Source organism: Dromaius novaehollandiae, chromosome 24 (assembly GCF_036370855.1).
Source record: "Dromaius novaehollandiae isolate bDroNov1 chromosome 24, bDroNov1.hap1, whole genome shotgun sequence".
NCBI lineage: Eukaryota > Metazoa > Chordata > Aves > Casuariiformes > Dromaiidae > Dromaius > Dromaius novaehollandiae.
In genome coordinates, this window is record NC_088121.1 from 9,518,004 (window position 1) to 9,583,569 (window position 65,566).

Sequence of the window (65,566 nt, forward strand, 5' to 3'; positions counted from 1 at the left end):
TTAGTCATTGGGTGTAATTTCTTTAAGCCTGGATTAACTGAGCACCCATGCTTAGCTCTTGGTGTGGATCGTTTCACAGGTCAGCAGTGCTACTGGTGAGCTTGGTGAAGTACTTGTAGATCAGGGTAGAAAATGTCTCTGTACCCACCACCGTGATGTGACAATACCAATTTGTGCTCAGGCATGCCAGATGCTATGCCAAACGCGACAAAAATAACAGAAGTCTGGTGCTTAATCCCTGAGGTTTAGTAATGTGCAACTGGAGACTCTTATTGATGCCCATAGACCTACTCAACGTAAATGCCTCTTCCCATGAGTGAACGCCTCGGCGGTGAGGGATCCTAAGGGTGTCTTGCTTCTCCTGCAGGGCTTGCACAGGCCAGCGGCAGGTTGGTGTTGATGAACTCGCTCCGTAGAGCTTCCCAACGCGCTTAGTGCTGCCGTGTGCCAGTGGCTGGCTCTAGACCGTGCGTGTCATGAGGGTGCCCCGTGTGACATTGGAAATGATGCATGGAGAGGCTGTCCCCCACGCTCCGGTCACCCAAAGCTATAAAAAGGTGCCCTGATCCAAGCTTTTCTTGTTCATAGCCCCTGGTCTGGCTTCTGGCTTGGATAAATGGAACTTGCATGTACATAAATATAAGGAAGAGAATAATTAGTGATCTGAAGAGATCTGTGACTTTGCTCTTCCTCGTCTCCTCTCCCTGCAGCCATGCATGTGACCCAGGCCCCACACTAGATAGACTTGTTATTGTAGTGTCTCGGTCACGGTGGAGTTACCCGACACTGCTGACACGTGATAGAGAGACGTCGTGATGGCCATCAAAGCCGGCTCTTCACAGGGAGCCCTTGTCTGCGTGGAGGCCTTTGGACTGGAACATGAAATGGATCTGGAGCGAGGGGGAAGCCTTAAACAGGCCAAATAAAACACAAAGCCTTCTGGCCATTAGATAACGCGGCGCAGCAAAAGAGCCCCGAACACAGGGGCCTTTGCTAGATGCGGAGGTGGGTTATTAGTGACTGACATGTGCACAGAGATGCACGTGATGAAGTGCAGCGGGGTAATAGAGGCCGTGTCTTAAGGGCACCGGGGGCATATGCTGATGGAGTGAAGTCCCTCTGACTTCTAGGCAAAGCCCTGCCTTCCACTGGGAGAAAACACTGGGCACAGGTCACTGGGTTAAACCCCCAAACTTGGGATATGGCCCTAAGTGCTCGTCTGGCTTCAGGAGACCTCATTTAGCTTCTTTCCTGGATAGGTCCTGGAATTTTCTCTGCTTTCCCCGCTTCGCATTGGGCAAATTGAGTGCTTGGAGCAGTCTGTCCAACTCAGCACCAGTCAGTAAAGTTGGTCTCAAGGTCCATGAAAATGAGCAGAAAGACTTTTATTCACCACTACGCTTCAGCAGAGCTTCAAAGTCAGCTTATGGCCGGTTTCTGCCTTATCTCTGACCCCTCCCCAGGGAAAGATCCGCTTCCTGCGCTCTGCTTGAGGTCCACACCCAGATAACTAAATCATTTGCCCCCCAAAAAGCAGGAATGGAGGGAAAGATGCCTTGCTGCCTCTCTTTTTTCCGACTGCCGGGAAGACTGGCCGCTCTCCGGGCACCTCCTGGGCACTGGTGCGTGACGCCGTTCATTGCAGTGCCCTGGTGTCGACCAGTGGTTCCAGTGAAGACAAGGACCGAGTCTCAGGGGATGTAAATGACATTTGATCTTTGCAACCCACTGGCGGATAAAGCAGTGCGCTCTGATACACAAACTCTGTGGCCTCGCAGATCTACACCGCGCGCCGAGGGCTCCAGATTTGCTCGGTTTGGCTCCGGTGCCACCGAGTGGCTGCAGGAAGGCATGCCTAGCCGCGGGAGAGTAAATATTAAACTCCAGAGCTGCTAAATCTTGAAGGTCAGCCGTATGCTGTCACCCTTGCTTGAATCTGGCATTCCTTTAGTTAATTTATAAACATCAAGGGAAGAAGCTGCCGGCTGTGTTTATGGGTGGGAAGGCTCTGCCCAACTTGGGCCATGCTTCTTGGTGGTGCTCAGTGTGTGGGGCATATTCATTCCTATCTGGGAGTCTTTCCTTGATTATGAGCAGAGTTGCATTGCTTTGGGGAGGAAAAAGAGGGGAAAAAATAGCAATCTGTGCAGATCTTAAAATTTGACTTAAATCAGTGCTCTGCCACTGTCTCCTGTGCGTGTCCTGGGTACCTGTGTGCTTAGAGGAAGACCTTGGTCAGACATCCTACGTTCACCAAGAGGCACTAAAAGGCCCCTCAGTTGCTTAAAATGTGGTCACCTTTAAGCTGAGTGGTGGTGGATACAGACTCGCCTCAGAGGTGAAGAGCTACCTGGATCAGATGTGTTGCAAGTGTGTTTTTCATTGCAAACAGGAATGGTGGGAGAAACGCAACTACTGGTTTTCATGTGCATAAAATTCTGTAACCTTCGGCTCTGTAACCTTAGTTAAATGTAATACTGCTGGAATCGCTTTCCCAGCTTGTAATGTGCTTTTTCATCTCTTCAAACAATCTTGCATTAAAGACACATCAGGAGGCACGCGTCCTCTCCGGGGGAGGGAGAGGAGGGGAAGTTCTTGGAGCTATCTTGCAGATGCCAGTTTTAGAGGGCTATAAATAGGTGTTAGAGAGAAAAACAGGGGCCTCCCTCTTCTCCTGCAATACATCATGGAGGAAAATGATTCTCAGTTGTCAGTTTGATTCCCCAAATGTGTCCCATCACTGATGGGGGGATTGCAGTTGATGCTGCAGTGAAGGAGTTTGCTGGCTCCGAGACCTTCTGGAGCCAAGTCAGGTCTCCCAAACCCTCATGAAAAGAAGTTTGTTGCCTTTTAAAAGCTTTGGGGTGGGTAGTGAAGACAAACGTTGGCTTATGATCTGCTGTGGAGGGGTTTGAGCAGTCTAGGTGTCCAGAGCTGGCACTGGAGTTTCCCATCTGAAAGCCTGGAGCTTGGTGTCCAAAGGGTAGGTGGGAGATGAGAGAAGACTTCTTAACAAGGTGAGGTGAGGGGCTAGATAAACCCTGTGCATAAAGCTCAGGAAAGGAACAGCACAGCAGCTGCCTGACCATGTACCTTTGAATAACCAAAGGGCTCCTTTGATGAAAGGGACGGGATGTGGATTTCTTTGCTTTTGAGCATGTTGACTTGGATTCCTAGGGAGCTTCCCATCCCTCGCTGGCTCAGTCAAGCTTCAGGCTGGTGTGTCTTACTGTTCAGAGCCAGGACTTGCTTCACGACTGGCACCAGAAAGCCCCCTGTTAGGTGTGGAGTTGCCAGTGGAAGAAGATACGGGTTTCCACCTCCGCCTACTCCCTCATCTGCTTCTGAGACCTACAAAGCACAGGCAGATGGAAACAGTCTGGCTTAGCAGAGCAAGAGTTTTCCTTCTGCAAGCCCAAAAGCAGAGCTGGTTATATAAATATATATATAATTTTTTTAATCTGTGTGCTTGAGACACTCAAAAATGCCTCTGGGCAGGTGGACTGAGGTGGGGGAAAGCTGTGCTGTGAGGTTGCTGTCTGGGAGATGCCCAGCTGAACACAGCTTGCCTCGGTTAGGTCCCAGGCCACGTGAGCTCATCAGTTCTCAGCAGGGCTTATCATCTGGGGCACGGTGCCAGGCAAATGCCCTGGTTCAGCTTGTGTCCGGCCAGCTCAGAGGGTTATCTCCAACCACCCAGGTAGACGTGCCCTCAGGAACGGGTGGTCCATGCTGTCCTGCTCAAGCTGTTGTGTTGCAGGTCAGCGCCAGAGGCAGGAGCTACGCTATTTGGCTGTTTCAAGTGATTTCTTCCCTCTGTGACAAATCCTTTATCTTTAATATTACTCAGAGGACTGTCAAAAGAAATTTGTCTTCATATTGGGGAAAACTGATAAGAGGGGAAGAGAAGTGGTACATTATATTACCCAGAGCTGGCTAGGAGGAACTGCTGTTTCCGAGAACTTCCAGCTGGGAGTTTTCTTCTAGCTCCAAACTAAGGAGAAGTCAAATGCAAATAGCTGCACACGAGGCATTTAAATGTTTGGTGTTGTCACAAGAAAAAGGCTTTTAATAGCCAAATCTGTTCCCGAGCCAGATCAAACTGTTCCATCACTGTGTTCAACAGAGCTGTTTCTTCCTTCAGGGCTTCTTTACTGCCCAACGTGGGAAATGAAGTCCCTTATACCGACCCTTACCTGAGTGTAAAAGCGGCTTATATAGGCGTCCTTAATTCTTCCTGGCTTTCCTTGGGCTGCAGCCCCTGTTTCTCCTTCCTCACAGGTGCAGAGGGAGATGCTCTCTTCTTCAGTGTAGCCCAGGTGGCATCAACGTGTCTACGTGGCCTCAGCAAAGGGCAGATCCTGTGCCAGCAGCCTCTCTGGGGCCTTACCTCCGTCCTGCCCTGGAGAGGGGGGTCTTCCCCTTCTCTTGCCCAGGGACATCCCCTGCGCTGGGGCCTATGAGCACAGAAATGTCATGAAACGCTACCCAAATCAGCCGCCCCCACCTCCTGCTCCACCAGAGGTTTTCCAGAGGTGCTTTCTGCTGGCGATTCCCATCAGAACAGGGCTGAAGAGCTGGTGTGACCCCTGCTTACAGGATGGCCAGTAACTTTATCCTTGTACAACTCCTAGCCCTGATGATGAGAAAAGGATGTGGGGAGAGGATGGCCTTTACAAATGTCTAGATAAGAGTGGCTGGAGGTCTTTTCCCCTCCTGTCCTCCCAAGTATGCAGTATGTCTTCCTCTTGTGCTGTCCCAGGTGATACCATCTCTCCTCTCTTGCACAGAACTACCCTTTGCTTCTCATCTATCTGGCTCTGCCTCATCAATCTGCTAAGCTGCCTTTTTCTGTAAGCTTCCCATTCCCTTTATTTAATTTTATTCTAGTGCCTGTTCTCCCCCTAGAGAAAGCACCTGCAGCAGTCGTGCCTGTTCTCCCTTACATGACAGCTTTGGAAGAAGAGTATGAGGGGCTGACTCTTCTCTGGGGCTTCTTAGAAATGAGTACGTGTAGAGCAGGTAGCAACGAGGTGCCGTACACCTAGAAGGAGGAGTCTTCCCGGGCGCTCACCTCCAAAGCCCCAGCCGTTATCTTGTTCCTAAACAAGGTTTGGGGCCAGTTGCTGGGAAGAATATGCCGCTGTAAAAGCGCTGAGCCTTGTCCAAGACTGATTTCCAATACGAGCTACGCGACGGCAGACTAGGGCAAGCGATGGGCTATAAAAAGGCTCATTAGTATGCCATTAAGTATATAGCTGCTCTTTTATTCCCCTTTCTTCTCTTCTCCGGGGGACTTGAAGCATCTGTTTTCTGATAATTTCTGGGCTGAACAGAGCTCTTGGCAAGGGAGAGGGATAAAATTACCGAACGTCTTATGCACGGGGTCTCGAGGTCCTGCAGAACAAGGGTGCAGCGCTCAGATCCGTCAGCTGTGTCCAAACTGGGAATCCAGCGCTGGTGTCCTGCACCTGTGCTACGAGTTTTTCCTCCATGTCCTTCATGTGATGGGTCTGATCTTGGCCCTCTGAGTCAGTCTGGCCCTGTTGGAGCTAATGCGCAGATGATCAATTGGCTAAAATCCACTGGATTGCTAATTTTTACAGCTGCACTCTGGCCCTTTCTTTGCGTCCCTATGAAAAAGGTTCCACACCAGGGAAAGCAGTGACCAGCACGAGACCGAGCGACCATCCTTTCCCCACCATAGGGTGTAAGACAGGGAACTAAGGTCTTGGTAGGACTGAACCCAAGGGTTTGGGGGCTAAGGTGAGACCCTGGCCTTCCGTTTCCTCAGAAATAGCTGAGCAGCTTAAAAATATAATCCCTCAAATCACTTCTCTGGCCGGCTCTGAGATGCAAGGGCTTACTTCTTGTACTTTCAGTTTTTTCTGGCAGAAACATGAGATATGTGATAAAATTATAATAAAAACCTTAGGGGAAAAACTGCAAGACTTGAAAGAAGATTGAGTTGTCAACTTTGGGGTCTGACTGGTGAAATTCTATAACCAGGGGAACCGTACAGGCCGAGATGCTCATCCCTTGGGCTGTTTTCTTCTGGTCATGGGGTCTGCTTGGGCTTTGATTACCTGGGGACCTCTTCTATGGTGCTCACCCATAACTGGCATCATGCTCCAACTTACCAAACGCTTTTCAGAGATGGGGGGTGTGTGTGGGAGGTAAATTGTCAGCCCCTGGATGGAGCAGGAACGTGCCAGATGGCTGAGGGGTGGCAATACCCTAAACAGTCGGGGTAGATGGTGGAGGTGGGCACTCAAGAGCTGAGCCCTTTGCTGGGACCACTGAAACTTTTGAAGGATTCAAGGCACAAATAAATGAGGCGGAAAAAGCAGGCAAAAGAGCAAGATGGGTGTCAGCTATGAAATGGCTCTTCACCTCTTAGACCCCAACTCCTCGAACAGCTACTGGTGTAGGGACAACCCCAACCACAGACGTGCAGGAGGGCCCGTGCGTGCCCAGAGCAGGAGATGGCCCTTGGCCCAGAGAGCTGAGGGAGCAGAAGGAAATAACGGCTTTCAAATCCCATTTCTACGCCTAGAGTTAAGGAGTTACCACATCTCAGCTGGCCTGATGCTGCTTAGAGAAGAAAGCCGTGGGGAAAATCCCTCCCGCCAGCGTTTGCACTCAACCGAAGAGCCGCTAGATGGCAAGAACATCCCGTAAGGAGCCGGTCTCCGAGCCGCGCTCCAGAGATGGGCAAAGCTCGGGGGAGGGATGTGGATTTGGGGGGGATCCTGGGCCACAGGGTGTTGCTTCACCTCCGCTTTCCCTTGAGCAGCAGGTCTGAGCGTATTCAGGGCGGTCCTGTGACACTTAGCTTAGGGCTACTGCGTTTTTAACACCTCCAGCGTGGGCAGGGCCAGGTCAGTTGAATGTCTTAACTTCTCTGCTTGGTCAAACATCCAAAAAGTGGGTGTGAAACGGCTTGGCCTTCACAGGCGAGGTGGACTTCCAGCTCATGCTGCGCTCCGTCGCAGCTGCTGACCCCAAAATAGAAAGATGTGGGGGCAGGTCCTTGGGGGCTGACGCTGGGACCCTCAGACTGCGGTGGTGGAAGGAGAGTTCATGACTGCCCAGGGCCGTTCGCTAGTCTCTGCAATCTTTAAAATCTCTTTGCGTGCTTTTTCTTGGGCTGCCTGCTTATTTTTCCGGTTGCTCCTGGCCTTACTGGAGATCCCACGCTTCAATCATACGTAGCAAACTGGTAATAAATGCGGCTCTGACAGAGGCTTTGGGAGCATCAGGTGGAAGATGCACTTCAAGGGCAACATCAGGGATCCCTGCTCTGTTTTTGGGGTCCTGGCCAGCTCCAGGGGAGACTCCTTTCTGGGACCAGCGAGAGCAGTTTTTAGACAGTTCCTCTTCCAGGCACATTCATTTTCCACTGACGGGAAGCACTGATGCACGGGAGGGAACGTTGTGAGTTTATGCGTTTATAAACTACTGACAGCATCTCTGATCTGTTCACTGCGTGTTTTATTGGCCGTAAATTCACGCTACGGCCACGCTTTATTGCAGCATAAGCAGGCAGGTGGCTACCCCTCTTACAACCCTTAAAATGCTGTATTTCTTCCCGGCTTTTGGCTTTGTCCTTTTACATGTCTCCCAAGGATGTAAATGGAGATGTCGACTTAAAGTGCCCGTACTCAAATGCCCTTAAATGACAGCCCATAGATGAGTCACCTCTACGGGCTGGGACTCGAATCTTGGCTCGCGTAGCGAAGGAAACGTGTTGGAGGTGACGAATGTCTATGTTGCTAAGCCGTCTCGCCGTCCTTAGCTGTCGGATGCGGGAATGGGAGGTGACGGCACCTACATGCTAGTCGGGAGATGAATTTGATCTGGACGTGCACAGATGGACAAGATGTGCCCTGAACTGGTGGTTATCTCTCGGGGGGCTCCGCGTGGCTGGTTAGCTGCTGGGCGTCCAGGTCTTGGCTGGTGCCGCCTGCAGAGATAGTGCTAAATTACCTTTAAAAGCGGTAGTTCCCTGGTGAGAGCGGAAAGGCCGCGGGTACGGATTGAGATGTCTTCTGCAAATGATCTCCGAGGTCCGTTGCTTATTTCTGATGATTGCTTCGGCACCCGCTGTTGGGTCTGTAGCTCGAGTGCCTCTTCTGCTCTTAACACCGTGCTCAGGGTTCGTTATCGCCCCGAGGGCCGCGGCGGAGCTGAGGGAGTGCGGTGGGGGGTCTCGGGAGCCAGAAACCTGTTGTTCATTCCTTCTCCATCCCTTGTCCTCGGGGCATCTGTCTGCTTTACGGCGCAGAGGCCATGTCACCCCCCCCAAGAAACACGGTCGGGGCTTGCAGCACCCCCTTATTTGCTGGAGCCCCCTCGGCTTTCGTTCTGCTCCAGGGTTTTCACCCCAACAACATCCCAAAATGGGGAGCTTTGCAGGGGCCCGAGCTCAGCTGCAGCCCCGGCTTTTGGCGAGGAGCCCGCGAGCCCCGTATTTAAGCTGAGCAGACCACGAGCTCCTGGTCCTAAGGTATTTGCAGCACCCGATGGTGATGGAGCAGCTCGAATGGGCCGGTCATTGCTGCTAAAAACATCGAGGCGGACAGGCTGGTGCTAATGTGCTCCTCTGCCGTAGCAAACTGTGATTTGCAGATCGGGCAAAATACCCAGAAAATTGGGAACGAAATCCGTGCATCATAAGGACAGGATTCGCTTTTATTAAATGCTTTTTTCTGCTACCGTTGCTTTTTGCAGCCGTCCCGACCCGCCGTTTCAGCCCTCGTATATCATCCCCAAACGAGCAGGGGAGGAAGGAAGCAGCGAGCGGAAAGCAAAACGCTTGCGACGGCCGCGGTTTAATCACAGCTAAAAAGCTCTCCGACCAGGCCTGTCATGCAGAAATAAAAAATTTCGGATGCTTGGCTTGGCGCAGATGCTTTTCTCCGTGCAAACGGCTGTTCCCGCTGCGGCTCCCTGTTTATCTGTTGAGGAAAAGGGGGAAAAGCAGCTGCGTTTTCCTCTTTCCGAGCTCCTGGGGGCAGACGGGGCCGCGGCGGCGAGACCGCGGCACCTTTGCGCGTGCGAATTCGCGGGAACGGTTCGGAGCCCTTCGCCTCGGCTTCGCCGCCTTCTGCTATTTTGCATTTATTTGCTAGTCAGAAACTGAAAATGAGGAAAAGGGGGGGGGGGTTTGTTTTTTTCCACTGTGTTTCCATGCCGAATTTGACCCGTGGTAAAAACGGGATTGGAAGTTTTACGTGTGCGGCGGGTGGTCTGCGATCGCGACGGGGCCCGTGGGGAGCCGAAACGGCTCTGCTTTGCGAGAAAAACACCGTTTTTGCAAAGATCTTTCCTTTCCTTTCCTTTTTCCATTTCTTTCCCTTTCTTTCTTTCCCTTTTCTTTCCCTTTTCTTTCCCTTTTCTTTCCCTTTTCTTTCCCTTTTCTTTCCCTTTTCTTTCCCTTTTCTTTCCCTTTTCTTTCCCTTTTCTTTCCCTTTCTTTCTTTCCCTCTTTCCCTTTCCCTTTCTTTCCCTTTCCTGTTCCCGTTCCCTTTCCCCCTTTCTCTTTCCCTTTCCTTCCCTTTCCCTTTCTTTCTTTCCCTTTCTCCCCCATTCCCTTTCTCCCCCATTCCCTTTCTCCCCGTTCCCTTTCTTTCTTTCCTTTTCTTTCCCGTTCCCTTTCCCCCTTTCTCTTTCCCTTTCCCTTTCTTTCTTTCCCTTTCTTTCTTTCCCTTTCTTTCTTTCCCTTTCTCCCCCGTTCCCTTTCTCCCCCGTTCCCTTTCTCCCATTCCCTTTCTTTCCCTTTCTTTCCCGTTCTCTTTCCCCCTTTCTCTTTCCCTTTCCCTTTCCTTCCCTTTTTCTTTCCCTTTCTCTTTCCCTTTCTTTCTTTCTTTCCCTTTCTTTCTTTCTTTCCCTTTCTCTCCCATTCCCTTTCTTTCTCTCCCGTTCCCTTTCTTTCTCTCCCGTTCCCTTTCCCTTCCCTCCCTCCCCTCCCTCCCCTCCCTCCATTTCTCTGCATTTCTTTGCAAAGAGGGGCTGCCGCCGCAGGGCATCAACCGACCCCAAACCCGTTCCCACCCTGCGATTTTAATTCTCCCCGCGACCGTTTCCCGCAGGGCGAACGCAACGCGTCCTCCCCACCGCCCGGCATCTTCCCGCTTTTGGCGAGGTGAAAAAACCCGGAGCCGAGTTTTGGATGCAAAGCCCGCCTGGATAGGCTCGCTCTTAGTTTTGGGGGTTTTATTTTCCCCACCCGGCGCGTTTAAGGTCAGCCGCCTTTCGCGAATAGAAAAGATCTTAAAAAGGCCGATTTTGCGCTGCTTTGATCGGCCTCCAGCCGCCCCTCGGACGCAGCCCGGCGCGCTCCAGGGCCTGGTTTGCTCCCGGTCTGCTCCTCGGAGACGTTCTCCGGGCCGTAATTAGCCACGTAAAGCGTTGGCCGGCCGCCCCGCTCGCTTTTGCGAAGGCTTTAAATGATGCGCGACGGCGGCCCGGGGTTCAATTTATTGAAGGCTCCCGTTGACTTTATTTAACGCCGCGGATGGAGGCGTCCTGCGGGACCTGCATGACTTGGTAGATGGTCTCCTGGAGATGGCCCAGCTCCTGCGCCTTGGCCGTGCAGAAGACCTCGTAGCAGCTCCCCAGGTCCAGGTGGACCTCTGGGGTGGCTCCGGAGCCGGTGGCATTTGGAAGAAGCTGGTGGTGGTCATGAGCTCCAGTTGGGACCTCCATCCGCGGGTGGAGGGTGGGCTTCTCCGCCGCGTGGAGGACGCTGTCCTTGTGGTTGTCCCGGTGGGAAACCGTCGCGTTTCCCGAATCCGGAGCCGGCGCTTGGGCTCGGCCGGGTCTCAGAGCTCCTGGTGGAGCCGCTCCGAGCCGCGGAGCGGGGCGATTCCCGGGCGGACGTAGGGCCGAGCCGTCTTCTCGGACACCGACCGCGAGGTCGACTGGATGTAGTAGTCGTAGACTTTGCCCTTGAGGGCGGCGGGGGCCCCCCGGCCGGATCCGGCCCTCCTCTCGGCGATGTACTTCTCCTCCACCTGGATCCTGGCGACGGAGGAGAAGGAGTAGCAGGCGGCCGAGCCCGCGCCGCTCGCCGTGAGCGTCAGCCCCAGGTCCGAGGTGACGCTGAGCGTCTGCAGCCTCTCCCTGCCCGCCCGGGCCGGCACCGCGCTCGGGGCTCTCCCGGCCAAATCCTGCCCGGTGCTTTGGGCACCTCCATCACCGGCCGGCTGGGATGCCGGCTCCCTGAGGCCGGGCGAATTCGGCTCGCCTCCTGCTTCCAGCTTGTCCGCTCCGGCGCCTGATGGCCCACCCCGCTCTCCAACCTCCTCTTCCTCGCCCGCCCGCAGGCTTCGCCTCGCCCCGCCGCCTCCCCGCCGCCGGCAGCCCCGCGGCACCTCTCCAGCGCCGGCTCCGCGCCGGGCCTCATCCTGCGCTCCGGGTCCCATCTCGCCGCGCGGCCGGGCTTCCCCGGCGGGCGCCCGCGACGCGTAGAAACGATACGCCCAGAGCAGCAGCAGCAGCAGCAGCAGCAGCAGCAGCAGCAGCCGTCCGGATGGCTGCCCGTCCTCCCGCCGCTCCGCGCTCGCCGGCCGGCTCATCCCGCTGCGCCGGGAAGCGCGGAGAAGCCGCGGGAGCCGGCGGCGAGGCGCCTCGGAGCCGGTGCCGGGCAGCTGGCGGGCGCAGCGGCCGCTTTGCGTGTTTGAGCAGGGCGGGCCGGGCTCGGGCGGCGAGGTGCAGCGCGGAGCTGGCTTAATCGGGTGGGTAAACAAGAGAGGCTTGGAGAAGAGCGTAACGAAGCAGGAAAAAAAGGGAGCCGAGCCGCCCGCCGGTGCCCGGCCAAATTGCAAAGGGAATCGGGGGCCGGTTCTCGCGGCGGCGACTCGGATCGGCCGCGGGAACGGCGTCACGGCTCCCACCAAGCACGACGAATTCAAAGGGAAAAGGATGCCTTCCCTTTCCTCCACGTGCCGGGAGAGCCGCGAAGCAGCGAGGCCCCGGCAAAGGTAGGATGCACCGGAGCAATCCGGCGGTGCCGGAGCTTCCCCCCGTGCAAGGCATAGGCGTGAGCCTGATCCAGCGCCGCGGCTCTGCAAAGCCCGGCTTGGAGCAGGGAGGCCCGACAACGGGCTTTGCGGTTCTGCGATGCTCCCGCCGGGTCTTTGTGCAAGACTTGGCTTTTTTGGGGATTTTTGTCCTTGCGTCGGCGCGCACCCGGCCCCTCTCCCCAGCGGCTCTGGCCTCCTTTTTTGCCTTCCAAATGCAGCAGCCGCCCGCCGCGCGCGTAGGAAAATGCTGGTTTTGCATGGGGGACGCTGCGGGAGGGCGCGGGGACGGCCGCGCCGCTGCGGACGGCTTTGCCGGGGATGCTTGTTATGGGGGAGAAGGGCTAAACTGCAATATTTATGGATTTATGTTGGAAACGAGCTTGGAGGGGGGGGGAATCGCGGCGTGAGAAAGAGCGAAAAGCAGCTGGGAGCTGAAAATCCGGGGGGGAAAAAAGAAAAAAGTAAGAATTGCATTTGCTGTTTGCAGGACCTGCAAGCCCGGCCGGAGGGAGAGCTGCCGCCGGCATCGAGACGGCGTTTCGGCAGAGCGCGAATCCCCGTTTGCTCAGCGAGCGGGCGTCCCGGCCGCGAACGCACACGATCCCCCGGGCCGTGGACCGCCGGCGTCCCCGCTTCGTTGGTGCCATTTCATCTCGCCGTCTGAGCATCGCGGCAGCGGGGCGAGGTAGGTACCGAAGCCGCTTAATAGCAATTAATCGTAACGGCGATAGCAGCAATAACGCTTAGTGCCGGTCCAGGGCTTTGCAAAGAGGGAGCGCTAGCTAATCCGCGAGGATTAATGCTCCCCCCGTGCAAAAAGCCGGCGTGGGGTGGGTGCACCGGGGAGCCCGTCCCGGGCGGCGTGCGGCCCTGCTGCCCGGCACCCGCTCCCTAAAATGCTGCAAAATCCTGGCTGCCAGCGTGCTCGGAGCCGGCGACCCAGCACGGGATGCCAGGCAGCCGGCAGCGGGAACGGCTCCAAGCAGGATCCGGCCTGATTGCTGCCCGTTTATTATCCGTTTCCGGGGAAACGAGCGTGCCAAGAGCCCCGTGGCACGGCCTCGTCGCCGCCGGGTTAAAGATCGCCGGCGCCAGCGGCTCCGCCGGCTGCCGCGTCCTCTGCACCTCGCCGGTCCCCGGGGTTTTGCCCCCAACGTCCCCCACGCCGACTCGTGTTGCAAGCTGCTTTGGGGGTGCAATGATCCCCCGGGGCAATATATTAAGCGCAGTCTGCTCCGGGAAGGGAGGGGGATTTCTTTTTCCTTTTAATTAAGTTGGCCGAGGAAGCCAAGACACAGACAGAAAGAGCCCGAGACTGTAAATATTATAGAAAAAAAAAAAAGAGAGAGAACCGACTGACGGAGGCGTGAATGCCGGGCGGAGCCGTACGAGGAAGAGGAGGAGGCCGAGGCGGGCGAAGCTTCACGTCAGCTCCAGGATCACTGTCAGGGTGAGCACCCAAGCGAGCCGGAGGCCGCGGCCGGGGACCGAACCTGGGCGGGAGGAGAGCAGGGTGTTGGCGGAGCGGTTCCCACCGTCGGGAACGCCGCTGCTCCGTCCGGAGACGCCGGGGTTTGCGCTCACCGTTGGAGTCCTCTGTTCCTCTGGGAATGTTGGGGTTTTCTAACGGGAGACAAAAAGCAAAATAGGGAGGTTTAGGGGGGGCCCAGCTGGGATGCTCCTAGGTGCATCGCGGTCTCCTGGCGCGGGTCGGGCTCTGCCCGGAGGAGGGGACGCCGGGGCCCTACCGAAGACGATGAGCCGCGTGTGGGTGTCCGTGGAGCCCAGCGGGTTCTGCGCCGTGCAGCGGTACATGGAGCCGTTGAGCTCGGCCGGCACCCGCTCCAGCACCAGCTCCTTGCCGTCGTGCTCGGCGCTGCCGTCCAGGAGCCTGCTGCCCACCCGGGTCCAGGTGAAGAGCGGCTCGGGGAAGACTTCGTTCTGCGGCCCGAGAGAGGCGGGCGGTGAGACGGGCGCCCGTGGCCCCAACCCCGCGCCGGCCCGCGGGGACGGCTCACCTGGAAGCCCTGCACCAGGATGCGCACGGTGTCTCCCACGCGGGCTCTCGTCGGGGTCATGGTGATCTTCGGGCCCTTGGGAGCGACTGCAAGGAAAGGGAAGGGTCGTTAGCGCGGCTCTCCACGGACATCCTTGACCCGGCGAGAGCCTCGGCGCGGCAGGCTGACGTCTAGGAGATCGACGGACAGACTGACGGCTGCGATGGACAAGTCCCTGCAGTGTGACGCACGCGAAGGTGGGTGCTCGTAGCCTTGATAGGCAACCGCGGGGTGATACCTAGGTGGGCAAGGCCGTGTTTCCTCGCTCAAAAACCCCGGTTGAGGGGGGCTCCTTGCCCATCGCAACACGGCAGCATTGCCGTGACCAACTATTTCATCCTTTGCAGCTTCAGGTGCCGCCTCTTCTGCCCGGTCCGCACCGGAGGTCGTCCCCAGCACGTCACGAACGGCTCAGCGCCAGGAAAAACACCCATCGGTGGACGCTGGTGGTCGGGAAAGGCGCCCGCTCGCCGGGATGCCGCGCAGGGGCTTCTGCGGTGACGGGCTGCAGAAGGTGGACCCATGCTCTGGTCTGTATCTAAATATACATCTCTTTTCTTATGGAAGCAACTGGTTTGTGTTGGTTTCAATGCGTGTGCGCCGGCCTTTCCGGGGAGGGGCAGAGCTGCGTGCGTCCCGAAGGGGACGGGGACCCGCCGCGGTGGTGCCCAAATTGTGCGTGTGGATGGTGCAGGGGTTGGGGAGGAGCTCCTGGAAAAATGCATAGGCTGGAGGCATCTTAGGAGATGAGGAGGGCTGTGTCCATGGACAGATTTAGGGGGGACAATATGGGGTAAGCTTTGCTGTTATAGGGTTTTGGAGCTGCTGGGGGCAAGGAGGGGTTGCCAGACATCTTGGCACTGGGCAAGATGTTGTGCTGAATGGCGGGCGCCCAACGCAGGACTTAGTTAATTTGGGGTAGTTGTGTGTTGGGAGAGGTCCTTAAGGCTGGTAGGTGGAGGTGAGGGCTCACTATCAACAGCCTTCCTCATCGAGGTCTTGGGCTGTGGGACCTCCTGGCCAAGGGAGGTGGTTACTCGAGCTCCCGGCTCAAGGGTTGTGTGAGGCTCTGCACTGCAGAAAGTGCCAAAACGCAGGACTTAGTTTACTTTTCAGAAAGTTTTGGGGGTGGGTAGATAGTGGTGTGAGGGCTCTCTGTTGGCAACCTTCCCACCAGCATGGTGGGCAGTTAAGGGGGTTGATGAGCTGCTGGCCCAGGGGTGTATGGGGCTGTGTGGAAAGGTGCTAAAACACAGGACTTAGTTTATTTTTAGGCTTGTTTTGTGGTGGGAGAGGGCTCCCTGTTAGCAAGCCACCCCTGAGACTCAGTGAAGCAGTTGCTTAAGGGGCTGATGAGCTGGGAAGGTGCTAAAATGCAGGACTTAACCAAAAAATAACCTAGGTGTGTGCTGGGGAACCTGGATTAGCAACCTGCCTCCCTCCCACCCAACCCAGTGAGGTGGTTCATGAGCTGGGGGTCAAAACGCAGGACTTAGTTTATTTTTCAGCTCGGTGTGTGTTGGGAGAGGTCCTTGAGGCTGGGGTGGAAGGGTCCTCCCTCCGGTTCCTCAGGACTCGAGGAGCCTCCAGCATGCAGGGCAGCCCAAGGAGAGGAGCTGGTGAGCACATTGAAGGCCAACAAGGTGGAGACCTCCTGGTGAAGATGATGCATGCCCTGGAGCAAAGCCCAGGCACCATCTTCTCCTCCACCGGGCTCCAGGGGAGGACGAAGGCTGGAGCAGCCTAGCCAAGGCACCATCTTCTCCTCCACCGGGCTCCAGGGGAGGACGAAGGCTGGAGCAGCCTAGCCAAGGCACCATCTTCTCCTCCACCGGGCTCCAGGGGAGGACGAAGGCTGGAGCAGCCTAGCCAAGACACCATCTTCTCCCCCGATGGGCTCCAGGGGAGGACGAAGGCTGGAGCAGCCTAGCCAAGGCACCATCTTCTCCTCCACCGGGCTCCAGGGGAGGACGAAGGCTGGAGCAGCCTAGCCAAGGCACCATCTTCTCCTCCACCGGGCTCCAGGGGAGGACGAAGGCTGGAGCAGCCTAGCCAAGGCACCATCTTCTCCCCCGATGGGCTCCAGGGGAGGACGAAGGCTGGAGCAGCCTAGCCAAGGCACCATCTTCTCCTCCACCGGGCTCCAGGGGAGGACGAAGGCTGGAGCAGCCTAGCCAAGGCACCATCTTCTCCTCCACCGGGCTCCAGGGGAGGACGAAGGCTGGAGCAGCCTTACCTGGAGGCTGTTGCAGCAGAGTTGCCCAGCCTGGGGTGGAGGTCGGTGGGCAGCGTGAGGGGCCCCTGGCCCCGCTCTCTGCCCATGCGAACTGCCTTGCTAACTGCCCTGTTCGCTGGCCCCCATGGTCGCTGCGCTCCTGGGGTCGCTTGGGGAGCTTCTGCTCTTCTAGGCCCTGGGCATGCTGGGAGCCAACGGGGCTGGCCCGGCCTCGCTCCCACACGCCCTATCACGGCCAAGGCCTCGTCAGCCCCACGGGCTGCCCCTGTGCGGGGGCCGGCCTGGCCCCCTGCCAGCACCCCAGGTGGGATGGGTTGGGTGGTGATGACCAGCAAGCCTATCATCATGGGCATCTCCGGCCTCCTGGCCTCCAAGGGAGGCTCCTGGCATGGCCTCATTCTCCTGGGACCAGGTGCAGATGCTTGGAGGTGACATCTCCATGGGGGTGAAGGTCCCCCCCCCAGGCTATGAGCCTGTCCAGGAGATGGAGACCAAGACCACCACCCAGACCCAGACCCAGACCCAGACCCAGACCCAGACCCAGACCCAGACCGCCACCACAGTTAGTTGTACCCCAAAGGAGATAACACTAACAAGGGGTCACCACCTCCCCTGCAGAAAACCAAGGCAAAGACCCACCAAACACCTACACCAGGACACCAAACACTTTGCCCTGACTTTGGGGTCCCAGCTCCCTGCTTGGCTGGAGCTGGAGCTGGAGCTGGAGCTGGACTTGGACTTGGACCTGGACCTGGACCTGGACCTGGACCTGGACCTAGACCTAGACCTAGATCTGGACCTGGACCTGGACCTGGACCTGGACCTAGGCCCAGGCCCAGGCCCAGGCCCAGGCCCAGGCCCAGGCCCAGTCACAATCACCCCCAGGCTCCCACCCATGGGTTCCCCCCCCCCCCAACACCCCTGCCTTGCTGACACCCTGCTTTCCCCCTCCAGCACCCCAAAACTGCCCACCTAACCCCCCGGGAGCCCTTGGAGCGCTGCCCCCCTTACTGCACCCAACCACAGCCCCTCCGTTGCCTGATGGATCCCCAAAACATGCACGACTCTCCCGAGGGCACCTCGACCTCCGGCGAGCCCCCGCGCTGGCCGCGTCCTGCCCCACGGTGCCCTCCAGGCTTACCGAGGGTCACCTCCGCCTGCATGGGCATGGAGAGCGCCGGGTGCTTCACCTCGCAGCTGAAGAGCGCCTCGTTGTCGATCTGGGGGTTCAGGGTCCACGTCAGCGTGGCCCGCGCCTCCACCGTGCCGTCGCTGACGGGCGCCTGCGCGTGCCGCACGTAGTAGATGGGCTCGGCCACGTGCACCCAGCGCGGGAACTCGCGGCTCACCACCGTCTCGGGGATGGTCTCGGTGGCGGGGCCCCGCTCGGCCGCCAGCCCCCGGGGTGGCTCCGGCGTGCCGGGCGGCCGCTCGCCCCGCGCCTCCGCCTCGGCCGCCCACAGCGGCTTCGGCACCTTGGTGTCGTCCAGGTCGCGGTGCAGCAGGTTGCGGGGCGCCCGGCCCTCCGGCGAGGCCTCGCCGCCGCTGCCGCCTCCGCCCGGCGGCTCCGGCAGCGGCGTCGCCTCGATGGGCTCCCCGTCGCGCTTGAAGTACACCTGCGCGGGGCGGGGGGAAGGGGCGATGAGCCCGGCGGGGACCCCGCGGCGCCCGGGCTCCCCACGGCCGCCACAGCCCCCCGGGAAGGGCTGCTGTGCCGCTTGCGCCGACCCAACGCTTGCACTGCCGCGGTGCACTGCTTGCGCCGACCCGACCCGACCCACCACGTCACACCACGCTGCACCGCTTGTACCTACGCAGCACACCGTTTTGCACCGACCGCCGCGCCGCTTGCACCGGTCTAACCCAACCCACCACTTGCACCGATCCGATCCAACCTGATCCGATCCGATCCGATCCAATCCAGTCCAACCCACCACTTGCACCGATCTGATCCGATCCGATTTGATTCGATTCGATCCGATCCAACCCAACGCTTGCACTGATCCGACCCGATCCAACCCAACCCAACCCAACCCAACCCGATCCGATCCAATCCAATCCAATCCAACCCAACCCAACCCACCACTTGCACCGACCTGATCCGATCCAACCCAACCCACCACTTACACCAATCTGATCCGACCCGATCCGATCCAACCCAAGCCAATCCGATCTGATCCAATCCAACCCACCACTTGCACCGATCTGATCCAACCCAACCCAATCCAACCCACCGCTTGCACCAATCTGATCCAATCCAACCCAATCCGATCTGATCCGATCCAATCCAACCCACCACTTGCACCGATCCGATCCAGCCCAACCCAACCCACCACTTGCATCGATCCGATCTGCTCCAATCCAACCCAACCCACCACTTGCACCAATCCGATCCGATCCGATTCAATCCAACCCAACCCACGACTTGCACCAATCTGATCCAATCCAACCCAATTCGATCTGATCCAATCCAATCCAACCCACCACTTGCACCGATCTGATCCAATCCAATCCAACCCAACCCACCGCTTGCACTGATCCGATCCGATCCGATCCAACCCAACCTGATCCGATCCGATCAACCCAGCCCAACCGACTGCTTGCACTGACCCGACCCACCGTACTTGCACCAATGCAGCACACCGTTTTGCATTGACCCTCCGTGCCGCTTGCACCGATACAGTGCACCAATCTGCCACACTGCTCGCACCGACACGCCGCACCGCTTGCACCGACCCAACCCGCTGTGCCGTTTGCACCGACCCACCGTGCCACTGGCACCGACCTGCTGCGCTGCACTGTTGGCACCGACGCAGCGCAGTTTCGCACCGACCTGCTGCAACGCTTGCACCTACCCAACCTACCGCAACGCTTGCACAGACCCAACCTGTGGCTTGCACCGACCCGAAACGCAACGCAACGCAACGCAACGCCACGCAACGCAACGCAACGCAACGCCGCTTGCATGCGGGCTGGGTGTTTTTCCCCTGCCTTGGGTGCTCACCAGCGGGGCGGGCTTGCCTCCGGCCACCACGCACACCAGGGTGAAGTTCTGCGCTTGGTAGCGGCTGAAGGGTGCTGGCGTGTCGGCGGCGACCACCGAGATGGATGTCGGCGGCGCTGCCGGGGAGGAGAACAAGGCCGTGAGCTTGCGACATTGCAAAAATCATTGACCACGGCGCGTTTCCCCATCACCCTGGGAAGATTCGCCGGTGGCTGAACGAGCCAAAGCCCCCCGCCGAACCCCCCGCGGCGAGCCGCGCTCACCCATCACGTTGAGGAGGATGTTACCGGAGGCCAGCACCACTTTGTCCCGCGTGGCTCGGTCGTAGATGCCCACGTGGCACTCGTAGGGGCCGTTGTCCGAGATGCGCACCTCCGGCAGCCTGGGGCAGAGGGCGAGCGCCCGTGATGCCAACGGCACCCCAAAACCACAGCGAAACACCCCCCCATCCCGCGTGGGAGCCTCCAAAAAAAGGGGGTGTCCACTTGGACCCACAGCCCAAATTACACATTACCAAGAGGCACCGGGGCAAAAACCAGAGCTGAAATACATTTAACTAATTATTTTTTTTAAACACTAAAACAACCACTTCTTCCCAGCCTTTTTTTTTTGCTTAAATTAAGCCTCCCCCTGACATTTTCTCAAGCTCCTGTTTTGCTTTTACGACGCTGGCAATAAAGCGAGGGCGCAATTAGGGCTAAAGCTGCCGCTCCCGCCGGTGATTTCTGCCTGGGAAGAAAAGCCAAGGGCAGCTTTCGGGCCTGCCTGTTATTTATTTATTTTCCGGATCCGGTTCTCCGCTGGCGGTGGGATTCGCCGCTGGATTGCTGCCGCGACGCCAACCCCGCGCCCTGCTTCGACCCGCATCTGAGTGGCTTGGAGAGAGCCGCTGCATCGGTGCGATCCCTCAGATCTCTGCTCCTCCCTGCCCATGTGGCTTTTCCCACCGGGAAAGGGAGGGACCAGCCCCGGGATATCTGGCGACGGAGCGATTCCCGTGCCCCGCCGGGCCCTGGGATATATTAATGACCCCCTGCCGCCTCTACGGCAAATATTCCCGCGATCGAAGCGGGCAGAGCCAAGGAAACACAATAACGCCTGATTAGGCTTTTTCCGCAAAAAACAGGGAAACAAGCGCCACGTAATTAATTATCAGCCTCTCTCGGAGTTTTTGTGCGTTTGCCACAAAGGAAATAACGATCGGCAGCGAGTGAGCGAAAGGCTTGGAGGAAAAGGGGGAACGGCCAAGAGGACGGCGGCGGAGGGGGGCAATAACCGCGGGGGGGAAAAGCGTTGAGCAACGTGCGTATATCGATGCCGGCGGACGAGCGCGGCCGCTGCGATTTCTTTCCGCTTACCGCACCGTCGACTGGTAGACCAGCTCCTCCCGCTTGCGGTAGCTCTCCATGTGCGAGGAGTTGGTGGAGAACATGGCATCGAAGGTGAAGATCTTCTGCTTGATGGTGCCGCCGTCCGTCACCTGCCGAGGAAAAACGCCCCGTGAAGCGTCCGAGCAAATATTCAGGCTAAATACGAACGAGCAAAATGCCGCGGAGGCGCCCGGCTTGGCCGCGGCGTCTCAGTGGGCTGCACTGATTTGTGCGGGAGGAATTCGAGTTACCCACGCCGGCACCTAAAAACACCCGTTTATACCAAAAGACAGCCAGGACTCAAGGAAAACCCCCCCGGCGATGGAATATATATAAAAACCACAACGTGATTTATCCGTTTGTAAATGGGCCTGGATGTGGAGAAGAGTGCTAAGGCACCGGGGAGCAGAAAGCCGCGGCGGGCCGGCGCTTACCCGGTACCAGACGATCTCGCGCATCCTGCCATCCGTCTTGAAGTTGCATTTCAGGGTCACGGCGTCGCCCACCACCACGGGCGGCAGCGGCTCGATGCTCACCGTCAGGTAGCCTGCGAGGAGCAGAAGGGCATTGGCTCGTTTTTTGGGGGAAAAACAATAAAAAAAGGCCCAAATGCAAGACGCGCCGGCTGGGAGAAGCCCTGCTGATGCCGTTTGCCATCACCAGCCATCAAAGCGCAAGGAACCACCGTTTTGCCGCAAAAAGCCCTTCCTGCCGCTTTACAGCTCCGCTTTGGCCGAAAATCTGCTATTTTGGACAACTCCCTGCAGTATCTGTGACCACGTTGATGCTGCTTCTCTTAAGACAGGACTAGCGAAATAGCCGGCGATATTTAAGGTTAGGGGCCGGCACGCCGTGGGAAATAAATCTCTGCGGGGCACTAAAAGTTCCCACGCTCTTGCCCCGAGCGGCAGCACCTCTCCTTTCCCGTCTCCCCTTCTTTTCCGTCGTGGCCGGCATCGCCTGGGAGCCGGGATTTGCCCTCGGCTTTATCCCTCGGCTTTATCCCAAGGGCAGCCCAGCCCCTATCGCAAACCCTCTGGGCCAGCGAGGCCAGAAACCGGGCAGCGGGTCCCCTCGTTAATACTTCGTTAGCCAAGCTAATGCCACAGAGAGAAATCGCCCCCCTCAAATTACACTGGCTGTTTTCCTCCTTTCCCTTTCCCCGGAAAACTCTTTCCGATCGATTTGCTGCGGACCCGTCGCGCAGCCGGGGTCAGGAGGCCCCGCGATTTCATTTCATTTTTGTTTTCCTGCCTCTCCTCGAGCTGCTGCCGGATTGACAGCCCCGGAGACCCGAGATGTTATTTAACGAACCAACCGCCCCGGCTGGGGCTTTTCGGGGCCGGTTTGCCGAGGCAGAGAGCCAAGCCGCGGCTCTCCTCCGGGGCTCACGTCGTCTTTTTTTTACGGCTTCTTGCATCCGCCGGTGCCGGCTGGAAAAGTGACATTGAAAAAGCACCGGGAACGTGCCGGGAGAGACGGGAGCTGGCTCAGAAACGGAGCTGTCAAGGGACGCCCAGCGATGGGACCATGAGACGGATGAAAAAGGATGATTTACCCTCCCGGGCCTCAGTTTCCCCATCAGAGAAATGGGCAGAAGCAGCAGCGCGGTGCTCGCGGGGTAAATCTGGGTAAAACAGCGAGCTAAAACTTGGTCAACGCACGTTGGGAGCCACCGGACGACATCTCATCTGCTCAGCATCCCTCAGACCCCCTCCCGGGTCTGCTGACCCCCATTCCCACACCCGACGCTGACTGCGACCCCCCAAATCTGCTTGTTTTGGGGATACGCGGATGCCGGGACGGAGGGATGCTCTCCGGGGAGGCCGGCAGAGCTCTGCCCGCGCACGTGCCGGTGCCGTTTAGCAAAGCTTCGCCGCGCCGCGAGGCGACATCTGCACTTTCTGCCGCCGCAAGAGCTGCTAAAGAGCCGCTTTAATTAAAAAAAACCCCCAACTTCATCTTCAAACGCGATTCAGGGCGTTAGGCACTTTCCGCGCTTGCTTTTCGCTCCCAAAGCCGGGCTCTGCCGAGCCCGCGGTCCCTCTCTTTGATTTATTGCAGCCTTTTTTTCCCTTTTCTTATTCTTTGATGGGAAAAGAAACCAGCGGTAGCAGGTATTATGGGATTTTCAGATCATTTTCGACCATTTTAGGCAGGGATAACCACGGGATTCAGGAGGCGCCCGGCCACCCGCCTTCATCTTCCGCGTGGCGGCATCTCCCGCGGCTCAAAGCCCGGAGCCGGCTCCTCGCCGCTGCTCTTTACAAATACGGCCCGTTCCGCCGCGAAAGATGTCGCGTGTGAAGTGCAACCCGCTGATGAGATTACGGCTACGGAAATACGGCCCGCTGATTAGATCGGAGGCCCTGGAAATACGGCCCGCTGATGAGATTGCGTCCCGGGGGGATACGGCTGCTTTTGATAGCGAGCGGTGGGAATTCTTGCTATGTCTATTAAAAAAAAAAAAGGGGGGGAGGGAGAGATAAATGAAATGTCCTTTTAGATCAGGAGTGACACGTTAATAAAAGCGGCACGTTGCAACACGCTCGGCGCTTTCAATTACCGAGTGGCTGCGAGGGAGGAGGCAGGTTGCGTGCAAAGCGGCCGGCTCCAACAGGGAAGCGGGGCGGCCGCGGGAAAAAGCCCCCTGCCATGGGAAAATACCCCCTGCCATGGGAAAATACCCCCTGCCGCGGGAAAATGCCCTCCTGCTGCGGGAAAAATGTCCTCCTGCTGCAGGAAAATGCTCCCTGCTATGGGAAAATACCCCCTGCCGCGGGAAAATGCCTTCCTGCCGCTGAAAAACGCCCCTTGCCGTAGAAAAATACCCCCTGCCATGGGAAAATACCGTCCTGCCATGGGAAAATGTCCTCCTGCCACAGGAAAATACTCCCTGCTGCGGGAAAATGCCCCCTGCCATGGGAAAATGCCCTCCTGCTGCGGGAAAATACCCCCTGCCATGGGAAAATACCCTTCTGCCGTGGGAAAATGACCTCCTGCTGCAGGAAAATGCCCCTTGCCATAGAAAAATACCCCCTGCCACGGGAAAATGCCCCCCTGCCACGGGAAAATACTCCCTGCCACGGGAAAATACCCTCCCACTGTGGGAAAATACCCCCTGCCACGGGAAAATACCCTCCTGCTGTGGGAAATGCCCTCCCACTGTGGGAAAATACCCTCCTGCCACGGGAAAATACCCCCTGCTGCGGGAAAATGCCCTCCTGCTGCAGGAAAATACCCTCCTGCTGCGGGAAAATGCCCCCTGCCATGGGAAAATACCCTTCTGCCATGGGAAAATACCCCCTGCCATGGGAAAATACCCTCCTGCTGCGGGAAAATACCCTTCTGCCACGGGAAAATACCCCCTGCTGCGGGAAAATGCCCTCCTGCAGCGGGAAAATGCCCCCTGCCATAGAAAAATACTCCCTGCCATGGGAAAATACCCTCCCGCTGTGGGAAAATACCCTTCTGCCACGGGAAAATGCCCTCCCACTGTGGGAAAATACCCTTCTGCCACGGGAAAATACCCCCTGACATGGGAAAATACCCTCCCACTGTGGGAAAATACCCTTCTGCCATGGGAAAATACCCCCTGCTGCGGGAAAATGCCCTCCTGCAGCGGGAAAATGCCCCCTGCCATAGAAAAATACTCCCTGCCATGGGAAAATACCCTCCCGCTGTGGGAAAATACCCTTCTGCCACGGGAAAATACCCTCCTGCTGTGGGAAAATACCCTTCTGCCACGGGAAAATACCCCCTGCCATGGGAAAATACCCTCCTGCTGTGGGAAAATACCCTTCTGCCACGGGAAAATACTCCCTGCCATGGGAAATGCCCTCCCACTGTGGGAAAATACCCTCCTGCCACGGGAAAATACCCCCTGCCACGGGAAAATACCCTCCCACTGTGGGAAAATACCCTTCTGCCATGGGAAAATACTCCCTGCAGCGGGAAAATACCCTCCCGCAGCGGGAAAATGCCCTCCCGCAGCGGGAAAATACCCCCTGCCATAGAAAAATACTCCCTGCCACGGGAAAATACCCTCCCACTGTGGGAAAATACCCTTCTGCCACGGGAAAATACCCCCTGCCACGGGAAAATACCCTCCTGCTGCAGGAAAACACCCTCCTGCCTCCTCCCGCGCTCGATCCGGGGCTCCGCACCCGACCGTGCCGAGGGAAACCGCCAGCTTGCCGAGCTTTACCCGAGCCTGACCTAACTCCTCAGCTGAAAAATAACCCCGCGAGGGGGTCGTTATTTATTTACTTATTGCTTTTTATTATTTGGCCCCAGCGTTCCCCGGCACCCACGGAGAGAAGGAGACGCCGGCAGCCGGGCCGACGGCCTCCGGCTCCTTTCGGGCTCCTCGGAGCGACCCCCCGGCTGCCACATTTCTTATTTGTTAAGCCGTACCTAAAGGAAATAGGAACATTTTAATCAGCGCCTGATTAGGGGGGCTCATGCATAATTCACACCGATTCCTCCGCCGCCTTTTTCCGAGGGTCTTGCGAGAGCAAGAAGCGGGGGGAAAGGCCCGAGGAGCACCCAGGGGTGGGGGAAAGGGGGGAAACTCATCCCCTAAAAGCGAGGAGCTGCCCGCCGCTTTCTAACATCTTGTTCATCAAAGATTAAGCGCCGGCGGGCGCTGCCTTTCCCGCGAGCGCAGCAAAACGCCGGCTCTCCCGCAGACACGCTCGCCTGCTCCGGCAATGCCTTATTTATGATCTTACAGGCGCTTTGCAATTATAATGTGCCGCTGTCGCTCCCTGCTAACCGGGGAGGGCTGCAAAGGGCAAGAAAAGCAGGGAAAAACTCCGCTCTGTCCCGCTCCAGAGAGGCCTGATCTGCTGATTCTGGGGTTTTTCTCCTTGCTACGTTGGCAAGCTTCTGCGCTAACCTCTATTTTTTTGCACGGGGGAATCAGTGTTTTAACCCAGGTTGAACCCCACCAAGCCAAATCGGATGCGACAGATGGAGTCAGCTTCGCGTTTCCGAATGAGCCAGGTCTTTTGCACGGAAAAAATTAAGGAGCCGGGGGGGGAAGCGCGTTCCCCTGCGAAACGAGGGCCGGCGAGGTTCGCACGGGCTCAATTCGCCGCCGATATCATCCCTCCGACACCGGCTGAAACTCCCGCTCCCTCTTTGCACGGCCCCCTCCAAGCAGGTAAACCCAATATATTTACGCTATATTAAAACTCTCGCTATATATAAACTCTCCGCGGGGATGAGGATGGTCCGCCCGGACGGGGAGGAAAGCCGCGCTCCCGCCGCGAGGAAGAGCCCGGCTGGCGAGGAGCAAATTGTATTAATCCTGTGTAAAGAGGACATTAAACAGGCCGACCGCACAATTAAGAGCCGGTAATTAAAATTCATCTTCCTTCACACCGCGCGGCGTAGGAAAGTACAAACATTTAATTACGTACCTCTTACCTCCCCCATTTGCATAAACGGGAAGAAACACTTATCGGTTGCACCTCTAATTACTCCTCGCGTGGGCTGGCTTGGCTCGCAGAGCCCGAGCCGGGCGGTTTGGAGCTGAAATCACCCCGTTCGCCGCAAGGTCCCTTAAATGCTTAGGTTTTCCCAAATTTGGCTGCTTTAGAGGCGATGGCGGAGAAGTTTGCTGCAGGCAGAGCTCTGCGCCAGGCTGACAAACACCTTGCACGGATGCACCTTGCATGGATGCACCTTGCACGGATGCACGTCGCATGGATGCACCTTGCATGGATGCACCTTGCACGGATGCACCTTGCACGGATGCTGCATCCCCACCGGACCCGGAAAGGAGGGACCACAAGCTGGCAAATTGGTTTCGGGGAGAAAAACCCTGTCTCTGAGCCCCCCCGGTTGCACTCGCAGATATGCACCCGCAGAGGAGGACGAGCACGGCGGGGTATTTTGGTACCCAGGTCGGGTCGGATGCTTTTGTGCTGCTTCGGCTTCATTTCAAGGGAAGCAGCAAATACAGCTGCAAATTTTCCATTTGCACATATAAAATACACTTCAATCCACTTTCTGTGACCAAAGAGGGCACAAAAGGTGCTTCACACCGTCCTCTCGTCCTACAACTTAGCGTCTTGCTCGCTCGCTGCGGTTTTAATCGATGCATCGATCGAGCCTTTGGCCTTTTGGCCTCTTTTAAAATTAAGATTTACCGCGGGAAGGAAACGCCAAGAGATTTGGGTTCACGCATCGCACCCCAGCCTGGATATCCCTCGCCTCTGGAGCCCGGCTGCGCCCGGCGCGGGAGGCAACAGCTGGATGCAACAGCTGGATGCGGCCGGCGCCGGGCGGGAGGAGGAAGCAGGCGGATCGCCCCGCCGGGGGTGATAATTCGGAGCGACCCTTTCCTCCCCGCTCCGCGTGCCGGCACTAACCCCCGCTTTGCTCGCTCTCGGCAATGCGGCGCCGCGAATGAGATTAAAACCTATCTCCCGCTTACAGCCCCGAATCGTAACGCTGATTTACCGGTGCTTCGCGGCGGACGCGCGCGGCCGTTGCCTTAATCCCCATCCGTCTCCGCGCCGTCGAGAAATCACCGCTAATTAATACCTTTCTGTCTCCCGGCCGCTTCCAGATACGACCGACTATCAATAGCTGCCTGGCTCCTCGCCACCGAGCCCAAAGACGGATACGGAAAACTCTCCGCTCGCCGCTGATGCTACTTTCTGCAAAATTCCCGTTTTGGGGTCCCAAAACGCCCGGCAAGAGCATCCGAGCCTCAGCGCCGGCGCACGCGGCAGGGGAGGCCGAGGCGCCGCTGTTAATAAAATGTAACGAAGCGTGGGATCGTTAAATATTTCCTTTAACTCAGGGCTCCCGCGAGGGCGGGTCAGCGCGGCTCGGGAAGGCGGGAGGTTTTCCTAGCGACTCGCCGGGGCGGGGGGACCGTTTGCAACCCGCCGCGGCTGTAAACACTCTCCTGCCAGTCCCGGAACTTATATACACCTATATATACACTTATATATATATATACATCTCCTGGGCAGCGTGGCATAAGGGATTAACGTTCCTGCTCTCTCTGTGCCAGACATCGCCCTGCATCTGCTTTCTCCCCACCATTAAACCTGCTCTCTCCTTTCCAGGCGAGATAACGCCGTTTAGATAAAGCCCTTCCGATTTCCAAGGGTTTTGGCTGTTTCCCCGCGGTGATACCTCGTCGTGCTCCATCGACACCTTTTGCAGAAGCTCAATCTGCCAAAGCGGTGGGGAAAGGGGCTTTTGGGGGAGTTGACGCCCCGGGAATGCGATGGACCTTAGCAAGCCGGGCTTGCCTGGTCTTTGCAAAGGGCGGCAGGCGACCGGGGGAACCACTCGCGTTGCAAATTTGCCTGGCTTCCACCTCCACAACCTCATCTTCACGGTACCACCAAAACCAGGAGACTCTTCCAAGCATCCTCCCCGGCTCCCTCCATCTCCCTGCTCGCAGGGCCTGGAGCCACCGTGGCTTCCTAAAGGGAATTATGCCGGATCGTATGATATCAAGAGCCCATCCCAGCCTGGATTTGGGCCGGGAAACTCCCTGCTAAGCGAGGCTTGGCACCAAGCTCTCCGGAGGCGGAAAGCCGGGCTGTAAATCGCAATCGCTTGGCCATCAACGTGCTCCTCCGGACCACATGGAGAAGCCCTTCCCCACCAGACCAGGGCTGTTTTGCGAAAGGGAAGAGGCAGCCAAGGTGCTCCGGATTCGGAAGGAAAAGGAATAGGGCAGCGCGGGTTTAGCAGCGCGATGCCCTCAGGGGTTAAGGGAAGATCGATCGGCGCTTGGTAGGCGGCCAGGCCGTGGCCGGAGCACCTGGCAGACGGGGAGGTTGCTCGCGATCTGTGTTCCTCCTGCCAATTACAAGCTGCTAACCTCTGAGTAAGCACTTGTTAATTATTTATATTAAGTGCCCGTCTCTCATAGAGGCGGCTCGACCGCGTTCGCTCGTGAGGAGGAGGAGGAGGAGGCGGTGGCTGCTTTCGGAGAAGGACCTGCCACACCGTGTGAGTGGCATGGGCCAGAGCAGCTGGTGGTGCCCCTGGAGACCTCAATATCAAGGTCACCCCGTGCCTGTAGCCCATGGACACCTGACAGCAGGTTCTCCCTGATGGCTTCCCACCGGGAAGCTGGTTTCCTCCCGCTCCGGCTGTTATCCCCCTCCTCAGGGCCATCAGCTCCCCTCCAAGATGGTCCTTGGCTCCCTCTGGCCCTCCTGCAACCGAGGCAATTACCAGCCTAAATTGCGCCTTTCATCCTCATCCTCCTCTTCTCAACCGATGCCAGCACGAAAGGCAAGCACACTATCTGCGGCCATCTCCAGGGACGGTCCTGCACCCGAACGGCTTCTGGAGACACCCAGAGTCTCTCCCAACAAGAGCTGGATCTCAGCCATCACATCCCCACGTTGGCTGGTGTCATCAAATCAACGGTGACCCCATGAAATGCCATCCTGGGGCGAGCTGGGCTGGAGAAAGCATGCCCAAGCACGGTGGTCCTCAAGAGGAGCAGACCCTACTGCAGGCCCCCCTCATCCCAGATGCCACCCATCACCGTGCTCTTATCAGGAAAGACCAGCGCCTCTCCCACCCATCCCCACGCTCTGGATCAAGGCCTAAAACTGCTCAAATCGCTTTCCAAGTAAATACCGATAAATGAACAGGCAGGGCAGGCGCGTTCCCCACAGCTTCTCCAGGCAACCAGTGGTGCCTCCAGGTCCCAGCTCCCCAGGCCTGGGCAGATAGGATTTATCTGCAAGCGAGGGGAGGCGGAGCGGGGATGAAATACCCGCCGCTAATCCCCTTCCCCCTCCCCGCCGAAGTATATTGTTGAACGCATTATATAAACTGTAGATTGTACAGAGGTTGGGTTAGAACAGAAACTAAATCCTTGTCTCCCCGGTGCGTTTTCAAACACTGGCGGTCCTCGGAGACGCCTTCTCTTTCAGCCGAGGAGGTTTTCTGTTGCAGATGGAGATTTGCTCGTCTGAATAGGCAAAATGTGTGGTCTGCAAGCCCGGGCTGGCTCGGCAATGCCACGCGCTGGTGGTCTCTGCCGGCACGGCCCCTTCCCTCGGGGCAGTGATGGGAGAGACCTTGCCCGTGCCCAGGGGCTCGGGAGGGTCCCACCAACCTGGACGCAACGTCTAGCTGTGCAAAACCCCTCCTGTGAGATGCTGGACAAGCTCTGTGGGTGCTGACCCCAAAACTGTCGTCTTTCCTTGCTTTTTTATGCCAGGGAGGGGTTCAAGTCTTGAGCCGGCCAGCAGCCAGCAGAGGGGCTGTCTCCTCCACCAGCACCAGCTGGAGGTAACTCAACATCGGCCACCGCCGTAGCCCCTTGCGCCCTCGCGCCCGGCTCCGGTCCTTGGTGCCGTTGTGTCCCAATGGGATGAGGAGATGACGTCTCCCAATGGGAGATGAACTTTTTTTACGGCAGGTTGCTCAGACCTCCTCGGGGTCAGAGGCTACGGCCCTACAAAGCTGTAGGAGAAGCAAAAACCCAACGTAGAGCCTCCAACTTGCACCTCTGGTCTCGGGGGACCTCCAGATGCTCCTTCATAAGATGCCGCGCTTGACCCCACTGGTCCTTTCTGGCGTTCCTGGGTAAGAAATCTTCCCGATCTTGCAGCTCTTCCCAAAAATTAGCAGCTCGTCAAACAGGGAGACGCAACGGGAACCCGACGCCGATGGGTGTCTCATCGCGACCGTTGCCTGTACAAAACGAGCGCTCGTGCCGCCAGCCCCGTCCCAAAGCCCGGCACTGAAAACAAGCCCTTGATTGACGGTTTATTTTAGGAAGGAGACTAAGGAGGCGGCGGTGGGGGGGGGGAAAGCGGGAAGGAGACACTGTGAGCTCCAGTCATTAGTTAAAAACGGCCCCGTCAGTGCTCCGAGCAAGCGAACAAAAGGGCAAAGAGAGCAGCTTGGCGAGGGAACAAAAGGCGGCCGGCTCAGCTGCGTCCGCCCGGCTCCGCTCCGGCTCTTTGCCGGAGGAGTTGCAGCCCGGGCGAGGCGAAAGGGGCCTGCGGGGTTTCTCCGGCAGCGTCGCGGCTCTGCCCCATCGGCTCCGACCCGGAGGCGGTAAAACCCACTCTTATGCCGACGGCACCGGGAGCTTTTCCATCGGCTTTGCAAAAGGAGCAGGGCCAGAGTGGGTCAAGCATTTTCAGCCGAGAATTTTCAGGAGGAAAACACCATTTCTACCACTATAATAGAAAAATGCAGGCGGGACACAAGAAGCCTTGAAATCTCCCCCAAAAACCTACGGAGAAATCCCAAAGGCTGTTTTTTCCAGCTGCTGCAAGGAGCCTCCCGGGTTGTGAACGTTTCCACTGGTTTCCACCAAAACGCCCCTGACCCCGACGCAGGAGACCGTTTTCTCATCCCTCATCACGCTACGCAGAGAAGCCACCAAAGTCCCGTAAAACGTGTCCCCATTAACCCCTTCACCGCCAGCGCAGCTGAGCGCGCCGAGAAACCAACCTGGTGCTGAGTTAGGCTTAAAAATAACAAAAAGAAGTCTTCGGGGAGAAGGTGGCCCAGATAGGGCACTTGGGACCCCAAAAATGCCAGCTCAGGGCCAAGGAGGTTTCTTGCTCACGTCCCCCTCGATCCAAACAGCCTCGCGGGGAAGGGGAGGCTCCTACCAGCAGAGGAATAATTCGCCTTGCGCCTGCGATGCTCCCTAGAAAAGTGATGTACGGATGCGGGAAGCGAATTGCCCGCTCCCTTCACGGCCTGGATGCAACACGAGGGGAAACCTCATCTCGGAGGTGCCACGGGAGCCGTGGAGGAGCAGGAGGACACGAGGTCCGGACCCGAGTGAGGGCACGGCAGGCGACGAGCCGCGGTTTAACGAAGCCCTGAGCACCACCATGCCCCGGAGATGCTCATTAGCTTGGAGAGACATGAGACGAGGCGAAGATGCTCGGCTGCTAGAAAGCTTCGCGCCCCGGCTATGAACCGCTACAAAATGCAGCTGGGAAGAGAAAAACCAACCTAATTGGGAGAAGGGCAATCAGCGCCCTTAGGAGGATTTTAGGAGCATTTTGGGCAAATCCGAGGCCTGGTTTCCCGCAAGCTGTGAAAATCCTGCCAAGGATCAGCAGCCCGGTTTGGCAAACCGGAGCACCCTGCCCTTGGCGCTGGGAAAAACACCTCCGTGTTTCCCGCTGGGCGCTGAGCCGGCAGCCGAGGTTTTTCCGCGGGGATGCGAGGGCCAAGGCTCAGCTTTTCCACGAGACAGCAGAAATCTCCAGCAAGCTCACACAGGGCATTGCACGGCGGATATTACCCCGAGGAGCTTTAAACAAGGAGCTACACCTGGATTTTCCCATTTTTTCCAATCAGTTCGGCATCACGAGGGCGAGCGCGCAAGATAAGGCAGAGCGCTCGGATGGGGGATATATAAATATCACGCAGAGATCAAAACCTGACATATTTCACCCTCCTTTCACGTTTGCAAAACAGAGCTCTGATGTTACACGGCCGTAAAATAAATCGGAAAGTGCCCGGAGAACGTTTTACGGGAACGAATTTCAGACCGCGAGCCAGCTAATAACGCAGGCTTGGCGGTGGGGATGCCTGGACGAGCATCCCTCTCCGGACGAGCATCCCCCCTTGTCCAGGCGGATCTCGGTCCAGGCAGCCAGAGATGCCGCCGGCCGAGGAAAAGCCATCTGCCCTCCGCAGCCGGCTGGGGCTCGGAGCAGCTCCGTGTCGCTCTCCCTCGGCGGCGACGAGCTGGCAGGCTCGGGCGGATTTTGGCACCGCGGACCGGGCTGAATACGACCTTTTCCTCCGGAGAAGCCGTGAGCGTGTCGATCCCTGCTGAATTGAGGTCACCTGTTTTCGGAGCATCCGAGATGGGGGCTGCGGGGGAGCCGGGTCTCATCAGGCTTCGGGGGGGGGGGGGATGCTTTGCTGTTTGCTGGCAGAGAGCTCGGATAGCGCTGGCTTTCGGGATGGTGTTTCCTCACCGATGGCCTGACGGCAAGAGGAGACTTCAAGCCGCTCATCCTGGGAAACCAGGGCGGAAGAGCGACCGCCCAGAAGCGCCCGCGGCGACAAAACCAGGCGGAACGGAGGAAACCGCTTCGCGAACGGTGACGGAGAGCTCGCCCGCGGCGGGGAAAAGCCGGTGAACCTTGAAAACGATCCACCCGTGACCTTAAAAACACGGCGCGACGGAGGGAAAAACCATAACAGCCGCGGCTGAGGTCGGCGCCGGGGCCCGCAGCGTCGGCGGGGTCGGGTTTTGCGTCTCCTAAGACGCAGCCTGGCGAGGCTCGGCTTTGCTGAAAGCGGCGTGCGCCTGCCGCCCTTGCAAAAACCGGCACGCAGAGCCTGCCTAAACCCAGGGCCGGGCCGCCGTCGCGTCCCTGCCACCCTCGTTTTGCCGAGGGAAAGGAGCAAAGAGGAGAAAACCGAGCTGCGATGTGGAATCGGCTCCTTTGTGCGGCTCCGGCCCCGGGAAGCCCGGCGGCCGCAGCTCTGCTTAGTGGCGGGGGGGGGAAAAAAACACGTTGGAAATAGGAAAATCGCGGCTCCCCAGCCCTTTCCAACAACCCCCCCGAGAGCGGCCGGGTTTCGCCGTGTCCCCGCTATCGGGCAGCGCGTGCCGGGGGTCGAGGCGCCCCGCGTCCTGCCTCCAGCGGTGTTTTCCCCGCGCCGGGAAGAGGAAAAAGAGGAGAAAACCTCTCTCTCCAACCCCCGCTCCAGCCTCGGATGCGGAAGACGGATTTGGCGAGGAGCAGATCGGGGATCCCGCGGCCCCCCGCTCCGCCAGGCCGGGCGAGGAGAGCGGAGGCTGCAGCAGGGCACAACCATCCCTCAAAACCAGATAGACAAAAGTTTCCATCCTGATAAATTTTTACCCCCTCGAAGCCCCCTGGCTTGGGGGGGGGGGTTGCGGAGCCCCCTTCCCTTGGGACTCGCTCCCAAAACGGAGCTGCTTCCCAGGGGAAAAGGGATACGGGTCCCCAGGGCGATGCTGGCTCGGGGAGCGGGGCGAGCGGCCCCCTTTCTTTCCACCCTGACCCCCGGGACCCCGTCACCGGCTCCGGAGCAGGCGCTTTATTCCCGGCTCCAAAGCAGGGATCCTGTTAACGGGTCCGGAGCGGGAGCCCTGTTAATGGGTGCAACGCGGATGCCCTGTTAATGGCTCCGGAGCGGTGCCCTATAGCGGGTCTGGGGGGTGCCTGCCCCCCCCCAAGAGCCGGGGGGGATGCAGAGGGCAGCCAAAAGCATGCAGCCCCCCAGACCCCCCCCCTTTTTTTCTCCCCCCAGCTCCCGCAGAAGCCCCGAGTCGCCCTGGGGTCCCCACCGCTAATTTCGGGGCACGGTGAATACGGCCCCCACCCGGGGGGGGGGGTCGGGGGGGGGGGGCGATGCCACTCACCCAGCGCCGCGTCCAGCAGGTCCCAGAGCAGCAGGGCGAGGGGCAGGGGGCTCATCTTGCGCAGGGGGGCCGCGCCGGGGGCAGCCCCATGCGGCTCACAAGCTCCCCGGGCCGCCGCCCGGCATCGCCGCGCCCCCCCCCGGGGCGGGGGGGGGGGGGGAGGTCCGCGGTCCCCGGGGGGCTGGGGATGCTCCGCGGTCCCCGGGGGGCTGCGGGGGGCCGGGGCTGCTCCGCGGTGCCGGGGCTGCTCGGCGCCCCGGGGGGGGGCCCCGCGGTGCCGGGGCTGCTGCTCGGCGGCCCCCCCCGCCCCCGTATTCGAGGTTAATCCCGGCTGCGCGGCCGCGCTGCCGCCCTCCCTAAGCCGCTTTGTGGCAGCGAGGCAGGAGAGCGCGGCGCTGCCGCCCGCCCGCCCCCGGCCCCCCCCCGCCGCGCCGCGCCGGAGCTGTTAACCCTCCGCCCGCCGCAGCCCGGGATGCAGGCAGGGATGCGGGGGCCAGGCAGGGATGCGGGGGCCAGGCAGGGATGCGGGATGCAGGGGGAGATGTATGGTCCAGGCAGGGATGCGGGATGCAGGCAGGGATGCGGGATGCAGGGGGAGACGTGTGGTCCAGGCAGGGATGCGGGATGCAGGCAGGGATGCGGGATGCAGGGGGAGATGTGTGGTCCAGGCAGGGATGCGGGATGCAGGCAGGGATGTGGGAGGCAGGGAGAGATGTATGGTCCAGGCAGGGATGCAGGAGGCAGGCAGGGATGTGGGGTCGAGGCAGGGATGAAGGATGCAGGGGGAGATGTATGGTCCAGGCAGGGTTGTGGGATGCAGGGGGAGATGTATGGTCCAGGCAGGGATGCACAAAGCAGGCAGGGATGTGGGGGCCAGGCAGGGATGTGGGGGCCAGGCAGGGATGCGGGATACAGGGAGAGATGTATGGTCCAGGCAGGGATGCAGGACTGAGGCAGGGATGCGGGGGCCGGGGGGGATGTGAGGTCCAGGGAGAGCTGGGATGCAGGCAGGGACGTGGGGGCCAGGCAGGGATGCGGGATGCAGGGAGAGATGTGCGGTTCAGGCAGGGATGCGGGGGCTGGGGGGGATGCGAGGTCCAGGGAGAGCTGGGATGCAGACAGAGATGCGGGGGCCAGGCAGGGATGCGGGATGCAGGCAGGGATGTCAGGGCCAGGCAGGGATGCGGGATGCAGGGGGAGGGATGCGGTTCAGGCAGGGATGCAGAGTCCAGGAGGGGATGTGGGAGGCAGGGGGGGAACATGAGGTCCGGGGGGAGCTGGGATTGAGGCAGGGATGCGGGATGCAGGGGGAGACGTGTGGTCCAGGCAGGGAGGCAGGAAGGGATGCAGGGTCCAGGCAGGGATGCGGGGGCCACGCGGGGATGCGTGGTCCAGGCAGGGATGTGGGATGCAGGGGGAGATGCATGGTCCAGGGAGGGATGCACAGCACAGGAGGGGATGCAGAAGGCAGGGGGGAAATGTCCCAGTCCAGAGGGAGCTGGGATGCAGGCAGGGATGTGGGGTTCAGGCAGGGGGGTGGGAAGCAGGCAGGAAGGTGCAGTTTAGGAGGGGACATGGGATGCAGGCAGGGATGCACGGTGCAGGAGAAGCTGAGATTAAGGCAGGGACGTGCAGTTTAGGAGGGGACACAGGCCAGGAGGGGATGCAGGACACCAGCGGGGACGTGTGGACCAGGAGGAGCTGGGATTCAGGCAGGGATACATGGCCCGGGAAGGGATGGGGGTCCAAAAGGGATGTGGGATGCGGGAGCAGGTAGCCACAGGGAGCCAGAGAAACACGGCACACAGCTCCTGCAGCAGTGCAAGGGCCCAGTTGGGCTCTAATTTATTATTTCTCCTCCCGGTGCAGCTGCCAGGAGCACGACCGGACCCGGGTGCCCCTCTGCCCCCGAAAAGCCACACGCCGGCCGAGGCAGCTCGGCGGCCAGGCCTCGACTCCCTGCACGGCCCTGCTTTGCGGATCGGCTCGTTTTCTCCCAACTTCCCCCATTTAACGAGTTGTCAGACGTGCGCAACTGTGCACATACATAGGTCTTATTTATTAAGATCACAGGGATTGCCCAGGGCAATAATAATAAAAAAAAGCTGCTGGGCTGCGGCAGAAAAGCGCCGCTTCCCAGCTCCCCTCTCCTGACCTTTTCCAGGAGCCGGCGCTCTAATTAGCGGAGCAATAACGCGGCTCCGTCGTTAGCCGCGGCGAGATTCCCGGCGATGCCACGATGGGCACCTGCGAGCTCCGGCACGAGGCTCCGCAACGGGGATTAATGAGGCCGTGCTCCACTTACAGCAAAGCAAAACATTTTGGGTCAAGTTTGGCTGAAGATCTAGGTCCCCCCTGCCAGCATCCGTTTGCAGCAGCAAAAAAAGCCACTTTCACTGCCGCCGCTTTGCAGAGCTTCCTCCGAGCCCGCCCCAAATTTGCAAAATTGCCAGGAAGCCTCTAGTTCCCGGGTGCTTTTTTTTAGCTTGCGGCCAGGGCCAGGTAACGCTAAGCGTCGGCGACAGGAGCCCGGGCGCCCCGAGAGCCCGAAGGGAATTAAAGCGATTTCCATGATGCTTTTTTAATAGCTTGACAAGCCGAACATGGAGAGGGCCGTGCCGGCCTCCCGTTAGCAGCGGGCTTTGCATCGCTGGGTAATTAATACACCCCAGGACCGCGAAGCCGCTTGGCTTGTTTCTCCAGCTCAGCCTCACCCCGGATGGGAAAAAAAACCCAAATATCCCCAAAAACGCATGTGCTTTTACCCCGTCATCTCTAAGCACCGAAGGTATTTCCAACCCAGCCCTTCGCCTCGGTCGCAAGCTGCAAAGAGTCGCCTGAAGATTTACGCGGCTGCCGTTTCCAGCCGTAATTATTCCTTTAAATCTGTCCCGGCGCCGAACGCTTTTAAGCGGCCCCTATTTCACCGGCCCGACGCGGTCGGGACGTGGAATGTTTGCTTTGCTTGAATTACGGCTCTCCGGCAGCGCTTTGATATATGGTTCACTCCCGGGTGCTGGCAAAGCACTTTTTTTTTGGGCTGTATGCATTTTGCACACGCATTGCGTGCAAAAATAAATAAATAAATAAATAAATAAAATAATAAAATAAAGAGGGCGACGGGGCTGAAAAGTCCCCATCGGATAGGCAAAACGTCCCGCGTGAGTCACCGGCCGTTCCCAACCCACCCGAGCATCTGGGGGAGTGGGAAGACAGATCTGGAGCGCTGCGTGACTGTAAGTCACATCGGGAGATTTTTGTTGCCGGGTTTGAATATCATGCTTAAAAAAAGAGAAAAAAAATTTTAAAAAGAGTCTTTTGAAAGGTTGAACTTGGCCTTTCTCCCTGTGCTCCAATGGAAGGGTTCGGTTTTGCGCTCGGAAAGGACATTTTGTTTCCGAAATCTCTGAATTTTTTTTTTTTTTCCTCCGGGAATTAAAAAAAAAAAAAAAAAAAAAGCGCCGTTTCAGCTGTGTTGGAAACGAAACAGCTCAGCTGCTTGGATTTTTTCCCCCAAACCCTTGCGGTGCCAGAAACCGCGCCGTTTTCCTCCCGCCCGCGGATGCCTTCTGCCCGGCGCGACGCCGAAACCTCGCCCGTCGCTTCGCTGAACGAACCCTCCCAGGAGCCACATAAATACACCCGGGCGCACGCATATATATACGTATATATACGTGTGTTTGTGTGTGTATATATATATTTTTAATGGTTCGGAGAGGAGCGCCAGAGCAGCTGTATAAATAGGTCGCCGCTATGCGCTGGGTGGATATAAATAAGGCTAAAAGCGCCAGGGCGGCTCGCTGCCTTCCTCCGCCCCGCGCTCCTCCTCGCTCGCTCCCCATCCGGCGGTTTCGGGACTTTATCTACCCTCGTCCGTCCGCTGGAGAGGAGAAACATCCTTGGGGGAAAGGGCGAGAGAAAAGTCCCGTTTGCAAATTTGGCTGTGAATTAAAGCCGGCGGCGGTGACCTAACGCTTGGCGGTTTTGCCCCTGCAGCCGTAAAGCGCCGGCCCCGGTGCGATTTTTGCATGGGATTGAGAGGCCTGATCCCGGCTCTGCACCCGGCAAAAATCTGGAAAAAATAAACCCCTAAATCGTCCAAAAACGCTCAAGTGAGAGCGCCGTGAAAATTAATGCCAGGCCCCGGCGTTGGCATCAGCTGCTCCCGTTTCTTTCTGTAGCACAGTAGCGATTTTTGCTTTACGGAGGAGAATTTGTGGCAGTGGGCGAGCTGCAAAAAATGCTGGAAAAATATATATATGCTGTCGATAAATCCGTAAACGCGTGGGGAGCGGGCAGCACGTGCCGACGCGGAGAGGCGAAATCGCGGCTGCGGGGAAGCTGGTGGCCGAGCGCGCGGGGCGGCTCGTAGGGATGCTCTATGCGCAGCGCGGTAAAACCGAAAATAAAAATAACGGAATAAAAGTGAGGTCTGCCAGGGGAGCCCGGGAGGACCCTCGCTTCGTGGTTGTCCCAGGTGCTTCGCGGGAATACGGGAATCGCCAGGAGCAAAACCCCGGCCGGCTCCGGGAATACCGCGGGAAACTTTCCCGCACCCCAGGACCGTCGGCTGGTGCCCGGTCCGGACCCCTGAGCACCCCTTTAATTGCAATATTTGACACCCATGGGCTTCGCCAACCCATTTTTAGGTGTTTCTAATCTTTTTTCCCCCCGTTTCACCCTGACGATGCCCCGAGGCAGCGCGTCCCGCCGTGGCGCAGCCTCGCTTGCTACCTGCAAGCTGCAAATGTGGTTTATATTGGGGGGAATATCTCACTTTGCATTAATTGCCCGTGTTTTCCATCATTTTCCATCTCTCGGCTATAAAGGCAGCGCCGAGGACGAGCTCGGATGCAAAACCGCCACGTGGCCGGCATCGAAAATCCAGCCGGATGAGTCACGCTCCCGTCTTCAAAAGCAGGAAAAATCCCCGCGGGCGCTCGCCTCGTTGCGGCTGCGGTTGAGCAACGTGTCCAGGGTTGAAAAACACCCCAAAACCACGACCCCCCCGGCAACGCGGGCGCTGCCTTTCCCGTGGCCCCCGCTCCCTCCCCGAGCGGTTCCCGGCCTTTCCCCGCTGCCGGCGAGCGGGATGCAGCACTGCGGCTCGCGGCGCCCGCTAAAAGTTATTTAATAAATATGCAAATCGCTGCCTGCGTCTCCGCAGGCAGGTGAGGCGCGCGACGAGGCTGCGCTTAAGTATTAAATCCACCCGCTGCCGAGCAATGCGCGGAATAAACCCGAGCTCAACGCTCGCTCGCCCTGGGTGCAAAAAGGAGGCAAAACCCAGTGCAGGCAAGCGATGCACCGCAGCTTCGGCACGGCTTCGCCCTTCCTTGCCAGCTCCTCTCTTGGAGGAACAAGCCCAACCTTTGCCATCGCTCTTCTGCAAAGAGTTTGCCCGAGGCAGGACGACTTTTTAGATGCTTTTCCCAAAAGACCGATCGCTTCTCCCCCTCACCATCATCTAAAATGCAAGGTTTACCGCCTGCAATTGCAACCGTTTGCATGCAAAAGCGCTGGCTTGTGAGCAGGGCGCACCATCAGCAGAGACCCTTCTTGGGCATCATGGCCAGCAGACTCAAGACGACCTCTAAAAATCCCCATTTTCCCCCTCAAACACCAAGATCAGAGGTTAAGGCGGCGCGGACGAGCTGCGCGGGTCAGTGGGGGTGTTTTCCCTCTCCGAGCGCCGGCTTTGCGCATCGGCAGCAATAACGCCCGCAGGGAGATGCTCCCCTGCTGTATTTATAATTTCTCCGGAGGGCAGAGCCGTCCCTGCCGGAGGGAACGGCGCTCCGGGGACTTTTTGCCGGAGGCGGCCTCTCTCCGTAGATCCCTCTGCCACGAATGCACCCGGGTATCTAAACCGCCTCGGCATCAAGCAGGGCTCTGCTCGATTAGATGCACGATTCGGTAGCGGTTCAAGCCGCGTTGACGGAAGGCGAATTTTGCAGGTAAAACTCCATCACGGAGCAAAACCGGCCTTAAAAATGCAGAAGAGCATCCGACGGTCCCACCAAGCCCAGCCCGCGAGAAGAAGGAGGAAAGCCGTGATGAGCAGCTCCCTTTTATCCCTCCTCCCTGCCCGAGCTGGGCAAAGCTGTGGAGCAAACCCACGCCACGTCCACCTCCGAGCCCCACTTTCTGCTCCCGCGTACGCTGCGAGCCCTTAAAAATAAACCTTCCCCCATCTGGATTTGCATGCAAAACTAAGCAGGGGGCGGGGAAAAAAAACACCACTGGCTGCAAGAGATGGGAATGAAAGATAAAGGAGAAAGCCAGGGAGAAGCAGTTGAATTTTAACGACATCTAGTTTATTTAAGAGGGAAGGGAAAAAAAAGCCACCCTGGACATGTGTGTCCTGTCAAAGGGCCTTTGCTGTGAAACCAAGGGAAGGTTGTTAGAAAAAGGCCATAAATGGAGCACTGGGGATGGGGACTGGCCACTGCACGAAGACCGTGAGGGTCTTCACCCCCAATATCAACCCAACTGCCACCTCTTTGCCCGCTAGAGAGGGCCTCAAGGCCACCAAGGCCACCGGCGGTCAATGCGTGGTGGCCTAGGTGCTCCACCAAGCTCTCGCTCTAGCCAACCCACCAACGCCACCTCTCAGCTGCGCTTAATGCTAGTCCAGGTCTAACCACATCATGGAAAGATTAAAAAAGAAGACGTGAAGCAAGGGGAAGCCAACGCAAGACGAGCAGTGTCCTTCTCCCAGGACAAAACCCAATCCCAACAAGGGCCCGTTGGCTCCAACGCGACGGAAGGCAGAAGGGCAGAGGGATAACGAGCTATTTTCAGGGGGATGCAACGCGACACCCTATCTGGGCATAAATTTAATCAAGCTGGGGGAAGGGACCTGACGGGGGTCTATTTATGAGGCCTATTACTCCATTACGCCGAGCGCTCTGCTGTCGAGAGGCTCCAGACTTCCAGTCGTTCGAGGCAGTTATCTCCCCACGATTTAATTAAAGTCTAGTGTTTAATGACACAATGCATGGCTAATTATTTTCCGTTGGTTGTCAGGAGGCTGCGTTTTGCAGTTGCAAAGCAAAATTTAATTACGGCGAGGAAGGAGCGGGGGGTACTATCTGGAGGGCTCTCGGGGACGAGGAGCTTTGGGTGGGCAAGCGACGGACCCAGCTCTGCTCAGCAAGGACGAGAAGCGAGATCTGCCTGGAGCTGGTCTACACGATGGACGGAGAAGAAATGGGGACCCGAGGGACATCTCTAGCTTCCTCCGCTCCTCCTTAGCCAAGGTGGCTAAAGAGAGCAGCTAAAAGGTGACATGTAGATGTGTCCCACGTGGTCTTATCGTCACGGAGACTTGGCCTACAGAGGTGCAGGAGCTTTGGGATGAGGTACGGCCTGCAGGATGCAAGCAGGTTGGGTCACTTCAGGAGCATCTCATGAAAAACAGATATATATTGAGCTTTTTCCATACAAGAAGAGGTCCTGGTGTCAAAAAGTACAATCCTGACTCTATTCCCTAAAGGATCTCTCATGCACAACCTCCAGGTCTACCACGACCCAGCATTTGGGCCAGGATGCCACTTCCCAACCCAACGTGAATTTGGGGTGGCCCGGCAGCGGGAGACGTGCTCCGCCAAGGGACGACACTGCCCAACGCGAAGCCGTCGCTCTTGGAGGAGAGCTCGTTTCCATCTTGAACAGTTTCTTCTTGAAAGCCGAGCTATCCCCCCTTGGAGCCCGCGCGGCTTGTCGGCGAGCAAACACGTCGGCTGCGATTTTCGCGCTCGGCGGTTCGGCCAAGTCAGCAGAAGAACAGACGGAGATGTGGGAATCCTGTTTCTCCTTCCTGCCTCCGGCCTTTGTCCGCGGGGAGATTTCCCGTCCCTAAGCCTCAGTTTCCCCGTAAAGCGGAGATAACGATGCGCATTTATTCCGCGAATGGCTTTGATCTCCGGCGTTGAAGGGGGCTCTGCAAGACTTAATTACACATGTCACGACGCGCCTTCGCCGAACGCATTAAAGCATCTTAAGCTGCCTAACAAAGCAGAAGAGATCCGCGCGCGGAGGATTGACGGCGGAAAACGCTCATCTGAGAGCAGAGCCACCAGTTCCGCAGTTTTGAAGAGCCCTGGGTGAGTTCGGCGGGAGATAAGTAGCTTTGAGCAATTCCCCGTCACTTTTTCACATCACCGCGCAGACTTTATTACGGTTTTTTCCCCTTCGCTAGTCCAATAAGTCCTTTTGGCTCCACGTGAAGCTTGTCTATGCAGAAGAGCTGGTTGGCAGCAGGTCTAGGACCAAGAGCATCTTCTCAGAGGACCCAGGCAGACCGCGTTTTGCTGCGGTGAGCTCAGCTTTGCAAAACTAACCCCTCCGGGTGGAAATTGCTCGTTCCTTGTTAGTTCAAAACGCCTCCGCGTTCAGATCGCACGACAGGCGCAAGCAGCACCCGGTGGCACCCAACAATTAGAGCCGATCAAAACAGGCAATTTCAGTCGCGTGAGAAACTTTGACATCCCGAAACGTGCGGTTTTGCTCCAAGCCGCGGAGAAAGTATCGCGGCAAAACGGCCCACGGACATGCCGCAATTTTGATTTTGGAGCAGGAGCTCCAGAAAAGCCCTGGTTATGTTACAAAAAGCTCATGGAGCCTCATATTTCGCATCGATCCATAATTTGCGTCAGCAGCACGTGGCGCGAGAGCGGCCAAAACATTAAAAGTGCTCCGAGAGCATTAAATGCTCCTTAGATATCTGACGCCTGGTTGATCGTGGGAGAAATACCTGCAATATCGCACGCGCAGATGCGACCGCGTATGGTTTCCTCTCCCATTAGCAGACAGGTTCTGCTGCCCAAAGTTGGCCGTATCCAGATTATAAACGAGGCAGGTTTTTGCAAACGGAAAAGCAAGGAAAAAGGAAGAGCAAAATACTTTCCGGGGAAAAATAGCCCTTATTAAGGCTTTTGGCAGATCTAATTAGTTGGGTTTAGAGTCCCAAAGAGCCGTTTAATAGGTAGGTCCCGCGCGGGCTCGAAGCAAGGAGCCACATCTGGAAACAGCTGGCGGGCGTCCCTCCAGCTGCAAAGCACCTCTAGCGTGCCGTTCTGCAGGGAATGAGCTTCAGGGGGGTTTTAACCCAGGGAAAAACCACGTTTTTTTTCTGCAATCAGCTGAGCAAACGCCTCGTGGTGACTAATCTGCCGGCCGGATTTAGCTGCTCTCCCCCCGCCGCGCGCCGCAATCTCGCCCCGCTCGCTCGTTAGCCGCGCCGCGGCTTGGTGCTCGCTCTCGTTGCCCTATTGCCCTCAAAGCCATTCGAGCCGGCCGCGTTGCCACTTTTATGAGGTTTTTAGCTAGTTTTTAACCAGCTTTTCCACGCTCGGCGTGGGCCAGGCTCCCAAAGGATTCGGGAAAGTCATCCCGGCTTGTTCAGTGCCGGCAGCGACGCCGCGCCGGGGCTGCGCTTGGCCCCGTGCCTGCGCTTCCATCTCTGGCCTTGAACGTCCTTTGAGCGCCTCTTAAAAAGAGATTGATTAACACCAAATTACCCAAAGCACTCCGAGCCGGCTCCGGTTTTGACACGCGGAAAGCGAGGGGAGAATTACAGCGCCCGAGTCAAGCATTTACCAAATTAATTCCCTCCCCTGGTTTTCAGACACGGATTGCAAATTCAGATTTTTTTTTTTAAAACGCATCGTGCGGCAATCGGCTCGGCATCGCTGCGGTGAGCGATGCGCTGATCAGCTGTGAGCCGAGCAAAAACATCCCGAGCAATCGTTTTCCCGCAGCAAACCCCGATGCAAAGGACGTCAAGCCGGGCACTAATGCATCCCCGGATCGGTTAATGCAGTTTCCCAGTGCGTGGGAACGTGCCGGCGGCTCTGTTTCGGAGGGCGCGCCATGCCTCATCCGTGTCACGAGGGTGTCGGGTCTCAGCGCCCCGTCCTCCGCCGCGGAGCCTCGCCACAGCCTCATCTCCCAGGGATTTAGCACCAAAAAGATGCCGAACAAGTGAGGTCTTCCTCCTCGAAACCCGAAATTAGGCTCACTTTAAAGCCAAACTAATAAGGAAACTGGGGTCTACGGCACTGCCCCACGCACGGCTACCACCGCAGCAGCCACCCCCTGTCTCCCCGACACGGCAAGCAAACTCGCACACCGGCCGCGTCTCCGACTCACCCGCCTCCGCAGAGCCCCGTCGCCTGCCTCTGCCTGCAGCCGCGCGGCCTCGTTAGGGCTTGATTAGGCCCCTTCGTTAGCCAGCGGCACCGACCTGCCTCTGCGCCGCAGCCCTGGGCTCCTGCCAGGAGGTCGCAGCTCCCCTGAGCCCCGCGAGCAGCCGAGCTGCTTTAGTAGAGATGTGTTTTAATACAAGTGTTTTAATAGAGATGGGTTTTATTACAGATTCGCGAGCTGAAATGCTATCAAATATTTGAGCAAATTGCTTCTACCCCTTTCCCAGCCCTGGAAGATGCCCCTTATCCATGCCGGGTACCGATATGCGCTTAAAAACCCCCGCGGCGCAGAGAACGAGCACACTCATGTCATGCCAGGGGCAAAGGGGAGCGAAAGAGGGGCAAGTCAGGCCCCAGAGACCATCTCTTCCCCCCTCCATCCCTCCGACAGCTTTGGTCCCACTTGTTTTCCCCTAACACGCACCCGCTGCCACTTTATTCATGAAGATCTGCATCGATTTGGCCATAAAACGTTACGAATTTCTGCTCGCGGCGGGGGGAAAAAAAGAGGGGAAATAAAAAAATCACATCGATCCTTCCGCCGCTTGATTTGTCTCCGAGCTGCAAGGTCCCCTTAATGGCTTTGCCCAAGATTTACGCCGGGGCTTGCGGGAGCTCGGCCCTTTCTTCCGCCTTTTTGTAAAAAGTTGCTTGCGTCTTCGGGACCTCCCTGACGCCGACGGGGGAAAAAAATACGGCAAAAGCGCCATTTGGCTGCTTTTTAGCCCCAGCTCAGGAGAAATCCGCACCAGCCTTGGCAAGGGGACAGGCAGCAAATGGATGCTTAGTGGCAATAAACTTTTTATTTTATTTATTTTGTGTAAACCAGCTCTGCTGGAATAGGGGGACGTGTGAGATGAGCCGGCACCCGCGCACGGAGGTGACAGCCAGGGCTGGCCGATGCCACCAGCACCATCGTCCCTCCCGCGCCGTCATTCTGCCCACGTCGAGGCTCCAAATCCATGGAAAAATCCATATGAAATATTGCCAGATCCGTCATTTTTTGCGCATCCCGAGCGAGCGCGGCAGCTGATGTAAATCAGCCCAGGCACTATCGATCGCCCGGGAGCGGCACCGATCGGCACCCGCTGGAGAAACGGCCCCGTTTTCCCCGTTTGCTGCCTGCCTTGGGTGCAAACCTCGAGGCAACGCCCCGAGCTGGAGTCACCCCAGGAGCAAAAAAAATGAGCCAAAAGGCTGAAGATGCAATTTTGCAAGGGAGCGCTTAATTTTCCGTCTAGGGGGAAGACGCGCGGGAATAAAGCGCAGCCTGGAAATCGAGGAGCCCTGTTATCTCTGCGTTGATTTTCCCACCTTCCCCTTGGAGACCTCATCGCATATAAATCATCTGGGGGATGGATAATCTCCCAGGTGAGCAGGTAGCGCAAAGGGAGCCGGATTGGGAAGGATGCGTAACATGTATCCCAATCACATAGCCACAAAGTTCAGAAACTTGCATCCCGAGAACCTAAAAAATGGGATTTCAGGGATGTTCAAGAAGAAAATAAAGGTTTCCCAATCTCTCTGAAGGAGAACTCCAAGAGAAGCAGTGGTCTAGGTCAACTGAAGAGCTTCAGTGTAGACTTCTCTGAAATGTTGGGTTATATATTTCAATAATGTTTAGAATTAAATATGTCAAAGTGAGAAAATGGGGAAAAAACTCATTTGGAAAGATGGATTTTTTTTAAAAAAAAAAAAAAAAAAAAAAAAGGATTTCAGCTGTCTCTGGACCCTTTCCATCTTCTTCTGAAAGAGAGAGCTTTGGTGAAACCAACTGCATTTTTGCAAAGCCTTTTCCAACCCAAAACCTCTCGGCACCCAAATCCACCTCAAGGAAGCCGATTCTCCAAGAAGTCCATCATCTAATCCCAGGGTGACCCCAGTGGCACCTGCCACCGATAACCACAGCTGCATTTTGGGTGAGATGAGGCATTTGTCATCATTCAGGTGCCCGCGCGTTCCCCAGCCTGGCTGGTGCCAAGGAGGTCTCTGTAGCAACCTGCTTGACCAAGGCTGGTGGCTGCTCCAGTGCTGGTGCTGAGATGTTCTCCAAGCACGAGGTCCATCAAGCATGGGGGACCTCAAATGATGACCCACGGAGAGAGGAACTGGTGAACCACCACACTGCAGAGCCTCTATCCTTCATGGGAAGGGAAACGCTAAGGTCTCCGTGGCCCAAAAGCAGTGGTACTGTCAAGCAGCACCTGATAAGATGCATGTCCACCTCTTTCCCAGGCACTACACGACGCTTGGTCTTGCTGCTGGTGGTCCCTATCGTGGTGGGATCACTGGAGGCAACATCTCCTGGGGTTGACGCTTGTTTAAAGGCTCTGGCAGCCACGGTGGTTGGAGGTGATATTGCCGGGGACTCCTGCCGCTCGCTCGCTGCCCCGGCTCGAACAGCTCCCCGTGTCCAACAGAGAGAAGAAACCACTTTCCACCGCCTCCTCCCGCGTATCGCCAGGTTTCCTATAGGGCTGATTATCTCAGCCACGCGAGCAGGAGAGTCCCCTGGAAATGTTTACTGCAAAATCAATAGGCGTTTCATTTTAATTGAATTTTTGAGCTCCCCAGAAAGCACCTCCTGCTCCCGCTTCTATCCTGGTGCAATAGCGGTGGTGTTGGCAGACAAATGGACTGTGCCGTCGCGGTCAGACGAGCCAGCGACACAGCTCAATTCGGTCTCGGCTGAGCTGCGGTGCGGATAATGGCCTGCGGAGTCGAGGGCGAGATGTTTTCGTCTTGAACAGGATGAGAGCAGGTTGAACCGGCTCAAATCTCACTTTCTGGACATTTGGGTCCCGCTGTGGTCTTGCTGCAGCAACGGCCACTTGAGGCCCCCCGAACGCTGGTGTCCAGCTCTGCTTTCTCTTGAAGCCTCTTTTTGGGGCGTTGGATGCAAGGTGTGCTGGTACATGCACATCTAGGCTGCCTCTTTGGTGGTCCCCCTTGGTGGGGAAGGATGGCAGAAGGTCTCACCCGGTGGGGATGGAAGGTGGAAGATGGGAGGTCCTGCTTGGAGGGGACGGGAGGTCCCTGCTGAGCAGGGGGTGGGTGGTGGGAGATGGCAGGGACGAGAGGTGGGAGGTCCTGCTCAAATGGGACAGGAGGTGGGAGGTCCTGCTCAAATGGGACAGGAGGTGGGAGGTCCTGCTCAGCATGGGTAGAAGGTCCCTGCTTGGTGGAGACAGAGGGTGAAGGAGAAACCAACTGCCCCCATTTGGGGCACAAAACTGCTCCACTCCCCACGCGAGCAGCCAGCGCTGAGCAGAGCCAGCAGCTTCCCAGCTGGCTCAGGACACAGGGAAAGCAATCTGGAAGCAAAAACCGCCGGAGAAACACGCAGAGACCCAAGCCCTAACCTGATTTTGGGATGCCGCATGCAAGATGGTTGGGGTTTTTTTTGCTGCAAGTCAGCACAGGAAGCCGAGCGCTGCCCGAGCTCCGCAGTCCCCCCGAGTCCTTCCTAAAGGGAACCAATTTGCACAGCAAAGGTGTCCCATTAAGCTCGCTTACGCGGCGGCAGCACTTATTATATGCTGTCTAGCATGGCTCCATCGCCTTCCACCGCCCGCCGGAGGAGCACGAGAAAGATGCCCCAGCGGAGCTGCCGGCTGCTAATCCCTTCCCGCGTCACCGCCGCTAGAAACTCGACAAATTTGGGCAAAAGCCAGAGAGCTGCCCTTGAGCTCAGGAGCCAATTTTGAGCAGCCGACCCGTGCCCAGCAAGGCACGCGAAGGTCTGGGAAGAGGATGATTGGAAATGAAGCACAGGAGGAGGCTTAAAAACATCAGCGGGCTGCTGGAAGGATGCAAGTCCATTCCCATCCACTGCTTCCTGATAGCCGGCCCCATAAATGGTCATTTTTGGCTGCATCAGGCTTTGAGTTAAGTATATTGTTGCTGCTCTGTTTAGTTTTTTTTTTTCCCTCCATTGCTCCCTTTTTCTCCAAACGACGCACTGAAAAATGTCTTGCTGTCGGACAATTTGTTCCGAGCCGTATGAAACAAAATGAGCCATTTCAGGCATTTCTAAGGAAAGCAATGCGAGAAATGAGCGCGATGCATTAAGAAAAATGGAAGAAGGAGCACTTGTGGCTTTTATCCAGCAGCTCGGGGTTTGCGGCACTTCCCCAGGGCTCATGCCCCGCTGATCCCCTCTCTACTAATTAATTTGGGGGCTTTGCTTTCACAACGCTGCTTTTTGCAACGACACCAAGCAGTGCAGCCAGGTAGCCCAAGGTTGCACCCGATGGAGCCCAAATTTGCATCTCCCAAGCCTGGGCAGGGCTTTCGGTGCTGTTCTTGACCCTCTTTTCCTTTTTCCTCCCTTTTTCACAAATCTGACCCAAATTCACAAATTGCCTTATCATGCTGGAAATAGCATTTTTGCAGCAAACTTGCTGTTTTCCCACCAAAAAATCACATCTGTTCTAACTAGCTCAACTGCTTCTGGCTATCGAAGACCTGTGGCAATCACTGCTGCTGCCAAACGCTAGCATGGGCGACTGCCTTCCGCAGCCCTAAAACTCAACTCGCTGCGAGCGTTTTCATGATAAATGGCCTTTTCCAAGGTATTTCGTCACACCAGGCCCCCAAGGATCCCCAGCGTCGTGGAGGAAGACCAAGCCGAAACCCGCATTGCTGCTGCGGCACCGGCTACCCCAGAAGTCGTTACTGCTCCGGCAGCCGGCAAAGAGTCGCCCACGTACGGACCCACACGGGCAATTAAAATCTAGGGTGTTTTTCCACTCCCAATGTGTTTTCCACCTAAAAACGGAGGTGCAGGCTCCAAATTGCTCAGCTGGCATCGTTAGGAGATTCCCTAATGATGCATCCCCCCCCGGCTTAAGGGATGCTCTTGGGATCGTGTTAAATCACTGCCTTTGACTCCTTTACGTGCCCCTATATGAGGTTAGGTGGCATCACCAGCGCATGTGCCCAGGGCCTCATCCCCTTGCTCTCTTCTCTCAGCACCATGAGGGATTGGGTGGAAAAGAGCCCAAACAGGCCCCCCAGCCCCATGGCAAGGGCTCCCCAGCCCCATGGGGGTCCCCACGCGCACCCCAGTCCCCCCACGGCCCCAGCGGGGTGGGCTGGGGCCAAGCAGCAGGCGCAGCTCTCCCACCACCTCCCTCCCGCTTGCAAAAATATAATCACATTATAATTATAAGTTAATTAAAGCAGAAGAGATCAAAGCCACTTTAGACAGATTAATGATACGACGAGTGCCAGCAATTTTCCCCCGTTTTATGCGTTAACCGCATTGTCGGCGCCTCTTCCCGTCCTCTCCCTTTTTCCGCGCGTGCCGGGCGGCCCTTTCATTCCCCCCGCCGCGCCGCCCCCCTCTTTCTTTGCCTCTCTTGATGGATGAAGGATTTGAAGTCCTAACAGCTGCGGGGATTTGTGTGTGGAGGAGAGGAAACATTCAAAGGATTATCGAGCAAAAAAATCAGCTTGCTTAAAAAAAAGGGGGGGGAGAGATAGGGGGTTGGAGAAATGGCAGGCACACTTTTTTATATATACATATATATACACATACATATACACACACCCTTTTCTTCTTTCCCTTCCTCCCCATGAGATGCTCTCAGCCCCCCGCCAGCAGAACTAGGCAGAAATGGGTGATTTTTCTCCCCAAAACCCTTTTTTCTCTCCCTGTCGGTCCCTCAGGACTGTTTCCCCGGGGAAATGCAGGCTCTAGCCTAGATAAAAAGTAAAACTGCTGTAAACGCGCACACTTGTCCCCAGCTCATTTAAGAGAGGACACACTCCAGAGATGGCAGAGAGGGCTGCACCCCTCCCCAAAGCAAGAAACCCATTTCTAGAAATATTTCTGCCTGCAAAAACCTCTCATCCCTGCACGATGTCCTCCCCGTTGCAGGAGGCACCAGGCTGGGGTTGGACCCGACCTCTGCGCTTGGCACATTGAGATATCTATAGAAAAGGCCCCGATGCAGCAGCAAAAAGTCGATGCCGGGTGAGCCAACCTTCACCAAGTTCATTTAAAATGAGACGGGGCATCTACATGCGATCTTAATGTAGAGCTAGTTCGGATGTATCAGCTGAATCGGCATGTTGGGAATTGCTTCTCCTTGGATTAGAGCAGATTGAATCCTTGTGCTCTTATAACCGTTGAAATATAGTTTGGGTCGTTTTACACGTCTCCCCGCCACTTCCAAGGGGGCCAAAATACCGATACTGCAGCAAGCCGTGGGAAACTTGGGGGAATTAATTCCCCAATTTGGGGATGCAACATCCTCGAGGCCCACGGTGCGACCAGAAACCCTTAAGAGAATAATGCCCTTGCAGAAATCACAGCGAGCCACTCGGTATTCCCACGGCGTTACGATGGCACCTCCGCACGCCCGCCAATCCCGCCGGCGCGATGAGGATGGCGGAGGCTCGGCGAGCAAACAGCGCTTTCTGTCCGCGGCTTCACCGCGAGGAACATGGGTGCGGGCGGACGCGGTGGGAGACGGGAAGCTGCTCCTCCATCCTCCTCCTCCGCGTGCCGAGGATGGGTTTGGACAACGAGCATGGCCCAAAGGTCGAGGCGAATGCTCAGCGGGAAGGACAGAAAAGCCTCCGCGCTGCTCTCCTCGCGGCTCTCCAGCCCCCCTCGCTGTTATCCGGGCACAGGAGGGGCATCGTATGGGATTCGGGCATTGCCAGGACTAATCCGGAGCTGCAGCAGGGACCATCCCACCTCCGCAGCGAGCCCGCGGCTGTGCAGAAACCCACACGCTGCCCCCGCGTTTGACATCCCGAGGAAGCTGGTGACAACACGCAGCAGGACAACAGGAGCAGGCACCGGCCCAACATGTCCTTAATGCCAAGCCCTGTGCCCCCAGCTCTCAACAACGCTTAAAATCATCATCGGGAGGAAGACTGCCCAGGAAAAGCAACCTCCCACCCGCCCCAGAACGGAGAACCCCTCCAGCTCTGCACCACCCACGTTTACAGTCGGGTCCCAAAGCAGCTACAACGACCCATAATCGGGATTTTCAGGGCAATCGCAAATATTATGCGCTGTGAAAACACGTCGTGGTGATGCGCTTTGTCCTTCCAAAGCGATAGCTGCTGCTGGCACGGCAGCTCCGGGCTGGGAAATCGGGACCCTCGGGGCGGCTGCAGGCACAGGGAGGAGGAGAGCAGCGGGTCCCCACGCCGCAATCGCGGTGCAGCCGCTTTGGAGACCCAGCACAAGGCTCCGACTTCCCAGATCTCGTCACTCGGCTGCTGCCAGCTGTGAAATCTTCCGGCAAAGCAGGTCACCTTCCAAGCTGCCATAAATGTCATCTCCGCAGGGCAAGGCGGCTCTACCTGCGCTTCTGCACCATCCAAATGGTGACACTAAGCCATTTTTCCTCAACATAGGTCCAGGATGGATAATTCCCACTGAATCTCTTTAAAGATGCTTAAAATAATGTAAAAGACGGGGCTCTTTTGCGCAGATCTTGCACTTTGATCCTTAAGATGCCGTGCTCACCCAAAGACACTGTCCATTTATAACCTCCAAGTCTCATAACCCTGCAGAGATCCAGGTGACAACTCATGGACATCCCCCCAAAGCAGAGGTAACACCTAGAGACACAGGAAGAAATGTGTCTATCTACAGGCCAACCCAAAAGCCACCGGTTTGGACTCAAAATGTCACATCGTGGCATCAAGTAGACAGGATGGTCGTGGTCCTCAACGAGCTCTTCAGCAGGTCTCCCCAGCTGGGACCCCTCCAGCCCCCCTTTCTCTGGGCGCCCCAGTGAAACGCTGAGATTTTCCTGGTGGGGAGGGAGCTGAGACTGGGCAGGGCTGCTGCAAGGCACGAGGAGTTTCCTCCTCCCTTCTCAAAACCTTTCCCTTTTTCTCCCCCCACTCTTCCCGATGCTAATTTATGGAAATCAAAGCCAGCAATAACACAGGAGCAGTAATAAATAGGAGGGGGGAACGAGAGCGAAGGGGTGGGGCTGCAAATACTAATTGCTCTGCAAGGAGCCCGTGTTTTATTCTCTTCCTAAAGGCAAGGTTATGTTTAATTAAATCTGCTTGTTCTCCGCTTACGGGCCCGGATTTCAAATGAGCTGCGGGCCTCCGGCGCCGGGCAGGAGGGGGACGCGCGCCGATCTCCGATACTCCCTCCTTCCCCCGGGAAGGGGAGGGAGACACGGTGCTAGTCCTGGCTGCGGGATGTTGAGCTCTTTATACCTTTTTTTAAATCCCAGGTAATTAAATGCACGCTGTCTGCCGCCGGAAAGCGAGGCATCGCGTTCCCATCCCCTCCGATAACGCCGCCGATCGCTCAATTCTCACCGCTCCAATAATCCAGCGCTAATTTGCCGGGGGCCCCGCGCGGAGCTCTTCGGCAGGTCATTACGGCACGCCGCCGGCATCTCATCACCCACCATCCCGGGGCATCCGTCCGTCCGTCCGTCCTTCCCTCCCCGCCGGGCTTGAGCTGGACCCTGATCCGCAGCAGCCTTGGTAGCTCAAGGGCCTGACTTCAGCAAATACTTTCAAAGAATTTTATTGTTTTTTGGAATGGTGAAAACATGCCATTCCAACACAACGCTTCCTTCTCACCCCCTTCAAGCTTAAGGTTTCCCCAACAAGCCAAAAAGCAGCAATTTTTGGTCCTTGAGGCTTGGCGTGTCCATCTGGGCCAAGTATTTCTTGAAACCATCAATATTCCCCCAGGCCAAGGGGCCTCTTGCACCATCCCACAATTTTTCCTCCCTCTAACCCATTTGGCTCCGGCTCTTATAACCACTCAGGAAGGGCCAGGTGCTGAACAGCATCCATACACTTTTTTTCCTTATAGAAACATCAAGAAATGCCAAGATCCAGGAAAGAGAGTCTTTTCCAGCAGCTGAGGCAAATGGGCCAAGCCCCAGCTCTGCTTTGAGCCTTGCAAGAGGGGAAAAATAGGCTAGGAATAACCTATATCAGGGAAAGAGGGGGGAAAAATCTGTTAATTGGAGAGCAGGACCAGTTTTCCCAAGCAAAGCATGTAGGATTTTGGGAATCACAGTGCAAGAGGATGAGGCGTCTATCCAAGCAAACGCCACAGCCCCGTTAGGAAGGATGGGAACTTAAGGGATCCCATCAAATCCCCCAGCTCTGGCGCGTGTCAGTAGTTAATGGGGTTTTGGAAGGAAAATCTGGGCGGGTTATTCCGTACGTAATCCAATTCGGAGGTTTCCCACCCATTCCTCTGCCACAGCCCGTTTCCCGACGCCGGCGGAGGGCACCGGAGATGAGCCCCGTCTTCCCAGCGCGAGGGACAGATGAGCGAAAAGATGGAGCGCTGCTAAAGCAGGGGAGGGAGAGGGATGGGGAGCGCAGTCTGGAGTTATTTATAGACGAGGCTTTTGTGAGGGAAGAGAGATCTGTGCCAAGCAGAGATTGTAAAAATAATTCTGGAGACAGGTGCCTTCGGGAGCAGGCTGCTGCCAGCGACAGCAGCGCGTGCTTGGAAGAGATGTAAAGGTAAGGAGAGGGGAAAAAAAAGGGAAAAAAATCAAAAAAAAATGCTTGCACTTTCTATGCCCTTGCTTCAGCCCTTTGCGGGGTGGAGGGGGCTCACGCAGAGTCACCCCGGCCCTCCGGCAGCTCCTTTGCCCTATATATATATGTATATATATATATATGTATATAAATAAAAATATATATATAAAATAGGAAAAGCTGTCACAAACAGAGGAGGGGATTAAGCACGCCAGGCAAGGAGGCAGCAAGCGGTTAAGCGCAGCCCAGCCGCAATCCCGTAATCAAGGGGAGCCGCGCCGGGCGAGCGGCATTTCGACAGCTCGGCGTTCCCCCTCCCTCCTTCCCTTCCCGCGCGGAGCTGCCTCCTCGCCCCCGTTCCCCATCGGCTTTCATCGGCTTGTCACCGAGCGACAACAAGCCCGGCTGCGAGAGCGAAGCGAAAACATCAGCAAGAAGGGAGAAAAAAGAAAAATATGTATATATATATAAAAACAACCCATCCAAAGCCTGATCTTCTGTCCAAATAGAGGAAAAACACCTGGGATGATGGTCACAAACTGACAGCGGGAGCTAGTGACGGCTGCTCATGGCCAACGACCAAAGGGAGAAGCAGAGGCAAGGAGAAGGGATGAGTCTCGCTAGAAGCGCGACAGACGTGACCGACTCCGTCCCAGGCTGGGTCGGAAGAGGCGACCGAGCCAGGCGCTACCAGATGCCGCAGTGGAGTTATTGCTGTCTGTAAAATAGGCAAAACTCTTCTTTTCCCCTCTCCCTCCCATTTGCGGCAGGGATGGGGAGACACCAGAAACTCCCCTTGCTTTCCCACTTTTCAAACAGAGCAGGACCAAGGCTAAATCTCCGGGAAAGCACATGGAAAATAAGCCACCACGTCGAGGAGCGAGATGCCGGCGCGTTTCCGGAGGAGCAAAGGCAGCAGGCGCAAGCTCAACCCTTACAAGACATCAGAGAACCCCCCCAAAGGCACCTCAGGTCTCCGGGAACCAGCCTTGCTCGCTGCTCAAGGGAGGAGTAACCAAAAAAATACCGAGCACAGCCCAGGTCTGTCAGCAATTTCTGCTGGGCCCCAGCACCCAGCCATGAGATGTCCCTTTGGGGACATCCCTGGGGACACCGGCCCCATTGCCACCCCTGCCTGCCCCAGGGGCCTGGGAGACCAGCCACTGGGATTTCTCCCCATGAGGAGCAGCACGGACAGCTCTTGGCAGAATCGGGCAGATTATGCCCCAGAAACAGCCTCCTGGGCTGTACTTGACCCAAGCGCTGTTGGTGCCTCTCCAAGGACTGGTCCGATCCATCTCCAAGAGGAGGAAGTGCAGACTGATGAGTCCAGGAGGGCTCTCCGCCATGCCAGCAGTACAGACCTGCACCTCGGCTGACAACGGGAGGACAAATGAGACCGTTTAGCTCGTAATTAGGCAGTAATGACCTCCTTGGAGGTCTCCACCGTGCAGGCAAGAACCTGTGCTGGCACTGGGAGGAAGCGAGGCTGAGTGTACTCAGCAATTCATCAGGTTATTGCAGCCTCGCAGGGAACCGGCAACTGAGTCATTAACCCCATTATGGACTTCTGATTCTCACATATATCTATTTAAATAGAAAGACTTCTTTAAAAGCCCTCAGTTCCTCCATGGCTTCCACCCCACCGCAGTTCCCCAGCTCCCTTTGCCGGTCTCCCACAGCAGATCCAAGGGGTGGAGGATGCACACCCACCTCTGCAGGACCCACCACCCAGAGCATGCAAGAAAAGGGGGCCTAAACCCCAGATTTCCAGCTGCTGGAGCTTAATTCAGGCCCAGCAAGGCCTGCAATGCAGCCCTGGGTTGATGCTCTACCTATACACCAAACAGGTCATCCCAGCAGCCAAAAAGCCGCTGGCCAAGCAAAGCTCAGGCTGCTGCTAACCTATTGCTTCCCTTCCACCCCATCTCTTCATCTTCATCAGCTAGGAGATGAACGAGCTACACAGGCCTCCTATCCTGGGGAAGGCTCTTCCCATGCCTCGGCTATATATAGAAGCTCTTACTTACGCAGAAGAAATGGATGGTACTTTAGGGGGGAAGTGATCTTTGTCCAAGTTTCATATTTATGTACTGCCAAGCCCATGAAATTTTAATGAACATCTTGGCACGCCAGCTGGGTTTGAGCGATGCCACGCGCAGATCCATCCGCGCGTCCCTTTCCGCCAGGTACAAAGCTCTGAGCAAGCGTCTTGGCAACCCTCAACGCAGCCACGGCAGAAGGCTGGAGAACCTCAACCAGCCGAGCCCTGCAAGCTGGAGAGAGCGAGCGCTCCCCTCGCCCACTGCCTTGGATGGGATCCCATCCCTCGGCAAAGCAGCTGGAAGCAACGCGAGCCATCCTGTGCGAGATCTCCAGTAATCCGTGTTTTTGGCACAGCACGAAGGCTGCAAAGAACAACCTCCGTGCTGCTAAGGAAGCAGAGAATTGGGCAAACACTTCCCAGCCTGGCAACAGCAGACCCCAATTTGGATTGCGAATCAAAGTTCAAGATTTTTCCTTCCAGTTGACTTGCTTCTCGCAGAGATACGAGTCTCACAAGCAATGAAGGCACCAGACCTTTCACATCCACACCTTCTGGCCTCCCTGGCATCCAGCCAGGAGAAAAACCCAAGGTGGGCTTCACCTTCATCATCCCAGCAGTCTTTGATATAGATATTCATATCTGGGCCATGACCTTCATGCTCTTCATGGTCAAAGACAACCTTCTTGGGCAGAATATAGCTGATTTAGGTTAGCCTAAGACAGCACCCTAAAGGATACAGCAGCGCAGAGGATCATTAATTACTATCACACTACGTTTATTCTCCAAGGTGGTATCATCTTGCTCTACAGGATCGAGACATCCATCTGTCACGGCATCGCAGCGCCAGCGCGCTGCCTCGTCGTGACGCTAACGCGTTGCGACTTGCCCGACATCTGCTCCGTTGGCACCGCGTCCCGCTCCACGCCGGCGGGCCCCGTCCGCGCGCGTCTGCGTTAGCTCCAGCAGAACCGATACAGCACTCAACCCATCACTACCTCTTAAAATCAACGGGGAGACGGGCCGGTGCTGCACAAAGCAGACAGAAAATGCCATTAATAATTCACAGGCAAGATGCACGGCGCAGGGCGGTGGCAAAGATCCCAAGGAAGCCCACGGCTCTCCAGAGACCCAAAACGCATTTCCATGGACAGGCAGGTAGAGGCAAAAGGGAATTTATCACCTGGAATAGGAAAGTTGGCCCAGCTGAGCATGGGATTACACAGTCTTGAGGACACCCTTTGCATCTGTCAACACATCAAAGACAAGCAAGGCGCTCGATGAAGAGCTAGTTGGCCAAAAAAGCAGGGGGAAGAAAGGATTCTCCCTTACCCTGCTTCAAGACAGACTTTTTCCCCCTTCTCATTTGCACTGCTTCCAAATGGACCAAGCCACCTTTCCATTTGAACCAGTAGCTCCCAGGAAAGCAGCAAAAGGACGGGTCCGGGGGGACATTGCACCCAGCACATGCCCACCTTCCTCCAGCCCATGCATCAAGCTCTGATTTCTCTTAAAAACCCCACCTTTCACCCACTGTTTTCTCTTCCTTCCCTCCAAAGGGTTAATAACCTTTAATAACCTTGGTGGCAGCGGGTGTCCACGCCAGAGCCAGCTGCTTCGTGAATAACCCAAGCAGCAATTTTGGTTTTCCCCTCCAAGACGGAGGCTGTTTAGTGCCTCCGATCACGCCGGCGTGTTTATCCCCACCTTGGGAAGGATTATTGCTCCCTCCCCTCCTTCCCAGCTGGAAAAGAGCCCAAGAGGGAGATGCTCAAGGTCGCACAGGAGCTTTATGGAGGGCCAGGAGCCAAACTGGTGCCCTTGAGCTCAGCTATGGGAGTAGCTACTATTTTAGCTTGGTGGCTAAAGCAAAAGTGAGAAGAAAAAATTAGATATGTTAGAACAAAAGGAACAAAAAGCCAAAACAAAGCTCAGCAAGCAGTGTCCAAAAAGCCCATGGGAGCTGCTCAGCATTCCCTCCCTGGCCTCAGGGCACCAAACCCGCATCGGCAGCCCTTTCGGTACACATTGCCTGCTCCTTTCCCCAGCTTTTTCCAGCCATCCCACCCCAAACCCTTCCTCTGATTCTGCAAACACCTTTTTCCCCCCAGCAATCCCTCTTTCCGCCACCTCGTGCGGTCACGACTCCAGTAAATCACCCAAGCTGCTGACGGCTCCAGCAAAGTCACCATCGTCCCACAGACGGGGAAATTCATCCTTTTTTTTAGCACTCACCGAGACCAGGCAGCCCGGGCAACCCCATCACAATATTTAATTTGAGGACCTCAAACCAAGCCCGACAATAACCCCAGCTTATTTCCAGTGCAGCCGCTTCAGAGCTGTGATGAGACGTGGGAATTTTTTACTGTTTTTAGAAGGGGTTATTTAGGCATAAAAACAGCTGCGAACAGGCACAATATAATCAGCAATCTGGTTTTTTTTCTGTTGTTGTGGAAAATTGTTTTAAGCTAAAATTTGCACAGAATTGGGAGCCCTCCACGCTTGTAATTGCTTCCTTTAATGTGCTGCTCGACAGCTTGCACCATTGCTGCGTTTTTAAGGCTTTGGCTCCCGGCGTCTCATCATCACACGAAGAACTGAGGATTTGGGGAAGGGGAAATACAAGTTTCCAGCCCTTGCGACCACAGAGGAAAAAAATCTTGGGAGAAGCAGCACCAACACTCACAACCAGCCCAAAAGAGGTGGAAATGGGCCCGCCTGGGATTGCTTCTCCCGTGCCAGATGCATCCCGGCGCTCTGCAATTCCCATTCCCCCCAGCGCGTTCGGACGCGTGTGCAGGTAGGGCTAGATAAAGGCACGCTCGTGCTGAAAAGACACTTTTGCACCGTCTGCATTTTCCTCCTGATAACAAAATAAAACAAGCTTACTTTGGTGGATTTTCATTTAAAGGAGCAATGCTTTCTTTCCCCTTTGCAAGGCCGCTTCTTGCATTTATTTCCTTCCATCACCCGATAACGCTTCAACCAAGCGATTCAACCCAGGGCATTGGTACAAAACACTGAAATGGGAGAAAAAAAGGAGACAATAACAGAGCACGAGCAGCTGCACAGCATGAGGAAGCACAGGCCGATAGAAACGCTCTTGGTCAAGGGCGATACAAGGAAGGACATCCATAAATTAGCTTCCCCTACACCTATATGTACCTGTGCTGATCCAGCACACTGTGAGCTGGAGAAAGAAAAGAAAAGAGGCAGAGATGCATCTTTCCAAAAAGCTACTCCAGGAAACCTCTGCATTTAAAGCTCTGGTCCATCCTGGAGCTCTGCACCTCCCTGCAGAGCCTGCAAAGGGGAGTGTCAACCTACAGGGTTTGGGGCCAGCTTTTACAGCACGCATTCTCCAAAAACTACTTATTCCAGGACTTTCCAACAGCACAAAGAGGAAGATGAGGGTAGTTTTCCTCTCTGCTCCAGCAAAAGCCTCCTGCGAGAGGCACATAACCATAGGGCGAGGACCATCACTGAGCACCTCCTGAAGTCAACCACGGTGTCCAGAAAAAGGCAGAACAGGCAGGCAACAGCACCAAAAAAACTACCGCAACAAGGAAAGCATGGAAAAAAAGAGCCAAAACACAACCCCCTTCTTAAAAGCCACCCTTGCCAGAAGACCCAGGTCTTAAATCACACTAGAGCCCGATGAACCTACCAGGAAGGTGGACGTTCTCCTGAAGTCCCCATGGGGCAGCAAGGTGGGACCGTGGCTCCTCCTGGCACGAGCCCTGCAGCTAGGGCGATGCAAGTCAGGTCAACACATGCTTCATGCAACACCTTCTTCCCCCAGGAAGAGCACCCTGCTCATTTTGGGGGAAAAGTCCCTCCTTTTGGAGCCCTCTTTATTCCCACCGCCCTCCCCTGTCACCCATGGGGCAGCCCGGGAGCTGATGGGCTGCAGGTGACACCCAGCAGCTGGGGCAAACGAGCTCCAGCCTCTCCCAACCGGGTCCTGCAGCCCCCGGGTGCAAAAATAAGGTGGGGAGAGCTGCAAAAACCGGGGGGGAGCTACAAAAATCGGGGCAGGTCGAACGCCGCCGCTCAGAAGCAAAAAAAATCCCCCCCAAAATTAGGCAAATCGGGATGAAGCGGATAAATTTGCAGGCTCCAGCCTTGGCAGCCGGGCGGGATGCTGGCGAGCCCAAACGCTGGGACTGAGGGGGATTAAAGGGTGGGAATTAAATTCGGGAGCCCTGAGCATCCTCTCCGCCAGCGCCGCCTCCTTAGACTTTCCCATCCGGGGCGCCGCTTTTTACGGCGGAGCCCGCTCGGCTCCCTGCTAGAAGAATAATTTAATTAACGCGGCGAGATGTAATTAATTTTAATTGTCCCCGATAATTCATTGTTTAAGACGGTATTAATAATTGTAAAAACTCCTAATGCCCGGCAACGGCCCTGTAATGGGATAATTACGCTCGCGCCGCGGAAGCGCTGGGTTTAAAAACGCTCGGACGCTCCTTTCCCTCGGCTGCTCCGGGCAGGACGTTTCCAGCCGGGTCCCGCTGCGGAGCCGCAGAGCACTGACAAACTCGTCGCAATACCTCACCGCCACCCCAGAGACACCAGGGCTCGGGGTGGGGGTCTGGGTGCCCCTGAGGGGCTGGAGGGGGGGGGTCAGGGTGCCCCCCAAGGAGCTGGGGGGGGTCCTGGGGGTCCTTGGGGGGCTGGATGGGGGGGATCAGGGTGCCCCCAAGGAGCTGGGGGGGGGTCCTGGGGGTCCTTGGGGGGTCCCTGGGGGGGTCAGGGGGTCCCTGGGAGTCCTGGATGGGGAATTAGGGGACTCCAAAGGGCTGGGGGCACCTGGGGGGTCCTTAGGGTGTTGGATGGGGGGAGTCAGGGTGTCCCCAAGGAGCTGGAGGGTCTGGGGGGTCCTTGGGGGGCTGGATGGGGGGGTCAGGGTGTCCCCAAGGAGCTGGAGGGTCTTGGGGGATCCTTGGGGGGGCTGGATGGGGGGGTCAGGGTGCCCCCCAAGGAGCTGAGGGGGGTCCTGGGGGTCCTTGAGGGGGCTCCTGGGGGGGGTCAGGGGGTCCCTGGGAGTCCTGGATGGGGAATTAGGGGACCCCAAAGGGCTGGGGGCACCTGGGAGGTCCTTGGGGTGCTGGATGGGGGGGGTCAGGGTGCTCCTGGAGGGCTGGAAGGTGTCTGGGGGGGTCCTTGAGGGGCTGGATGGGGGGGGTCAGAGTGCCCCTAGGGACCTGGGGAGTCTGGGGGGGGTCCTTGGGGTCTGGAGAAGGGGGTCAGGGTGCCCCTGAAGGGCTGGGAGGGGGGTCTGGGGGCTCCTAGGGGGGCTGGATGGGGGGGGTCAGGGTGCCCCCAAGGGATGGAGGGGATCCTTGGGGGGGGGGACAGGGTGCCCCCGAGGTGCTGGGGGAGTTCTGGGGGGTCCTTGGGGGGCTGGATGGGGGGGTCAGGGTGGCCCTGACAGGTCAGGGGGTCCCCAAGGGGCTGGAGGGTCAGGGTGCCCCCAAAAGCTGCGGGGTTTGGGGGGGGGCACTTATTTATCCAGCTCATTTCATGGGCTCATCCAGCCCTTGACAACACCATTACCTGACCGCAGAGGAGCTCCCCGAAAAAATAAAATAAAATAAAATAAAATAAAGTAAAATAAAGTAAAAAATAAAATAAAATAAAGTAAAAATAAAATAAAATAAAATAAAATAAAATAAAATAAAATAAAATAAAATGAAGGGATTATAGACTCATCGGAAAGGCGCCTTAAGGATGCGCGAGAGGCGGCCAAGCCGGCGGAGGGAAGGGAGAGGCCCAGCCGCTGGCCCGGCACCGAATTTGGGGCGCTTTAATTCCTCCTTTTCTTCACTTTGGGGCCCCGGGAGGTGTTTTCACATCCCTTTCCCGGCTCGACGGGCCGGAAAGGGCCTGATTAACGCGAAACCACCCAGCCGAGCCGGGCTCGGGGGAATTAATCACTTAAGAGCGGGAACCGCTCGATAAATCCTTCAGACGCGGGTTGAAAAAATTAACCGCTTGGCATCGTCGCCGTGCAAACGCGGCTAATTAGGTGCCGGCGGCTGCCTGGACCGTGCCGGGAGCAGATAAGGCCACGGATGGAGCCGGAGCCGAGCCGGAGAGCCGTCCGGCTCCAGAGCACGGCACTGATTTTCGCAAGCCCTTTTGGGCCCAAAACCCTGTTTCTGCTCCTGCCGGCTGCAAAAGCAGGAAAAGGCAAGATTTTTTTAGAGTTTTTCCCTTTTTTAGCATCATTAGAGAGTCGCCTCTTCTATCTTATCCCGAGCCGGAGCATCCTCCCGCGACCGGGAAGCGGAGACCGGACGCGTCGCTCGCTGCCGAGACTCGACCCGGCGAAGCGGCTTCAGCTCCCACGGGGGAAAAGAACCCGGTTCGTCTTAAATTATTATTATTATTTTTCCCTTTTAAATCCCCTTTCCTCCCGTAATACATCTGACGCTAATCAGGGCTCCAGCCCCCCCCCCCCCCCCCCCCGCCCCGGCAATCGGTGATTAATGACGTTAAATATAGCAGGAGCTTGCGCGGGTAAAATTAGGCCCCATGCATAAAACATCAGCGCTCCTCGTTAGATAGTCAAATTAGCCTAATGGATTGATGCTCACACAGACGCCGGCCCGGGAATTGGGAGCGGACGGGCCGACCCGCTCCCCGCCGGCGCGCGGGGTCGATGCCCCGGCTCGGATTCGCGTGGCTGAGACCCCACGCAACTCATCACAGGGGTGATGGTGCGGCAGGGCGGCTGCTAGCTGGGCGAAAAGAGACAGCAAGAAGGGGTTTTAGGCAACTTTAAGCCTCCCCCCCAGGCTCAGTTTGCAGCAAATTTGTGCTGGTCCCAGGATTTTCCCGTGGGATTTCCAAGCTGGTTCCCCGGGAACCGGCGGCGGCGGCTTCCCACGCTCCCGTGAAAACGCAGCTAAAACCGGCTTCGCCGAAGATGGATTTGGGTCCGTCGGGGCGCATCCCCTCTGCCTCCTCCTCCCACGCCGGCTCGGGGAGATTTGGGGGATTTTGGGCGCTTTTTGCCGTCCCCATCCTCGGAAAGCAAGAGGGGACGTTACCGCTGCCGGTTTCCCGCTGGATTCAGGATGCCCGAAGCCTCCGGCCGAAACCCTGCTGCTTCCCACCTTTGGATAAGGCCAGCGGCCCAGGTACGCAAGGAAAAATAAAAAAAAACAGGCTCAAAAGTCGAGGTTTAACCCTTTTATTTTTCCCTAGGCAGCTGGCGACGGCCCTGCACCAGCTGCCAGCAAACTGCCTAAAAACCTCCCTGCTCGCCGATGATTTCCTAACCTGTTTTACGAGATTGAGAAGGAGAGAGAGGAGGGGAAAACGCGATTTCTTCCCATGCAGGAGAGCACGCAGACACCAGGGGAAAAAAAAAAAGGGAAAAAAAAAAAGGGATTTTTTTTTTCCCCCCCAGATAAATTAGCTTCTCCGAGCTCCTCTCTCTCGTTTCTGCCACGCTGATGGCTGGGAATGACAATCACCAGCCCGTTCGTTTGCGGCGTTACGGCCCCGGAATATAGATACGCAGATTATCCCAGCCGCAGGAAAAGGCGGAGGTGCCGCGGGAATCGGTGCTGCCGCCGTTCCCGCGGCAAAGCCCAAAAATCAAGTCACCCAAGGGCGCGTTGATGCCCGGCGAGGGAGCGCGAAGCTGCTCGCTCGCAAGGTCAGCCTGCCCCTGACCTGGTTTGCTTTTTCATTTCTTTTATTTGTTTTATTTATCTGCATCCATCTCTTGGAAAAACCGCTGGCTCCGCCGTTAAGCGCAGCCTTCCCTCCGGATGCGGCGGCGCGGCTTTCCCACGCAGATTTGCCCGTCCCTCGAGGGAAAAAAGGGAAAAAATAGGAAAAGAGGCTATGCTCTGCAAGAGCCTAAGTGCACAGCACGGAAATATCGCCCTCCTTCCCCCTCGCATCGTCGCCCGGGCCTTTGCTCTCCGCCCCGGCACGCGTTTCGGTGCGACGGTCCCCAGAGCCCCCATCCCTCTGATCGAGCTGGTGTCGCGTCGCTGGGGGAGAAATATATCTCTTTCTTTTTTTGTTTTCATCCTTATGCAGCCAATTAAAATAGCGGCGCTTGATTTTTCAAAGGGTTTCTCGCCGCCGATTTTTATTAGCATTTATTTGGGGGACTCGTTAGCTGGGATTGAAGCCCTCGGAGCCCGGGTGCTGGGGGACCCCAGGGAACCCAAAACCCTCACACATGAATATAAATATATATATACACATACATATATATGTGCATGTATTACTTGAATGCTCCCAAATTCAGGCTGGGAAGAGCCAGGCTCCTCATCTTTTCCCAAATCTCCTGTGAGCCCATCTTCACGGCTCGCCTCCGAGCTCTGAGCAATTTTTCCTTTGCTCCTTATTATTATTATTATAATATAATAATTGGAGACGCAGTTTTTAAGGTGCAGGTTTTCTCCTCCAAAGTGCAGGGCCGTGGGATGGGGCGACTCATCCTCCCGCCCGCGGGAAAGTTTCCCATGTTTTTCCCACGCTCCCGCAACGGAAATCACCGCGGGCCGGAAAAAAAGTCTGGAAAAGGCCTGGGGGCTGCTCCCGTTTTTGCCCTCTTGGGAAAGGGCCAGCGGGGAGGAAGAGGACCTTCCTCGCGCCGAGTTACGGACACGTCGCTTGGCTCCGGAAGGGTAAATTCAATCAGCAGAAAATGCCGCTTAAAGAGGAGGAGAAAGCGAGCCGGGCCGCGAAGGAAATCGTGTGTCCATGCCTGCGGAAAAAACAGGAAAAAACAACAAAAACCCACAAAATGGAATAAAACCCAAACAAATCTGTGCCCTCTGCAATCCCTCTTCCCTCCGGCGCATCTCCTGCAGGGATGCGGCAAGGCCCAAGCCTTGTTGAGCCGCGCTTAAAGCTGCCCCACGAGCGGCGGATTTAACTTCCCGATGGCGATTTTAGCTGGAAAACTTGCTCCTTTTGTTACTTTTTTTTTTCCCCTTATTTTTTTCGCCCGTTTTGCTTGTGCTTCCTTAATCGCTGCTTGCTGCGGCGTCTCCAACCCCCTCGCAGGGGCTGGGAATGAGGGATAAGAGCAGAGATTAAGGGCTGGCAAGCGCTCCGAAAGGCTCGGCGCTCGCGGCGGAGCATCGATCGCGGCAGCGACGACCGTGCAAAGAAAAATAAATAAAAAACCTGAATAAATAACTAATAAAAAAATCAATGGGCGGGTTGGGGATTGCTTTGCCCCTCCGTTTTTCCCAGCTGGCCAGGGAGCAAAAGCTCTTTCCTCACTTTCTGACCCTTCCCGCTTTCAGGCCGCCCAGACCCTCCTTTTCCATCCTGGGAAAGCCGGACAACAAGGAAAAAAGGGGAAAAAAGCACTTTTTACCAAAAGGCAAAACAAAAAAACCAAAAAACTCCCCAAAAAACAAAAAAACCCCCAAAAGAACAAAAACACCCCTGCAGCATCCTCCAGCTCCAGCCACTTTTCTTTAAGTGAGCAAAGCGCTATGAAGCACTGAATTTAGCTTTTAAGGGTGTTTTGCACTTGCCTCTGCTTAATCCAAGGGATCGGATCTTCCCAGGGATTTGTTCTGCCTAGGAGAGGCTTTTCCGGCTGTCTGTCCGTCCGCACGTCCCGCCGACGGCACCGCCGGCGCTGGGGGCTCATCCGGCGCGGGAAACTGCTTTTATATCCCCTAAACGGCTCCGATCTTCCCCAAAAATCGCGGCTTGGCAGGCAGCACGCAGCCGCG

The 65,566-nt window shown here is 56.8% G+C and overlaps 1 protein-coding gene and 2 long non-coding RNA genes across 4 annotated transcripts; 2 read left to right on the top strand and 1 right to left on the bottom strand.

Annotated features, from left to right (window-relative positions):
• Positions 1-13,271: 13,271 nt before the first annotated feature.
• On the bottom strand, positions 13,272-34,434 carry IGSF21 (immunoglobin superfamily member 21). Of its 2 annotated transcripts, XM_064497120.1 has the most exons (10): positions 34,080-34,234; positions 21,130-21,242; positions 20,684-20,805; positions 19,589-19,707; positions 19,326-19,441; positions 17,463-17,937; positions 14,047-14,132; positions 13,777-13,969; positions 13,613-13,651; positions 13,272-13,521 (listed from the first exon to the last, which is right to left on the bottom strand). In XM_064497120.1, exons 1-10 carry the CDS (start codon positions 34,132-34,134, stop codon positions 13,451-13,453), a joined length of 1,389 nt encoding a protein of 462 aa, XP_064353190.1. In that variant the 5' UTR covers positions 34,135-34,234; the 3' UTR covers positions 13,272-13,450. The 2 variants fall into 2 exon arrangements, with proteins under 2 accessions (XP_064353190.1, XP_064353191.1); XM_064497121.1 differs by lacking the exons at positions 13,272-13,521; positions 13,613-13,651; positions 13,777-13,969; positions 14,047-14,132 and adding an exon at positions 14,637-16,351 and having other exon boundaries at positions 34,080-34,434.
• LOC135323573 (uncharacterized) lies at positions 13,389-27,485 on the top strand. Its single transcript, XR_010385050.1, has 3 exons — positions 13,389-13,478; positions 25,623-25,862; positions 27,276-27,485. It is a non-coding gene; the product is annotated as an uncharacterized LOC135323573 (long non-coding RNA).
• Positions 14,129-14,651, top strand: LOC112994186 (uncharacterized). The gene is made up of 2 exons (XR_003261875.2): positions 14,129-14,282; positions 14,433-14,651. It is a non-coding gene; the product is annotated as an uncharacterized LOC112994186 (long non-coding RNA).
• Positions 34,435-65,566: the final 31,132 nt, after the last annotated feature.

Coding starts and splice junctions, on each gene's coding strand:
- IGSF21 (XM_064497120.1), bottom strand. CDS start 34,134: ATGAGCCCCCTGCCCCTCGCCCTGCTGCTCTGGGACCTGCTGGACGCG. Junction 20,806..21,129: donor GCGAGATCGTCTGGTACCGG/GTAAGCGCCGGC, acceptor TTTCCTCGGCAG/GTGACGGACGGCGGCACCAT. Junction 17,938..19,325: donor GAGGCAAGCCCGCCCCGCTG/GTGAGCACCCAA, acceptor CGCCCCGCGCAG/GTGTACTTCAAGCGCGACGG.